We start from the raw sequence: 71,934 nt of genomic DNA on the forward strand, positions 1-71,934 counted from the left end.
GCACAGGCACCTCACTACACCACTCCACACATTGCACAGCAGTGACAGCCTGCACAGGCACCTCACTACACCCCTCCGCGCATTGCACAGCAGTGACAGCCTGCACAGGCACCTCACTACACCGCTCTGCGCATTGCACAGCAGTGACAGTCTGCACAGGCACCTCACTACACCGCTCTGCGCATTGCACAGCACTGACAGCCTGCACAGGCACCTCACTACACCACTCCGCGCATTGCACAGCAGTGACAGTCTGCACAGGCACCTCACTACACCCCTCCGCGCATTGCACAGCAGTGACAGCCTGCACAGGCACCTCACTACACCGCTCCGCGCATTGCACAGCAGTGACAGCCTGCACAGGCACCTCACTACACCGCTCCGCGCATTGCACAGCAGTGACAGCCTGCACAGGCACCTCACTACACCGCTCCGCGCATTGCACAGCAGTGACAGCCTGCACAGGCACCTCACTACACCGCTCCGCGCATTGCACAGCAGTGACAGTCTGCACAGGCACCTCACTACACCACTCCACGCATTGCACAGCAGTGACAGCCTGCACAGGCACCTCACTACACCGCTCCGCGCATTGCACAGCAGTGACAGCCTGCACAGGCACCTCACTACACCGCTCCGCGCATTGCACAGCAGTGACAGCCTGCACAGGCACCTCACTACACCGCTCCGCGCATTGCACAGCAGTGACAGCCTGCACAGGCACCTCACTACACCACTCCACACATTGCACAGCAGTGACAGCCTGCACAGGCACCTCACTATACCGCTCCGCGCATTGCACAGCAGTGACAGTCTGCACAGGCACCTCACTACACCACTCCACACATTGCACAGCAGTGACAGCCTGCACAGGCACCTCACTACACCCCTCCGCGCATTGCACAGCAGTGACAGCCTGCACAGGCTCCTCACTACACCGCTCCGCGCATTGCACAGCAGTGACAGCCTGCACAGGCACCTCACTACACCCCTCCGCGCATTGCACAGCAGTGACAGCCTGCACAGGCACCTCACTACACCACTCCACGCATTGCACAGCAGTGACAGCCTGCACAGGCACCTCACTACACCGCTCCGCGCATTGCACAGCAGTGACAGTCTGCACAGGCACCTCACTACACCGCTCCGCGCATTGCACAGCAGTGACAGCCTGCACAGGCACCTCACTACACCACTCCACGCATTGCACAGCAGTGACAGCCTGCACAGGCACCTCACTACACCGCTCCGCGCATTGCACAGCAGTGACAGCCTGCACAGGCACCTCACTACACCGCTCCGCGCATTGCACAGCAGTGACAGTCTGCACAGGCACCTCACTACACCACTCCACGCATTGCACAGCAGTGACAGCCTGCACAGGCACCTCACTACACCGCTCCGCGCATTGCACAGCAGTGACAGCCTGCACAGGCACCTCACTACACCGCTCCGCGCATTGCACAGCAGTGACAGCCTGCACAGGCACCTCACTACACCGCTCCGCGCATTGCACAGCAGTGACAGCCTGCACAGGCACCTCACTACACCACTCCACACATTGCACAGCAGTGACAGCCTGCACAGGCACCTCACTATACCGCTCCGCGCATTGCACAGCAGTGACAGTCTGCACAGGCACCTCACTACACCACTCCGCGCATTGCACAGCAGTGACAGTCTGCACAGGCACCTCACTACACCCCTCCGCGCATTGCACAGCAGTGACAGCCTGCACAGGCACCTCACTACACCACTCCACACATTGCACAGCAGTGACAGCCTGCACAGGCACCTCACTATACCGCTCCGCGCATTGCACAGCAGTGACAGCCTGCACAGGCACCTCACTACACCGCTCCGCGCATTGCACAACAGTGACAGCCTGCACAGGCACCTCACTACACCCCTCCGCGCATTGCACAGCAGTGACAGCCTGCACAGGCACCTCACTACACCACTCCACACATTGCACAGCAGTAACAGCCTGCACAGGCACCTCACTATACCGCTCCGCGCATTGCACAGCAGTGACAGCCTGCACAGGCACCTCACTACACCCCTCCGCGCATTGCACAGCAGTGACAGCCTGCACAGGCACCTCACTACACCCCTCCGCGCATTGCACAGCAGTGACAGCCTGCACAGGCACCTCACTACACCGCTCCGCGCATTGCACAGCAGTGACAGCCTGCACAGGCACCTCACTACACCACTCCACACATTGCACAGCAGTGACAGCCTGCACAGGCACCTCACTATACCGCTCCGCGCATTGCACAGCAGTGACAGCCCGCACAGGCATCTCACTACACCACTCCACACATTGCACAGCAGTGACAGCCTGCACAGGCACCTCACTATACCGCTCCGCGCATTGCACAGCAGTGACAGCCTGCACAGGCACCTCACTACACCGCTCCGCGCATTGCACAGCAGTGACAGCCTGCACAGGCACCTCACTACACCGCTCCGCGCATTGCACAGCAGTGACAGCCCGCACAGGCACCTCACTACACCGCTCCGCGCATTGCACAGCAGTGACAGCCTGCACAGGCACCTCACTACACCGCTCCGTGCATTGCACAGCAGTGACAGCCTGCACAGGCACCTCACTACACCGCTCCGCGCATTGCACAGCAGTGACAGCCCGCACAGGCACCTCACTACACCGCTCCGCGCATTGCACAGCAGTGACAGCCTGCACAGGCACCTCACTACACCGCTCCACGCATTGCACAGCAGTGACAGCCCGCACAGGCAGCTCACTACACCGCTCCGCGCATTGCACAACAGTGACAGCCTGCACAGGCACCTCACTACACCGCTCCGCGCATTGCACAGCACTGACAGCCCGCACAGGCACCTCACTACACCGCTCCGCGCATTGCACAGCAGTGACAGCCTGCACAGGCATCTCACTACACCGCTCCGCACATTGCACAGCAGTGACAGCCTGCACAGGCACCTCACTACACCGCTCCGCGCATTGCACAGCAGTGACAGCCTGCACAGGCACCTCACTACACCGCTCCGCGCATTGCACAGCAGTGACAGCATGCACAGGCACCTCACTATACCGCTCCGCGCATTGCACAGCAGTGACAGCCTGCACAGGCACCTCACTACACCGCTCCGCGCATTGCACAGCAGTGACAGCCTGCACAGGCACCTCACTATACCGCTCCGCGCATTGCACAGCAGTGACAGCCTGCACAGGCACCTCACTACACCCCTCCGCGCATTGCACAGCAGTGACAGCCTGCACAGGCACCTCACTACACCGCTCCGCGCATTGCACAGCAGTGACAGCCTGCACAGGCACCTCACTACACCACTCCACACATTGCACAGCAGTGACAGCCTGCACAGGCACCTCACTATACCGCTCCGCGCATTGCACAGCAGTGACAGCCCGCACAGGCATCTCACTACACCACTCCGCGCATTGCACAGCAGTGACAGCCTGCACAGGCACCTCACTACACCCCTCCGCGCATTGCACAGCAGTGACAGCCTGCACAGGCACCTCACTACACCCCTCCGCGCATTGCACAGCAGTGACAGCCTGCACAGGCACCTCACTACACCGCTCCGCGCATTGCACAGCAGTGACAGCCTGCACAGGCACCTCACTACACCACTCCACACATTGCACAGCAGTGACAGCCTGCACAGGCACCTCACTATACCGCTCCGCGCATTGCACAGCAGTGACAGCCCGCACAGGCATCTCACTACACCACTCCACACATTGCACAGCAGTGACAGCCTGCACAGGCACCTCACTATACCGCTCCGCGCATTGCACAGCAGTGACAGCCTGCACAGGCACCTCACTACACCGCTCCGCGCATTGCACAGCAGTGACAGCCTGCACAGGCACCTCACTACACCGCTCCGCGCATTGCACAGCAGTGACAGCCCGCACAGGCACCTCACTACACCGCTCCGCGCATTGCACAGCAGTGACAGCCTGCACAGGCACCTCACTACACCGCTCCGCGCATTGCACAGCAGTGACAGCCTGCACAGGCACCTCACTACACCGCTCCGCGCATTGCACAGCAGTGACAGCCCGCACAGGCACCTCACTACACCGCTCCGCGCATTGCACAGCAGTGACAGCCTGCACAGGCACCTCACTACACCGCTCCACGCATTGCACAGCAGTGACAGCCCGCACAGGCAGCTCACTACACCGCTCCGCGCATTGCACAACAGTGACAGCCTGCACAGGCACCTCACTACACCGCTCCGCGCATTGCACAGCACTGACAGCCCGCACAGGCACCTCACTACACCGCTCCGCGCATTGCACAGCAGTGACAGCCTGCACAGGCATCTCACTACACCGCTCCGCACATTGCACAGCAGTGACAGCCTGCACAGGCACCTCACTACACCGCTCCGCGCATTGCACAGCAGTGACAGCCTGCACAGGCACCTCACTACACCGCTCCGCGCATTGCACAGCAGTGACAGCATGCACAGGCACCTCACTATACCGCTCCGCGCATTGCACAGCAGTGACAGCCTGCACAGGCACCTCACTACACCGCTCCGCGCATTGCACAGCAGTGACAGCATGCACAGGCACCTCACTACACCGCTCCGCGCATTGCACAGCAGTGACAGCATGCACAGGCACCTCACTACACCGCTCCGCGCATTGCACAGCAGTGACAGCCTGCACAGGCACCTCACTACACCGCTCCGCGCATTGCACAGCAGAGACAGCATGCACAGGCACCTCACTACACCGCTCCACGCATTGCACAGCAGTGACAGCATGCACAGGCACCTCACTACACCGCTCCGCGCATTGCACAGCAGTGACAGCCTGCACAGGCACCTCACTACACCGCTCCGCGCATTGCACAGCAGTGACAGCCTGCACAGGCACCTCACTACACCGCTCCGCGCATTGCACAGTAGTGACAGCCTGCACAGGCACCTCACTACACCGCTCCGCGCATTGCACAGCAGTGACAGCCTGCACAGGCACCTCACTACACCGCTCCGCGCATTGCACAGCAGTGACAGCCTGCACAGGCACCTCACTACACCGCTCCGCGCATTGCACAGCTGTGACAGCCTGCACAGGCACCTCACTACACCGCTCCGCGCATTGCACAGCAGTGACAGCCTGCACAGGCACCTCACTACACCGCTCCGCGCATTGCACAGCAGTGACAGCCTGCACAGGCACCTCACTACACCGCTCCGTGCATTGCACAGCAGTGACAGCCTGCACAGGCACCTCACTACACCGCTCAGCGCATTGCACAGCAGTGACAACCTGCACAGGCACCTCACTACACCGCTCCGCGCATTGCACAGCAGTGACAGCCTGCACAGGCACCTCACTACACCGCTCCGCGCATTGCACAACAGTGACAGCCTGCACAGGCACCTCACTACACCGCTCCGCGCATTGCACAGCAGTGACAGCCTGCACAGGCACCTCACTACACCGCTCCGCGCATTGCACAGCAGTTACAGCCTGCACAGGCACCTCACTACACCGCTCCGCGCATTGCACAGCAGTGACAGCCTGCACAGGCACCTCACTACACCGCTCCGCGCATTGCACAGCAGTTACAGCCTGCACAGGCACCTCACTACACCGCTCCACGCATTGCACAACAGTGACAGCCTGCACAGGCACCTCACTACACCGCTCCGCGCATTGCACAGCAGTGACAGCCTGCACAGGCACCTCACTACACCGCTCCGCGCATTGCACAGCAGTGACAGCTTGCACAGACACCTCACTACACCGCTCCGCGCATTGCACAGCAGTGACAGCCTGCACAGGCACCTCACTACACCGCTCCGCGCATTGCACAGCAGTGACAGTCTGCACAGGCACCTCACTACACCGCTCCGCGCATTGCACAGCAGTGACAGCCTGCACATCCACCTCACTACACCGCTCCGCGCATTGCACAGCAGTGACAGCCTGCACAGGCACCTCACTACACCGCTCCGCGCATTGCACAGCAGTGACAGCCTGCACAGGCACCTCACTACACCGCTCCGCGCATTGCACAGCAGTGACAGCCTGCACAGGCACCTCACTACACCGCTCCGCGCATTGCACAGCAGTGACAGCCTGCACAGGCACCTCACTACACCGCTCCGCGCATTGCACAGCAGTGACAGCATGCACAGGCACCTCACTACACCACTCCGCGCATTGCACAGCAGTGACAGCATGCACAGGCACCTCACTACACCGCTCCGCGCATTGCACAGCAGTGACAGCCTGCACAGGCACCTCACTACACCGCTCTGCGCATTGCACAGCAGTGACAGCCTGCACAGGCACCTCACTACACCGCTCCGCGCATTGCACAGCAGTGACAGCCTGCACAGGCACCTCACTACACCGCTCCGCGCATTGCACAGCAGTGACAGCCTGCACAGGCACCTCACTACACCGCTCCGTGCATTGCACAGCAGTGACAGCCTGCACAGGCACCTCACTACACCGCTCCGCGCATTGCACAGCAGTGACAGCCTGCACAGGCACCTCACTACACCGCTCCGCGCATTGCACAGCAGTGACAGCCTGCACAGGCACCTCACTACACCGCTCCGCGCATTGCACAGCAGTGACAGCCTGCACAGGCACCTCACTACACCGCTCCGCGCATTGCACAGCTGTGACAACCTGCACAGGCACCTCACTACACCGCTCCGCGCATTGCACAGCAGTGACAGCCTGCACAGGCACCTCACTACACCGCTCCGCGCATTGCACAGCAGTGACAGCCTGCACAGGCACCTCACTACACCACTCCGCGCATTGCACAGCAGTGACAGCCTGCACAGGCACCTCACTACACCGCTCCGCGCATTGCACAGCTGTGACAACCTGCACAGGCACCTCACTACACCACTCCGCGCATTGCACAGCAGTGACAGCCTGCACAGGCACCTCACTACACCGCTCCGCGCATTGCACAGCAGTGACAGCCTGCACAGGCACCTCACTACACCACTCCGCGCATTGCACAGCAGTGACAGCCTGCACAGGCACCTCACTACACCGCTCCGTGCATTGCACAGCAGTGACAGCCTGCACAGGCACCTCACTACACCGCTCCGCGCATTGCACAGCAGTGACAACCTGCACAGGCACCTCACTACACCGCTCCGCGCATTGCACAGCAGTGACAGCCTGCACAGGCACCTCACTACACCGCTCCGCGCATTGCACAACAGTGACAGCCTGCACAGGCACCTCACTACACCGCTCCGCGCATTGCACAGCATTGACAGCCTGCACAGGCACCTCACTACACCGCTCCGCGCATTGCACAGCAGTGACAGCCTGCACAGGCACCTCACTACACCGCTCCGCGCATTGCACAGCAGTGACAGCATGCACAGGCACCTCACTACACCACTCCGCGCATTGCACAGCAGTGACAGCATGCACAGGCACCTCACTACACCGCTCCGCGCATTGCACAGCAGTGACAGCCTGCACAGGCACCTCACTACACCGCTCTGCGCATTGCACAGCAGTGACAGCCTGCACAGGCACCTCACTACACCGCTCCGCGCATTGCACAGCAGTGACAGCCTGCACAGGCACCTCACTACACCGCTCCGCGCATTGCACAGCAGTGACAGCCTGCACAGGCACCTCACTACACCGCTCCGCGCATTGCACAGCAGTGACAGCCTGCACAGGCACCTCACTACACCGCTCCGCGCATTGCACAGCAGTGACAGCCTGCACAGACACCTCACTACACCGCTCCGCGCATTGCACAGCAGTGACAGCCTGCACAGGCACCTCACTACACCGCTCCGCGCATTGCACAGCAGTGACAGCCTGCACAGGCACCTCACTACACCGCTCCGCGCATTGCACAGCTGTGACAACCTGCACAGGCACCTCACTACACCGCTCCGCGCATTGCACAGCAGTGACAGCCTGCACAGGCACCTCACTACACCGCTCCGCGCATTGCACAGCAGTGACAGCCTGCACAGGCACCTCACTACACCACTCCGCGCATTGCACAGCAGTGACAGCCTGCACAGGCACCTCACTACACCGCTCCGCGCATTGCACAGCTGTGACAACCTGCACAGGCACCTCACTACACCACTCCGCGCATTGCACAGCAGTGACAGCCTGCACAGGCACCTCACTACACCGCTCCGCGCATTGCACAGCAGTGACAGCCTGCACAGGCACCTCACTACACCACTCCGCGCATTGCACAGCAGTGACAGCCTGCACAGGCACCTCACTACACCGCTCCGTGCATTGCACAGCAGTGACAGCCTGCACAGGCACCTCACTACACCGCTCCGCGCATTGCACAGCAGTGACAACCTGCAAAGGCACCTCACTACACCGCTCCGCGCATTGCACAGCAGTGACAGCCTGCACAGGCACCTCACTACACCGCTCCGCGCATTGCACAACAGTGACAGCCTGCACAGGCACCTCACTACACCGCTCCGCGCATTGCACAGCAGTGACAGCCTGCACAGGCACCTCACTACACCGCTCCGCGCATTGCACAGCAGTGACAGCTTGCACAGGCACCTCACTACACCGCTCCGCGCATTGCACAGCAGTTACAGCCTGCACAGGCACCTCACTACACCGCTCATCGCATATTGCACAGCAGTGACAGTCTGCACAGGCACCTCACTACACCGCTCCGCGCATTGCACAGCAGTGACAGCCTGCACAGGCACCTCACTACACCGCTCCGCGCATTGCACAGCAGTGACAGCCTGCACAGGCACCTCACTACACCGCTCCGCGCATTGCACAGCAGTGACAGCCTGCACAGGCACCTCACTACACCGCTCCGCGCATTGCACAGCAGTGACAGCCTGCACAGGCACCTCACTACACAGCTCCGCGCATTGCACAGCAGTGACAGCCTGCACAGGCGCCTCACTACACCGCTCTGCGCATTGCACAGCAGTGACAGCATGCACAGGCACCTCACTACACCGCTCCGCACATTGCACAGCAGTGACAGCATGCACAGGCACCTCACTACACCGCTCCGCGCATTGCACAGCAGTGACAGCCTGCACAGGCACCTCACTACACCGCTCTGCGCATTGCACAGCAGTGACAGCCTGCACAGGCACCTCACTACACCGCTCCGCGCATTGCACAGCAGTGACAGCCTGCACAGGCACCTCACTACACCGCTCCGCGCATTGCACAGCAGTGACAGCCTGCACAGGCACCTCACTACACCGCTCCGCGCATTGCACAGCAGTGACAGCATGCACAGGCACCTCACTACACCGCTCCGCGCATTGCACAGCAGTGACAGCCTGCACAGGCACCTCACTACACCGCTCCGCGCATTGCACAGCAGTGACAGCATGCACAGGCACCTCACTACACCGCTCCGCGCATTGCACAGTAGTGACAGCCTGCACAGGCACCTCACTACACCGCTCCGCGCATTGCACAGCAGTGACAGCCTGCACAGGCACCTCACTACACCGCTCCGCGCATTGCACAGCAGTGACAGCCTGCACAGGCACCTCACTACACCGCTCCGCGCATTGCACAGCAGTGACAGCCTGCACAGGCACCTCACTACACCGCTCCGCGCATTGCACAGCAGTGACAGCCTGCACAGGCACCTCACTACACCGCTCCGCGCATTGCACAGCAGTGACAGCCTGCACAGGCACCTCACTACACCGCTCCGCGCATTGCACAGCAGTGACAGCTTGCACAGGCACCTCACTACACCGCTCCGTGCATTGCACAGCAGTGACAGCCTGCACAGGCACCTCACTACACCGCTCAGCGCATTGCACAGCAGTGACAACCTGCACAGGCACCTCACTACACCGCTCCGCGCATTGCACAGCAGTGACAGCCTGCACAGGCACCTCACTACACCGCTCCGCGCATTGCACAACAGTGACAGCCTGCACAGGCACCTCACTACACCGCTCCGCGCATTGCACAGCAGTGACAGCCTGCACAGGCACCTCACTATACCGCTCCGCGCATTGCACAGCAGTTACAGCCTGCACAGGCACCTCACTACACCGCTCCGTGCATTGCACAGCAGTGACAGCCTGCACAGGCACCTCACTACACCGCTCAGCGCATTGCACAGCAGTGACAACCTGCACAGGCACCTCACTACACCGCTCCGCGCATTGCACAGCAGTGACAGCCTGCACAGGCACCTCACTACACCGCTCCGCGCATTGCACAACAGTGACAGCCTGCACAGGCACCTCACTACACCGCTCCGCGCATTGCACAGCAGTGACAGCCTGCACAGGCACCTCACTATACCGCTCCGCGCATTGCACAGCAGTTACAGCCTGCACAGGCACCTCACTACACCGCTCCGCGCATTGCACAGCAGTGACAGCCTGCACAGGCACCTCACTACACCGCTCCGCGCATTGCACAGCAGTTACAGCCTGCACAGGCACCTCACTACACCGCTCCACGCATTGCACAACAGTGACAGCCTGCACAGGCACCTCACTACACCGCTCCGCGCATTGCACAGCAGTGACAGCCTGCACAGGCACCTCACTACACCGCTCCGCGCATTGCACAGCAGTGACAGCTTGCACAGACACCTCACTACACCGCTCTGCGCATTGCACAGCAGTGACAGCCTGCACAGGCACCTCACTACACCGCTCCGCGCATTGCACAGCAGTGACAGTCTGCACAGGCACCTCACTACACCGCTCCGCGCATTGCACAGCAGTGACAGCCTGCACATCCACCTCACTACACCGCTCCGCGCATTGCACAGCAGTGACAGCCTGCACAGGCACCTCACTACACCGCTCCGCGCATTGCACAGCAGTGACAGCCTGCACAGGCACCTCACTACACCGCTCCGCGCATTGCACAGCAGTGACAGCCTGCACAGGCACCTCACTACACCGCTCCGCGCATTGCACAGCAGTGACAGCCTGCACAGGCACCTCACTACACCGCTCCGCGCATTGCACAGCAGTGACAGCATGCACAGGCACCTCACTACACCGCTCCGCGCATTGCACAGCAGTGACAGCATGCACAGGCACCTCACTACACCGCTCCGCGCATTGCACAGCAGTGACAGCCTGCACAGGCACCTCACTACACCGCTCTGCGCATTGCACAGCAGTGACAGCCTGCACAGGCACCTCACTACACCGCTCCGCGCATTGCACAGCAGTGACAGCCTGCACAGGCACCTCACTACACCGCTCCGCGCATTGCACAGCAGTGACAGCCTGCACAGGCACCTCACTACACCGCTCCGCGCATTGCACAGCAGTGACAGCCTGCACAGGCACCTCACTACACCGCTCCGCGCATTGCACAGCTGTGACAACCTGCACAGGCACCTCACTACACCACTCCGCGCATTGCACAGCAGTGACAGCCTGCACAGGCACCTCACTACACCGCTCCGCGCATTGCACAGCAGTGACAGCCTGCACAGGCACCTCACTACACCACTCCGCGCATTGCACAGCAGTGACAGCCTGCACAGGCACCTCACTACACCGCTCCGCGCATTGCACAGCTGTGACAACCTGCACAGGCACCTCACTACACCACTCCGCGCATTGCACAGCAGTGACAGCCTGCACAGGCACCTCACTACACCGCTCCGCGCATTGCACAGCAGTGACAGCCTGCACAGGCACCTCACTACACCACTCCGCGCATTGCACAGCAGTGACAGCCTGCACAGGCACCTCACTACACCGCTCCGTGCATTGCACAGCAGTGACAGCCTGCACAGGCACCTCACTACACCGCTCCGCGCATTGCACAGCAGTGACAGCCTGCACAGGCACCTCACTACACCGCTCCGCGCATTGCACAACAGTGACAGCCTGCACAGGCACCTCACTACACCGCTCCGCGCATTGCACAGCATTGACAGCCTGCACAGGCACCTCACTACACCGCTCCGCGCATTGCACAGCAGTGACAGCCTGCACAGGCACCTCACTACACCGCTCCGCGCATTGCACAGCAGTTACAGCCTGCACAGGCACCTCACTACACCGCTCCGCGCATTGCACAACAGTGACAGCCTGCACAGGCACCTCACTACACCGCTCCGCGCATTGCACAGCAGTGACAGCCTGCACAGGCACCTCACTACACCGCTCCGCGCATTGCACAGCAGTGACAGCTTGCACAGGCACCTCACTACACCGCTCCGCGCATTGCACAGCAGTTACAGCCTGCACAGGCACCTCACTACACCGCTCCGCGCATTGCACAGCAGTGACAGTCTGCACAGGCACCTCACTACACCGCTCCGCGCATTGCACAGCAGTGACAGCCTGCACAGGCACCTCACTACACCGCTCCGCGCATTGCACAGCAGTGACAGCCTGCACAGGCACCTCACTACACCGCTCCGCGCATTGCACAGCAGTGACAGCCTGCACAGGCACCTCACTACACAGCTCCGCGCATTGCACAGCAGTGACAGCCTGCACAGGCGCCTCACTACACCGCTCCGCGCATTGCACAGCAGTGACAGCATGCACAGGCACCTCACTACACCGCTCCGCACATTGCACAGCAGTGACAGCATGCACAGGCACCTCACTACACCGCTCCGCGCATTGCACAGCAGTGACAGCCTGCACAGGCACCTCACTACACCGCTCTGCGCATTGCACAGCAGTGACAGCCTGCACAGGCACCTCACTACACCGCTCCGCGCATTGCACAGCAGTGACAGCCTGCACAGGCACCTCACTACACCGCTCCGCGCATTGCACAGCAGTGACAGCCTGCACAGGCACCTCACTATACCGCTCCGCGCATTGCACAGCTGTGACAACCTGCACAGGCACCTCACTACACCCCTCCGCGCATTGCACAGCAGTGACAGCCTGCACAGGCACCTCACTACACCGCTCCGCGCATTGCACAGCAGTGACAGCCTGCACAGGCACCTCACTACACCTCTCCGCGCATTGCACAGCAGTGACAGCCTGCACAGGCACCTCACTACACCGCTCCGTGCATTGCACAGCAGTGACAGCCTGCACAGGCACCTCACTACACCGCTCCGCGCATTGCACAGCAGTGACAACCTGCACAGGCACCTCACTACACCGCTCCGCGCATTGCACAGCAGTGACAGCCTGCACAGGCACCTCACTACACCGCTCCGCGCATTGCACAACAGTGACAGCCTGCACAGGCACCTCACTACACCGCTCCGCGCATTGCACAGCAGTGACAGCCTGCACAGGCACCAAACTACACCGCTCCGCGCATTGCACAGCAGTTACAGCCTGCACAGGCACCTCACTACACCGCTCCGCACATTGCACAGCAGTGACAGCCTGCACAGGCACCTCACTACACCGCTCCGCGCATTGCATAGCAGTGACAGCCTGCACAGGCACCTCACTACACCGCTCCGCGCATTGCACAGCAGTGACAGCCTGCACAGGCACCTCACTACACCGCTCCGCGCATTGCACAGCAGTGACAGCCTGCACAGGCACCTCACTACACCGCTCCGTGCATTGCACAGCAGTGACAGCCTGCACAGGCACCTCACTACACCGCTCCGCGCATTGCACAGCAGTGACAACCTGCACAGGCACCTCACTACACCGCTCCGCGCATTGCACAGCTGTGACAACCTGCACAGGCACCTCACTACACCGCTCCGCGCATTGCACAGCAGTGACAACCTGCACAGGCACCTCACTACACCGCTCCACGCATTGCACAGCAGTGACAACCTGCACAGGCACCTCACTACACCGCTCCGCGCATTGCACAGCAGTGACAGTCTGCACAGGCACCTCACTACACCGCTCCGCGCATTGCACAGCAGTGACAGCCTGCACAGGCACCTCACTACACCGCTCCGCGCATTGCACAACAGTGACAGCCTGCACAGGCACCTCACTACACCGCTCCGCGCATTGCACAGCAGTGACAGCCTGCACAGGCACCTCACTACACCGCTCCGCGCATTGCACAGCAGTTACAGCCTGCACAGGCACCTCACTACACCGCTCCGCGCATTGCACAGCAGTGACAGCCTGCACAGGCACCTCACTACACCGCTCCGCGCATTGCACAGCAGTGACAGCCTGCACAGGCACCTCACTACACCGCTCCGCGCATTGCACAGCTGTGACAACCTGCACAGGCACCTCACTACACCGCTCCGCGCATTGCATAGCAGTGACAGCCTGCACAGGGTTGTTCTGGCCATTTTTTTTCTGTGTTTTTGCTCTTTTCTCCTTTTTCAAAAAGCCGTAACTTTATTTTTCCTCCCATAGCACCTTTTATTTTACCATATAATTTACTGGGGGAAAAAAAAGAGAAAAAAATCCAAGTGGAATGAAGGGATGAAAAATAAAACATTTCTACATTGTTTTTTTAGGTTTTGTTTAATGGCGTTCTTTGTGCTGTGAATATGACTCAGTAATATGATTCTCCAGTTCAGATGGATCCCAAATGTATGTAATGGTTTTAAATTTTAGTGAAGAAAAAAAATTCCTAATAATAAAAAAAAAATGTTTATGTCGCCATCTTTCCAAGCTTCAAAGCTTTTAACTTTTTTATTTTTCCATTGATGGAGTTGTTAAAGGGCTCAAGCTGGCCTTTTCATTGGTACCATGATGGGTGCATACGACTTTTCAATCACATTTTATTTCATTTTTTCGAAGTAGATGCAGTGACCACCCAAAAAAAATTGCAGTTCTGGTGTTTTCCTTTTTTTCACTGTAGTAGTTTAATAGTTTTAAAGTTGTTAAATAATTTTAGAGTTTGATAAATAAGACCTTTACACACGAGGATACAACAACAACATCAAATATTTTCTTAATTTCTTTATTTTCTGATGGGAAAAAAATGGGTGATTTTAATTTTTATGTTTTTTTTAATTATTTTATAAACAAATTATATATATATATATATATATATATTTAATAGATAGATAGATAGATAATAGTTAGATGGATGATAGATAGATAATAGATAGATAAATAGATCATAGATAATGGATAGATACTGTAGATAATAGATAGATAATAGATGATAGATAGATAATGGATAGATGATAGATAGATAATAGATAGATGATAGATAATAGATAGATAGATAGATATATAATAGATAGATGATAGATAATAGATAGATAGATAATAGATATATAATAGATAGATGATAGATAGATAGATAGATAGATAGATAGATAGATAGATAGATAGATAATAGATATATAATAGATAGATGATAGATAATAGATAGATAGATAGTAGATAGATGGATAGCTAGATAATAGATAGATAGATTAATAGATAGATAGATTAATAGATAATAGATAGATAGATTAATAGATAATAGATAGATGATAGATAGATAATAGATAGATGATAGATAATAGATAGATGATAGATAGATATATAATATAGATAATAGATAGATAGATAGATAGATAGATAGATAGATAGATAGATAGATAGATAGATAGATAGATAGATAGATAGATAGATAAAGAAACAAGAACAGCACCAGCAATGTGGGTACAGAGTCTCCCAGGCATATACCAGCCCTTAATATATACAAAGAAGATGGAATCAGCACTTCTTGTTTTGTAGAAAAAATGCTATTTAACCCATTAACATCCAATGACGGATATATCCGACATTGGCCACCTCCCCACCTCCAGCGATGAGCCCACACCTTTTCCGGCACATGACAGCTGATCTGATCAGCTGTCATGTGCCCCTTCCACCCGCGCACGTTAACATGTGATATGGCGCTGTCAAACTCTGACAGCGGCATTTAACACGCACACGCAGGAAGCGCGTCACTAACGCCGTCTATCAGCGCCCGTGTCACGTGACCGAGGGTCGCTGATGGGTTGGCACGACAACCCAGGGTCTGCAGGAGACCCCTGTGGTTGTCATAGCTGGATAGCTATGAGTGGCGCTTATACCAAGTGGGCAGTTCTGCTACATAGAGCAGGGAGAATCCACACAATGTGCAGTGCATGCGCCGTGAGGATTCACAAGTCTGCAGTCACGTAAAGTGACTGCAGACTTGTACCCTAAGGTCGGATAACCCCTTTAAAAAGGGATAAAAATCACAGTGTAAACATGAAAAGCCTGCACACTAGGCCTCATTTATCAAAGCAGTCTAAACAATAATCTGTGCTTGTTGCCCATAGCAACCAATCAGAGCACAGCTTTCATTTATTAAACTGCTTTGGTAAAATGTTAGCCGCTCTGTGATTGGTTGCTATGTGAAACAAACACAGTCTGAATCACTAGGCTTTTTTAGTACCGATTCATCGCCATTTTTAATATCTCTGCTTGCTGTTCAGGAATGTAAAGTGCCGTTGTTCAGTGTCGCTGCTGTTCCCATCTCCCATAAAATGTTTCATTAGACATAACTGCAGGCCGAGTCGTAAACGTTGCCGAGGCAACAACATGCCGTCCGGCGAGTATGGCGCACTGGTCTTTTCACTGCCCCACATTGCGTTTCTCCACGCTCACTGTCAAATCAGAAGGAAGAGCACAACTGAGCGCAGGTAATTAAATGGGGGGCCGTGTAGCCCTGGACTTCATTCCCAGGCCGTGTATTGTGTCGTTATCCTAAATAAATTCCAACCCCCCAATTCAGGTACTAAGACCCCCCCACTTCCTCTCACAGATTCATGAGAAGCAGATTGCCAGAAAAGGACACCGCCAAATGGTGTCACATCCGCCATGTTGTACGCGCCATGGGGTGTGTGAGGAGGGTCCGGGACAGAGAACATGCAATAAACGCGGTGGAGAGACGGACCCGGACCCTTCAATGTGAGGGTACAGTACATATGGGAAAGCTGGGTGAGAAACAATAAGGCCACCATTACAGCTCCGAAGGGGTTGTCAGTCACCCAGCTTTTCCAGACTCCTGAATGGTGAATCTGTTTAGTTATATACAAGGGGAGATGGTGCATTACTGTAAAACGTGAAACATCCAGGAAATTACTTGTTTTTTAAATTTTATTTTGCCATTTTTATTTTTACATTTCTGCATTTTTTTTTTTCTAGACCGTAAGAGCCAATAAAATGATGACGGCGACAATGTGCCCAAGACGATGACAAATCTGCTTATACTCAGAAAATGCAGATCCGTACAATGGAACAATAGTCTTGTGATTTCCTTCCACGTGTCGCCTTGTGAATCACAGACACGTCCTGTCTGCAGACGTTCCGCCTTAAAGGGATCCTGGAGATCAAACTATAGTTAAATCATTATTTTGGGGGGGTTATATATTAAAGGAATTGTCTGGTTTAACCGTTGGAGACGTATTTCAGGATCATTTCCTTTTTTTTTTTTTTTTTAATGCAAAAATATAACCTTATTCTCACATGCGTGAAAAATCGGTCTGTATATCTGCAGCAAAATCTGACTGCTGATCTGCAGCGAAATTCATTCCTCTATATTGAAGAAGGGGGAATCTGCAATGAAAATTTGCACCATAAATGACCTTTTAGCAGGTTAGTTTCTGCACTCAAATCTCCTCCCCGTGTATGGTACTTTATCCAGCTGCGGATTTTCCGTGCGCAAATCTGCATGGAAAATCCACTGCAAAGTTACGTCATGTAGATGTCCTCTTATGGGGGGGGAAGCCTTAAAGGGGTTATCGGAGCACATTACTTAACCACAGGATAGGTCACACGCGTCCAATCACTGGGGGGCACATACTTTCGGTCATGTATTATACAAAGCTCCCAGTGGATCGGATATGGAGGAGGCATTAGATTGTCAGCTCCTCTGCCGCAGGGACCTGTACGTATGATACAGGCGGAGGACGGTAATAGTCCCCTGGATGATATAATGGGGCAGGACCAGATGTTTGCACGGATCGTCCCTCCTTCTTCCTGTAGTTGTCCCTCGTGAGGTCAACATCTGCAGATGATTAAATGCGATTGGACGAGAAGAAAAAAAAAAACAAGATAACGAGCTCAGAAAATTCCTTGTGGTTTCATTTAATTTCCAGTTTACCCTCCATGACTTGGATTGGCCGCAGGACAGAACATGAAGATTCGCGATTATTAGGAAAGTTGTCAAAAGTAAATACCCCTCCCTCCCCCCCAATATAGAATTATCCTATTCAATTAATAGGAACATCCCTTTAAGGTATCAGATGAGGATATTCCAACCCCTGCTTGCTGTCAGTAAATATAACTGATCATAGTCCTCTGGTACAGATGCAGTGCTCGTTTCAGTGTATCGGAGTATCGGTAGTCTTTGATTGTGACGGTGAATTTACAGATCGCATACGGTTTTCAATAGGAATTTACCTGTGTGGTTGGTACAGGTGGAAACGGCAAAAACAAAAAACAACGCATTGGAAAATCACAGCAAATCGCGGAAAAAATGCATGTCACCGCGGAAAAAAAGCAGAGTAGAGAAATACCCGCTATATGGTGCTGTACTGCTGGGCCTATGGGCAGGTGACCTATCGCCTTACCATACATACCAGGCGCTACTCACAGAATTAGAAAATCATCAAAAAGTGAATTTATTTCAGTTCTTAACTAATGGAAAGTGGAGTGGAAGGAAAAAGTGTGGTAGAAAAAGGTGCACAAGCAAGTCCACTGTGTTTTATCAAGACCAAAGTCAGCGCAGCCGTCAACCAGGACATTGTAGAGCACTTCATGCTTCCCTCTGCTGACAAGCTTTTAGGAGATGGAAATGTCATTCTCCAGCAGGACTTGGCCCCTGTCCACACTGCCAAAAATACCAATATCTGGTGTAAAAACAACAGTATCACTGGGCTTGATTGGCAGCAAACTCGCCTGACCTTAAAGGGACACTGTCACCTGAATTTGGAGGGAACAATCTTCAGCCATGGAGGCGGGGTTTTGGGGTTTTTGATTCACCCTTTCTTTACCCGCTGGCTGCATGCTGGCTGCAATATTGGATTGAAGTTCATTCTCTGTCCTCCATAGTACATGCCTGCGCAAGGCAAGATTGCACCGTGTGCAGGCATGTACTACGGAGGACAGAGAATGAACTTCAATCCAATATTGCAGCCAGCATGCAGCCAGCGGGTAAGGAAAGGGTGTATCAAACACCCGAAAACCCCGCCTCCATGGCTGAAGATTGTTCCCTCCAAATTCAGGTGACAGTGTCCCTTTAACCCCATAGACAATCTATGGAGGAAGATGAGACACCAGACCCAACAATGCAGACGAGCTGAAGGCTGCTATCAAAGCAACCTGGGCTTCCATAACCCCTCAGCAGCGCCACAGGCTGATCTCCTCCATGCCATAAAGTAATTGATGCAAAAGGAGCCCCGACCAAGTATTCAGTGCATTTACTGAACATACATTTCAGTAGGGAACATTTCTGACTTTAAAATAATTTTTCAACCTGGTGTTATAAAGTATTCTAATTTTCTGAGATAATGACTTTCGGGTTTTCATTGGCTGTAAGCCATAATCATCAACATTAACAGAAATAAACACGTGAAATAGATCACTCTGTGTGTAATGACTCTATAGAATATATGAGATTCACTTGTTCTATTGAAGAACTGAAATAAATTCACTTTTTGATGATCTTCTAATTTAGTGAGAAGCACTTGTATGTGTAGTCAGTCATCTGATGCCACCTAGTGGAGATCTGCGGTAATTTCCTCTTAGTGTATGGTTTGCTGCTATCACAAATCCCAAAGGTAACTCCCCGTATGCAAATAATCCTTGAGAAACAGATTAGTGCACCCAGAGATGTAAATGTCCTGGTGGGCCAGGGGGGCTCTCTAATTAGAGGCTATACCTCTATTTACATATATATGGCTAAAGCAGCAAACTGAATTTTTTCAATAGGTGATCTCCGCACAATCATCCTGCTGCACGATCCCCAGAAAGTACAAAGCTTTCTACAGTATATAAAGAGCGAGCGCAGACTGATGATTGGAGGACTGAGCTATACTTACCATCAGAGGCTTCTACTAATGTCACCAGGCCGGGGCCTACAGGCAGATACTGATCACTGGGCAGATAATACAGGATCAGTAATGTATGTGCACAGTGACTGCACCAGCAGAATAGTGAGTGCAGCTCTGGGGTATAATACAGGATGTAACTCAGGGTCAGTAATGTATGTATGTACACAGTGACTGCACCAGCAGAATAGTGAGTGCAGCTCTGGGGTATAATACAGGATGTAACTCAGGGTCAGTAATGTATGTATGTACACAGTGACTGCACCAGCAGAATAGTGAGTGCAGCTCTGGAGTATAATACAGGATGTAACTCAGTATCAGTAATGTAATGTATGTGCACAGTGACTGCACCAGCAGAATAGTGAGTGCAGCTCTGGAGTATAATACAGGATGTAACTCAGGATCAGTAATGTAATGTATGTGCACAGTGACTGCACCAGCAGAATAGTGAGTGCAGCTCTGGGATATAATACAGGATGTAACTCAGGATCAGTAATGTAATGTATGTGCACAGTGACTGCACCAGCAGAATAGTGAGTGCAGCTCTGGGGTATAATATGGGGTGTAACTCAGGATCAGTAATGTAATGTATGTACACAGTGACTGCACCAGCAGAATAGTGAGTGCAGCTCTGGGGTATAATACAGGATGTAACTCAGGATCAGTAATGTATGTACACAGTGACTGCACCAGCAGAATAGTGAGTGCAGCTCTGGGGTATAATACAGGATGTAACTCAGGATCAGTAATGTAATGTAGGTACACAGTGACTGCACCAGCAGAATAGTGAGTGCAGCTCTGGAGTATAATACAGGATGTAACTCAGGATCAGTAATGTAATGTATGTGCACAGTGACTGCATCAGCAGAATAGTGAGTGCAGCTCTGGGGTATAATACAGGATGTAACTCAGGATCAGTAATGTAATGTATGTGCACAGTGACTGCACCAGCAGAATAGTGAGTGCAGCTCTGGGGTATAATACAGGATTTAACTCAGGATCAGTAATGTAATGTATGTGCACAGTGACTGCACCAGCAGAATAGTGAGTGCAGCTCTGGGGTATAATACAGGAGGTAACTCAGGATCAGTAATGTATGTACACAGTGACTGCACCAGCAGAATAGCGAGTGCAGCTCTGGAGTATAATACAGGATGTAACTCAGGATCAGTAATGTAATATATGTACACAGTGACTGCACCAGCAGAATAGTGAGTGCAGCTCTGGAGGATAATACAGGCTGTAACTCAGGATCAGTAATGTAATGTATGTACACAGTGACTGCACCAGCAGAATAGTGAGTGCAGCTCTGGGGTATAATACAGGATGTAACTCAGGATCAGTAATGTAATGTATGTACACAGTGACTGCACCAGCAGAATAGTGAGTGCAGCTCTGGGGTATAATACAGGAGGTAACTCAGGATCAGTAATGTATGTACACAGTGACTGCACCAGCAGAATAGCGAGTGCAGCTCTGGAGTATAATACAGGATGTAACTCAGGATCAGTAATGTAATGTATGTACACAGTGACTGCACCAGCAGAATAGTGAGTGCAGCTCTGGAGGATAATACAGGCTGTAACTCAGGATCAGTAATGTAATGTATGTGCACAGTGACTGCACCAGCAGAATAGTGAGTGCAGCTCTGGGGTATAATACAGGAGGTAACTCAGGATCAGTAATGTAATGTATGTACACAGTGACTGCACCAGCAGAATAGTGAGTGCAGCTCTGGGGTATAATACAGGAGGTAACTCAGGATCAGTAATGTAATGTATGTACACAGTGACTGCACCAGCAGAATAGTGAGTGCAGCTCTGGGGTATAATACAGGAGGTAACTCAGGATCAGTAATGTAATGTATGTACACAGTGACTGCACCAGCAGAATAGTGAGTGCAGCTCTGGAGGATAATACAGGATGTAACTCAGGATCAGTAATGTAATATATGTACACAGTGACTGCACCAGCAGAATAGTGAGTGCAGCTCTGGAGGATAATACAGGCTGTAACTCAGGATCAGTAATGTAATGTATGTGCACAGTGACTGCACCAGCAGAATAGTGAGTGCAGCTCTGGGGTATAATACAGGAGGTAACTCAGGATCAGTAATGTAATGTATGTACACAGTGACTGCACCAGCAGAATAGTGAGTGCAGCCCTAGGGTATAATACAGGAGGTAACTCAGGATCAGTAATGTAATGTATGTACACAGTGACTGCACCAGCAGAATAGTGAGTGCAGCTCTGGGGTATAATACAGGATGTAACTCAGGATCAGTAATGTAATGTATGTACACAGTGACTGCACCAGCAGAATAGTGAGTGCAGCTCTGGGGTATAATACAGGAGGTAACTCAGGATCAGTAATGTATGTACACAGTGACTGCACCAGCAGAATAGCGAGTGCAGCTCTGGAGTATAATACAGGATGTAACTCAGGATCAGTAATGTAATGTATGTACACAGTGACTGCACCAGCAGAATAGTGAGTGCAGCTCTGGAGGATAATACAGGCTGTAACTCAGGATCAGTAATGTAATGTATGTGCACAGTGACTGCACCAGCAGAATAGTGAGTGCAGCTCTGGGGTATAATACAGGAGGTAACTCAGGATCAGTAATGTAATGTATGTACACAGTGACTGCACCAGCAGAATAGTGAGTGCAGCTCTGGGGTATAATACAGGAGGTAACTCAGGATCAGTAATGTATGTACACAGTGACTGCACCAGCAGAATAGTGAGTGCAGCTCTGGGGTATAATACAGGAGGTAACTCAGGATCAGTAATGTAATGTATGTACACAGTGACTGCACCAGCAGAATAGTGAGTGCAGCTCTGGGGTATAATACAGGATGTAACTCAGGATCAGTAATGTAATGTATGTACACAGTGACTGCACCAGCAGAATAGTGAGTGCAGCTCTGGGGTATAATACAGGATGTAACTCAGGATCAGTAATGTAATGTATGTACACAGTGACTGCACCAGCAGAATAGTGAGTGCAGCTCTGGAGGATAATACAGGAGGTAACTCCGGATCAATAATGTGTGTACACAGTGACTGCACCAGCAGAATAGTGAGTGCAGCTCTGTGGTATAATACAGGATGTAACTCAGGATCAGTAATGTAATGTATGTACACAGTGACTGCACCAGCAGAATAGTGAGTGCAGCTCTGGAGTATAATACAGGATGTAACTCCGGATCAGTAATGTGTGTACACAGTGACTGCACCAGCAGAATAGTGAGTGCAGCTCTGTGGTATAATACAGGATGTAACTCAGGATCAGTAATGTAATGAATGTACACAGTGACTGCACCAACAGAATAGTGAGTGCAGCTCTGGAGTATAATACAGGAGGTAACTCAGGATCAGTAATGTAATGTATGTACACAGTGACTGCACCAGCAGAATAGTGAGTGCAGCTCTGGAGTATAATATAGGACGTAACTACAAGTTATGCAGAAATTATATAAATATGTTGTGTACACCGTACTGTCCAAAAGTTTTAGGCAGGTGTGTAAAAATTGCTGCAAAGTAAGAAACTTTAAAAATTAGAGGCATAGTTTATTTTTGTCAACTAACTAAGTGCAAAGTGAATGAACAAAAGAGAAATCTAAATCCCTTCAATATTTGTTGACCACCCGTCCCCTCCATCCTCAGTATCAGGTGATCGCCCATCAACTCCTTTGTGTCACTTGTATATTATGGAGCAACTGAGCCCAGATCTCGTGTGTATGAGGCTTGTGCGGATCCTTCGGTCTCTCGATGGGATCCCAGACAGATTATGTGAGTTATTGGGGGTTATTTGAGTTCTTCAATACAAAAGTGAATCTCATTATAGAGAGTCATTACAGAGTTATCTATTTCAAGAGTTTATTTCTGTTAATGTTGATGACACGCCGCACTGATGCAGTAATTGATGCACAAGGAGCCCCGACGAAGCACTGAGTGCATTTACTGAACATACATTTCAGTAGGACAATATTTCGGATTTGAAAATCATTTTTCAAGCTGGTGTTATAAAGTATTCTAATTTACTGAGATAATGACTTCTGGGTTTTCATTGGCTGTAAGCCATAATCATCAACATTAACAGAAATAAACACTTGGAATAGATCACTCTGTGTGTAATGACTCTATAGAATATATGAGTTTCATTTTTTGTATTGAAGAACTGAAATAAATTCACTTTTTGATGATCTTCTAATTTTGTGAGATTCACCTTTATCTGTCCCGTTGTGACTCCTCAGTCCTTCTGATATTTTTCGGCACCTCGGCTCCTGTGATTTAATGTATAGCTGAGTTGTTCAGTCTTGTGAGGGGAGTTGGCCGCAAATCTCCCATGAAGACGACGTCTCTAAGCTGTTGATGAAGGTACCGTAAGCTGGTCCCACTCCTAGCTTCCAGTCCCGAGCTGATGGCACTGCTGGACATCTTCCTATTTAGGAGGGAAGTAACGTGTCATCTCCCGCACAGTTTCCTTAGGTGACCACAAAGTCTGCAGCCCTCCATATTCATTTCTTGGCGCTTCTTCTAAACAGCCCATCTTCATACCCAGCTTGCCTCTGAAATCTTTGCCCGACTGACAGCTGGCTGATGCGGTATAATTACCTAGTGATTTGTCATGGTCTACAACCTGTGACATGAACCATTCATCGTCCTCACCTATGTAGGAAGGTGGTTGCTCCTCACATAGTTTTAAGCCTCCTGCAAAGCCGTCTCTGTTTTAGTTACTGTTCCAAACTACATATGAGGATGATTATCACCTGTCTGGCAGAACCGGTCACTCATGCACCAGAATATAATCCTACATTCTCCCATGTACAAGTGACTTAGAGGAATTGATCCTTGTTTCCGCAGATCGTGGCCTGATCCCCTGCAGAGAACAGATTATCCGCAGCGGCCACCAAACATAGCCCTGAACCCAGCGACTGAGCCGGCAGAAGACTAAAAATACACCCGCCACGTGGAAAAGGTCAATGTGAGGAGCGGTAGGGTTACTGCAGAGGAGGCAATGGGGTGTACACTGTAACATCATCCGGGGAGTAGGCAGGCGGCAGAGCGACTGGGGGTGACAGCAGCGCAGAGTATGTCAGGAGGCTTCAGCATTACCAAAACCATTACAGTCACCAAGTCTCCAACCCCAATCAGCTCTGCAGGAAGTCTCGTGGCTGCGAGCAGAGCATTTATGGCAAAAACAAGACCCAGACTGGCACCGCAATAGCAAGAAATAGCATGGTGGTGCCACAAGAGCCAACCTTCATTATATTCCCACCCCACGAACCAAAAGTATAAATCCAAACATGGCAACAACGGCTGAATGCAAATATCCAGGGAGAAGCCAAAATACCAGAAGGAAGGTTAGATCCTGCATCTGTTACCCACATCTAGCCAAAAAGTGGTATAGCGTAGCTACATATGGGGGCACAAACATGGCGGACCACAGGAGAGATCATGGGGCTGTGTACCAGTTGTGTCCAGCTGCACCCTCCATCCTCTGCACCAAGTAAGAAGAGGATACCGGCGGGAAGGGTACCCCCCGACTGAATGACGTGCACTGTACTGGTAACCCCCTCCTGGCGACCGGCTGGGGTCTGAGTCACAACTGCCACCGGAATACCCCGATAAAAGGGGATTATTTCTGCACTTGTGGTAAAGAGCAGCAACAACCCCCTGCCCCCATCAGATATATATATATATATTTTTTTTTTTTTTTAAGCACAGAGCCCCCCCCTTAACGTTCACATGAAGGTCCCGGCGCTTGGATAAACAGGATTGGTGAAGATTTCAGCAAAACAGAATTTAATTGGATAATTTACAGAGACCTGGAGGTGTACAGAATAAAAAGAAATCTGCTCATATACTTTATTATTAGTGAGTATACTAGAAATAAAAACTTCTGGATTCCTTGGAACTTATTATTAAATCATCTGAAAAGGCATCAAGGACCATTCTAACAATTTTTTTTTTCTTCTTACAATAAGAGGGGAGAAAAGAGTGCGTGAGGGGGGTGGGGGACACAGCGGCTTCCGCTGCCGCCGCCGAGGATGGTGCGCGCACCGGAGAGTGCTTCATCCTGATCTCGATGGATCCTTCTGAACTCAGGGACAGAAAAATAAAAAAATTCAAGTGAAGAAAAAAAAACAAAACCCCTGTGTTCAATGGAAAAAAAAAACAAAAAACCACACACCAGAACAGCCCTCCTGTGAGCCTTGGGTTTACAGTCTCCCGACAGTGAGCACCGGCCGCAACACCGGCGCTGATGAAGACCCAGGGACATACTCATGGGAAGCGCTGCCCACCCAAATAAAGGGGTTAAAAAAAAGAAAAATAAGAATAAAGTGAGATTGGATCCAGAACATGGTGCATACATTTATAGAAGACAGGACTGGGCTTTCCAATGCAGTCGGAGGAGGAAAATCCTATATTTATATAGATCCACCAGAATCCACCGAGCGGGGGCAGGGTCCGGGCGCAGCGCTCTCAATGGCGCCTCATTTTTACTTTGCGGGCAGGGCTGTCCTCGTCCTCTCCCGTGTCTGTATAGCTGTCCACATAATCGTAAGGCCTCCGCCAATAGTTCTCAGAGCTGAAGTTGCTTCGTCTCCTCGGTTTTGGTAAAAGCACGGATCTTCTGTTCTCCTCTTTATCCATTTCCAGAACCCGAGGTCTGTGGGGGAAGGCAGGGGTTAGGACAAAACCCAATTCTGTTCTCTCACCCCCTTCCCCCCATATCAATCCTGTCCAGACATACCACGTACTACAGATTCTGTAGGTGGTCCGCATTCTCACATTTATAGTAACTGTCAATCCCCCCCACCATTTTTAAAAGATCTCTACTTGAATTCAACTTTACATCAAGAGACCCCCAAAATAACAACACTCATTGAGGTGCCCCACCGGATGAATAGGACATGCACACGCCCTGGTGCGCCCCTTGTAGACGCGACAGTCAGCACCTTTCAATTTGGGAGTGAGGACAGGAGCAGCCCTTTAAAAAGGAGGCTGTGTCTATTGTAAGTGAAGATCAAGGAGGTCACCCCTGCAGCCCTATACACAAAGGCTTGTGAGGAGCCCCCCAAAAACACAAACCCCATTAAGAGGAATTTTTCTGGATACTATAATTATGACCCCTCCTTAAGGGTTTTCCAGAACAGAAGCACCTGTCTGAAGCCAGTAGTGTCCATCCAGCCCTATAGGCGCCACACTGCACCCGCTGTATGACGGAGCCACGTACGAGACCCCCGCTGCTCAGTGATGGAGACGGACACTTACCGGTGAGCGGCGTCGGGATCGGCTTTGCGGTGGGACCGCTTTGGTTTCAGGATGTGTTGTCTGTTACTGCCAGATAACCTCTCGGGGTGAGAGCTGCTGCCCAGGGACTTGGTCTCCAGCCGCGGAGCTTCTGTTCTTGTTCTGTAATATATAGGAAAACCCAATATTAAAAACTCATCTATAAATTTAATTCTGCACAGATTCTGCAAAAAAAAAAAAAAATATATTATATATATATATATATATATATATATATATATATATATATATATATATATATATATATATATATACATACATACATATATACATACATATATATACATACACACACACACTATGCCTCCGAAATAGAAAAAAGTTAAGGTCCAAACATTTGACGGTCACTATTTTAGCCATCATGTCTATGGTGAATATTTCCCTCCATTCATCTATACACATGACGTTATTTGCCCTCAGATCAGGCCAAGTCTAGACCGGGGGATGGCAGGGGGTCTGGGTACTGGAGACTCGCATCACTGAGGCTATGGCCACGCTAGCAGTAATGTGGAGGAGCCTTATAAGCCGGTCTGCGAGCTACAAGCCCCGAACAGCTTCACATCATAAAAAACCCGCGCCAACTAGGAGCACCGGTGGCACCCGTCATCCTGGCACTGCCCTCACCCTCCTCGGCACAGGGTCATTTCCACTATGCGGTTGCCAGTCTCCTGCATGTGACCCCGTTTGCCCATCTGGTGACATGAGGTCAGCGCCAGGTACCAATGATGGCCCCAGCGAGACTCGGCCAAATGCTTAAGCACAAGACTTACTTCCTAAGTATGACGACGGCGCGCCGCTCCTTGATGTCCTGGGGTCGGATGCAGTGTGTGATGTCGTCGGCGGCATATCCACTGCAAGAGAAAGAAGACACGGTGAGTCGGGGATACAGCGTCACATGACGAGGCAGGAATATCAGGGGGCGGGCAGGCCTCATAGCAGAGAACAATAGCGGATGTCATCGGTCTCATCACATGGCTTCCCTACACCACTGCTGCCGGAGGCCCATTTCTTTGTGGAGGAAACACTATAGCCGTGGCTAGCATGCAGGTTTCCGTCACACAGGCAGGGGGCAGCGCACATCCGGGTACTGCTCCTTACAGATCCCATTACACACCCACAACGTTCCTATTAGGGGCCCCGAAGAGGAGGTGGCGGAGTGTTACCCAAATAGGAAACCACCACAACATGGGGAGGGCAGAGTCATCATAGGGATGAAAGAGAGGAGTAGTCAGCAGGCAAGGGTTCATATAAAAGTACAACGACCCCCCAAAAACAGGAGATGACCCATACAAATAGTGTAATCGCAGGACCACCACTACCGGCATCACAGCTGCCATGACACCCAGAGGGCATGGGCTACAGCCTTCCATTATTTAACTCAGGAACCAGGGGGCTCAGTCTGAACAACGTCATAGAGGGCATCTGACCAATGTATGGGGGCACATGGCTGCTTCACCGTATCTTACTCATGACTAAATTATGGGACGAGAAGGAAGACGTAGACCCGGGAGCGCCAGGGAGAAGAGGAGCAGATGAGGGAACAGGATAAAGCGGCCTGAGCAGGAAGTGGCGGAGCATAATCCAGATCAGAGTGGATTACATGACGGACCCTCCGGCCAGGACATGGTGCCCACCCCGGCCCTGGAGCCCCGCACACACCTGGCTTCTCTATAGGGAAGCACGAGCTCTGAAGATGAAAATAATCTCTTGGCATCGGCGGCCCCTGCACCTGGAGCCCACGTGACGCGCGTCCCCTCCCCCACACACCGGGGTACAGCTCCAAGTCACCGACACTTGGCTGCCCTGCGACCACCGGAGACGTCGAGGAGTCACATGGACAGTGATCGAGGAGGTGATCGGCCCAGCGGGATCTGCTATACTATGTAATGATGTCAGGACATGCTGGGAGTTGTTGTTCCCCACACTACAGACACATGATCTGTGTCTACAGCTGCATCCCAGGGGTCGGAGGAAATGAGGAGCAGTCATGGTAGAAGTCTTATACCCCCCGATGTAGGACCCGTGGGGCAGAGCCCATGTGCACAGTACTAGAGATGGCGGCTACTGCCGTCTATGGCCGGTCCCAGACCCCGGAGGAGGTGACGGCCATGTGTCCTAGTATGAGGACAGAGCAGATTAATGCAAACCACTACAAGTCAGGGGGCAGCAGAGTGCGGGATCAGGGGGCCGCTGCACTAACTGCAAGCAATCATGTGCTCCGGTACATCCGGCCCACATGTGACACTGGGGCAAACTAACGAGTGCGGAAGGGAGAGGGGGGGGGGGGTCATAGGACGCCGCAGAGCAGTGTGACGTAGGCAACATGGAAGGGGGGATATGGAGGGGAACCACAAGTCCCAGAGAGCAGGGGAGGGGCACAAGAAGGAGAGACATGGAGGGGGAAGGACCACTAGTCCCAGGTACTTAAGTGGGTGTGGAGGGGGCTACAAGTACCAAACAGTAAAGAGAGACATTTAGGTGGTGGGAAACACTACAAGTCCCAGCCAGTAAAGTGAGAGATGAAGGATGGAAGAACCTCAGGAGGGAGAGAATAGCGGCAGGATAAGAGACACTACAAGTCCCAGCCAGTACAGTAGGGCAGGCAGAATGGGGGGGGGGGGGGGGGGGGGGGGAGTGTCAAGACATTTACAGGAGGGAGGCAGCTAACAGCTAGTAAGGAGGGAGACACTACAAGTCTCAGCCAGTAAGGAGTCAGATATTGGGGAAGGGAGGAAGAGACATGAAGGGGACCACAAGTCCCAGCCACCTGAACAGGGGGACATGGAGGCAGGCTATGGAGGGAGCACAAGTCCAAGCAATCTGAAGGCAGGCTATGGAGGGAGCACAAGTCCAAGCAATCTGAAGGCAGGCTATGGAGGGAGCACAAGTCCAAGCAATCTGAAGGCAGGCTATGGAGAGGACCACAAGTCCCAGCAATCTGAAGGCAGGCTATGGAGGGAGCACAGGTCCCAGCAATCTGAAGGCAGGCTATGGAGGGGAGCACAAGTCCCAGCAATCTGAGGAGGGGGCTATGGAGGGAGCACAAGTCCCAGCAATCTGAGGAGGGGGCCATGGAGGCAGGCTATGGAGGGAGCACAAGTCCCAGCAATCTGAGGAGGGGGCTATGGAGGGAGCACAAGTCCCAGCAATCTGAAGGCAGGCTATGGAGGGAGCACAAGTCCCAGCAATCTGAGGAGGGGGCTATGGAGGGAGCACAAGTCCCAGCAATCTGAGGAGGGGGCTATGGAGGGAGCACAAGTCCCAGCAATCTGAGGAGGGGGCCATGGAGGCAGGCTATGGAGGGAGCACAAGTCCCAGCAATCTGAGGAGGGGGCTATGGAGGGAGCACAAGTCCCAGCAATCTGAAGGCAGGCTATGGAGGGAGCACAAGTCCCAGCAATCTGAGGAGGGGGCTATGGGGGGGAGCACAAGTCCCAGCAATCTGAAGAGGGGGCTATGGAGGGAGCACAAGTCCCAGCAATCTGAAGGCAGGCTATGGAGGGAGCACAAGTCCCAGCAGTCTGAGGAGGAGGCTATGGAGGGAGCACAAGTCCCAGCAATCTGAAGGCAGGCTATGGGGGGAGCACAAGTCCCAGCAGTCTGAGGAGGAGGCTATGGGGGGAGCACAAGTCCCAGCAATCTGAGGAGGGGGCTATGGAGGGAGCACAAGTCCCAGCAATCTGAGGAGGGGGCTATGGAGGGAGCACAAGTCCCAGCAGTCTGAGGAGGGGGCTATGGGGGGAGCACAGGCCGCAGACAGGCCGCAGACAGGCCGCAGGCGCCGGTACCTGAGCACGGTGACGCTGCCCCGGCGGACCGGCAGGAAGAGCACGGGCTCGGACACCCGGATCGGCTTGAACTGGAACTTGCAGCCGAAGCAGAGCGCGGAGTCGCTGAAGAAGGACACGGAGACGATCGGCCGCTCGAAGATGTGGATGGGGTCCACGTGGGAGACGATGCAGCCGCCGGGCTGGTAGTCGTTGATGACGGCGCTGTTGACGAAGCCCTCGGGGATGACGCGCTTCTCCACCAGGCGCCGGATCACCAGCTCGTGCACCCACTCCGGGATCTCGTCCACCTCGCCCTTCGGGTAGAGGCGCTCCTGGCCCGGCCCGCGCTTCTGCAGCTGCGCCCCGTACGTGTAGCCTTCCCCGAAGAAGTACTTGTTGCGCAGCGGCGCGCGGTCCACCGTGTGCTCCCGGTACAGCCCCTTCTCGGCGCGGGACACCACCTCGTCTATCTTGGCCTCGATCCGGGAGCATTCCTCCGGGGAGAAGAGCCGCACCTGCCGGATCCCGGAGCGCACCTTCCGGGCTTCCTCCTCCTCCCCCTCCGCGTCTGACGCCGCGCCTTCCTCCTCTTCCTCGGTGTCCGAGGCCGGCTGCTTTCGCTTCTTCATCGCGGCAGGCGGCGGGGGCTCCCGGGACAGAGACTGCAGCTTCTCCCGCAGGTCGCTGTAACCGCTGGAGGACATGGCTCACCCGGGGCTGGAGACGGGCATGGCCGAGGATTCAGTCAGTCAGGCGGCCGCTTCCATTCACCACAACCGGAGAGCGGCTCTCGCTGCGCAAGCGGCCGCCGCTGTGACAGGGCCGCTGTGAAGAGATCCTTAGTAGGATTGGTCAGATAACCTGCCAATCACTCTGGGAGGCGGGGCAACCGTGTGACGCAGCAATCCTCATGAAGCCCCAGTAAAGTGGGGCTGTCCATGTACCGCCTGCCCATTTTTTCGACATTTCACCTTTCTTGTACTCAAGTACAAACAATCTCAGCCTGTAGAATAAGGCGTATAATAAGTGTAAATAATTTCCTGTGCTATTCCTTTGTCGACATAACATTAATACATGTTTATTTAGGATCAGGCGCCTCGGGCACCTTTTGTTTTGGTGCTGCACTATAGTGTCGACGTGACTGGAGTAACGTTTTCCAGGGCGTGGAGTACAAATATGGCTGCTGGTGAGCTGCTTTCTGGTGTACCAAGATGGCTACTGATTGGCAAGCCGGCTTTAGGCTCCTAGCATTGGTTAACCGCCCAATCAATCACAATAATGGGCGTGGTGATATACCGGTTAGGCCACCTTTAGAAGGACCCAGAGGTCTGCGGCTGTCTACCTATGTGCCTGTCCTGATAGTGTAGTCCACTCTGTTACATATGCAAACCGGATACAATGTTCGGTGCTCGGTCAGAAACACTAACACGTGATTGTTTTCATTATGTCTATGACACCAGTAGAATTAGGAAATGTTACTTTGGTATCTGGCGCCCAGGACAGCTTTTATTTTGATACCACGTTGATGTAAGAAGGCTCATGTATTGCAGGACGTGGAGTACCAAGATGGCTGCCGTATGATTTTTGGTGTACCAAGATGGCTGCGGCTTAGTTGTATAACTTTGTGATTACCGCATTGTGAGATTACGTAGAATTAAACTGACATTTTATTCACTAAATATGGTTTTCTCTTCAAAAGAGGCTTAAGGCGTAGCTATGCCCCCCAAATAGTTTGGGCTGAACTACAGTGACCATTGTCATTGATTTACTGATCCAGTCACGAAAGAGAAAACGGAGAGATCTGATCCTCCAACACTGAGCGTCTCATGATTTGTGTTGAGTCTATGAAACAAAATGATGTGTTCTGACCCATGAATCCTTCCAACGTTTGTGGTATCTGGCCTGACAGCCAGAAAGAAAGAAAGAGAGTGCGCCCAGTGTCTAGAGAGTTCTCACATAACCTGTGCCAGAAAGAGAGCGCTACTATAAACTGTCAGAAAGAGAGCGCCGCTATAACCTGTGCCAGAAAGAGAGCGCCGCTATAACCTGTGCCAGAAAGAGAGCGCTGCTACAACCTGCCAGAAAGAGAGCGCTGCTGTAAACTGCCAGAAAGAGAGCGCTGCTACAACCTGCCAGAAAGAGAGCGCTGCTGTAAACTGCCAGAAAGAGAGCGCTGCTATAACCTGTGCCAGAAAGAGAGCGCTGCTATAACCTGTGCCAGAAAGAGAGCGCTGCTATAACCTGTGCCAGAAAGAGAGCGCTGCTGTAAACTGCCAGAAAGAGAGTGCTGCTATAACCTGTGCCAGAAAGAGAGCGCTGCTATAACCTGTGCCAGAAAGAGAGCGCTGCTATAACCTGTGCCAGAAAGAGAGCGCTGCTATAACCTGTGCCAGAAAGAGAGCACTGCTATAACCTGTGCCAGAAAGAGAGCGCTGCTATAACCTGTGCCAGAAAGAGAGCGCTGCTGTAAACTGCCAGAAAGAGAGCGCTGCTATAACCTGTCAGAAAGAGAGCACTGCTATAACCTTTGCCAGAAAGAGAGCGCTGCTATAACCTGTGCCAGAAAGAGAGCGCTGCTATAACCTGTATCAGAAAGAGTGCATCTATAACCTGTGCCAGAAAGAGAGCGCTGCTATAACCTGTGCCAGAAAGAGAGCGCTGCTATAAACTGTCAGAAAGAGAGCGCTGCTATAACCTTTGCCAGAAAGAGAGCGCTGCTATAACCTGTGCCAGAAAGAGAGCGCTGCTGTAACCTGCCAGAAAGAGAGCGCTGCTGTAACCTGTGCCAGAAAGAGAGCGCTGCTATAAACTGTACCAGAGAGTGCTGCTATAACCTTTGCCAGAAAGAGAGTGCTGCTATAACCTGTGCCAGAAAGAGAGTGCTGCTATAAACTGTGCCAGAAAGAGAGTGCTGCTATAAACTGTCAGGAAGAGAGCGCTGCTATAACCTGTGCCAGAGAGTGCTGCTATAACCTTTGCCAGAGAGTGCTGCTATAACCTTTGCCAGAAAGAGAGTGCTGCTATAACCTGTGCCAGAAAGAGAGTGCTGCTATAAACTGTGCCAGAAAGAGAGTGCTGCTATAAACTGTCAGGAAGAGAGTGCTGCTATAACCTGTGCCAGAGAGTGCTGCTATAACCTTTGCCAGAAAGAGAGCGCTGCTATAAACTGTCAGAAAGAGGGCGCCGCTATAACCTGTGCCAGAAAGAGAGTGCTGCTATAAACTGTCAGGAAGAGAACGCTGCTATAACCTGTGCCAGAGAGTGCTGCTATAACCTGTGCCAGAAAGAGAGCGCTGCTATAACCTGTATCAGAAAGAGTGCATCTATAACCTGTGCCAGAAAGAGAGTGCTGCTATAACCTGTGCCAGAAAGGGAGCTCTGTTATAACCTGTGCCAGAGCGCTGCTATAACCTGTGCCAGAGAGTGCTGCTATAACCTGTGCCAGAAAGAGAGCTCTGTTATAACCTGTGCCAGAGCGCTGCTATAACCTGTGCCAGAAAGAGAGCGCTGCTATAACCTGTGCCAGAGTGCTGCTATAACCTGTGCCAGAAAGAGAGCTCTGTTATAACCTGTGCCAGAGTGCTGCTATAACCTGTGCCAGAAAGAGAGCGCTGCTATAACCTGTGCCAGAAAGAGAGCTCTGTTATAACCTGTGCCAGAGCGCTGCTATAACCTGTGCCAGAGAGTGCTGCTATAACCTGTGCCAGAAAGAGAGTGCTACTATAAACTGTCAGGAAGAGAACTCTGTTATAACCTGTGCCAGAAAGAGAGCGCTGCTATAAACTGTCAGGAAGAGAGCGTTGTTTAAACTGCTAGAAAGAGAGCGCTGCTATAAACTGCCAGAAAGAGAGCGCTACTGTAAACTGTCAGAAAGAGAGCGCTACTATAAACTGCCAGAAAGAGAGTACTGCTATAAACTGCCAGAAAGAGAGCGCTACTGTAAACTGTCAGAATGAGAGCACTGCTATAAACTGTCAGAAAGAGAGCGCTGCTATAACCTGTGCCAGAAAGAGAGCGCTGCTATAACCTGTGCCAGAAAGAGAGTGCTGCTATAAACTGTCAGGAAGAGAACGCTGCTATAACCTGTGCCAGAGAGTGCTGCTATAACCTGTGCCAGAAAGAGAGCGCTGCTATAACCTGTATCAGAAAGAGTGCATCTATAACCTGTGCCAGAAAGAGAGCGCTGCTATAACCTGTGCCAGAAAGAGAGCTCTGTTATAACCTGTGCCAGAAAGAGAGTGCTGCTATAAACTGTCAGGAAGAGAACGCTGCTATAACCTGTGCCAGAGAGTGCTGCTATAACCTGTGCCAGAAAGAGAGCGCTGCTATAACCTGTGCCAGAGAGTGCTGCTATAACCTGTGCCAGAAAGAGAGCTCTGTTATAACCTGTGCCAGAGTGCTGCTATAACCTGTGCCAGAAAGGGAGCTCTGTTATAACCTGTGCCAGAAAGAGAGCTCTGTTATAACCTGTGCCAGAGTGCTGCTATAACCTGTGCCAGAAAGAGAGCGCTGCTATAACCTGTGCCAGAAAGAGAGCTCTGTTATAACCTGTGCCAGAGCGCTGCTATAACCTGTGCCAGAAAGAGAGTGCTACTATAAACTGTCAGGAAGAGAACTCTGTTATAACCTGTGCCAGAAAGAGAGCGCTGCTATAAACTGTCAGGAAGAGAGCGTTGTTTAAACTGCTAGAAAGAGAGCGCTACTATAAACTGCCAGAAAGAGAGTACTGCTATAAACTGCCAGAAAGAGAGCGCTACTGTAAACTGTCAGAATGAGAACGCTGCTATAAACTGCCAGAAAGAGAGTACTGCTATAAACTGCCAGAAAGAGAGCGCTACTGTAAACTGTCAGAAAGAGAGCGCTGCTATAACCTGTGCCAGAAAGAGAGCGCTGCTATAACCTGTGCCAGAAAGAGAGTGCTGCTATAAACTGTCAGGAAGAGAACGCTGCTATAACCTGTGCCAGAGAGTGCTGCTATAACCTGTGCCAGAAAGAGAGCGCTGCTATAACCTGTATCAGAAAGAGTGCATCTATAACCTGTGCCAGAAAGAGAGCTCTGTTATAACCTGTGCCAGAAAGAGAGCTCTGTTATAACCTGTGCCAGAAAGAGAGTGCTGCTATAAACTGTCAGGAAGAGAACGCTGCTATAACCTGTGCCAGAAAGAGAGTGCTGCTATAAACTGTCAGGAAGAGAACGCTGCTATAACCTGTGCCAGAGAGTGCTGCTATAACCTGTGCCAGAAAGAGAGCTCTGTTATAACCTGTGCCAGAGCGCTGCTATAACCTGTGCCAGAAAGAGAGTGCTGCTATAACCTGTGCCAGAAAGAGAGCTCTGTTATAACCTGTGCCAGAAAGAGAGCTCTGTTATAACCTGTGCCAGAGTGCTGCTATAACCTGTGCCAGAAAGAGAGCGCTGCTATAACCTGTGCCAGAAAGAGAGCTCTGTTATAACCTGTGCCAGAGTGCTGCTATAACCTGTGCCAGAAAGAGAGCGCTGCTATAACCTTTGCCAGAAAGAGAGCTCTGTTATAACCTGTGCCAGAGTGCTGCTATAACCTGTGCCAGAAAGAGAGCGCTGCTATAACCTGTGCCAGAAAGAGAGCTCTGTTATAACCTGTGCCAGAGTGCTGCTATAACCTGTGCCAGAAAGAGAGCGCTGCTATAACCTGTGCCAGAAAGAGAGCTCTGTTATAACCTGTGCCAGAGTGCTGCTATAACCTGTGCCAGAAAGAGAGCGCTGCTATAACCTGTGCCAGAAAGAGAGCTCTGTTATAACCTGTGCCAGAGCGCTGCTATAACCTGTGCCAGAAAGAGAGTGCTACTATAAACTGTCAGGAAGAGAACTCTGTTATAACCTGTGCCAGAAAGAGAGCGCTGCTATAAACTGTCAGGAAGAGAGCGTTGTTTAAACTGCTAGAAAGAGAGCGCTACTATAAACTGCCAGAAAGAGAGTACTGCTATAAACTGCCAGAAAGAGAGCGCTACTGTAAACTGTCAGAATGAGAACGCTGCTATAAACTGCCAGAAAGAGAGTACTGCTATAAACTGCCAGAAAGAGAGCGCTACTGTAAACTGTCAGAAAGAGAGCGCTGCTATAACCTGTGCCAGAAAGAGAGCGCTGCTATAACCTGTGCCAGAAAGAGAGTGCTGCTATAAACTGTCAGGAAGAGAACGCTGCTATAACCTGTGCCAGAGAGTGCTGCTATAACCTGTGCCAGAAAGAGAGCGCTGCTATAACCTGTATCAGAAAGAGAGCGCTGCTATAACCTGTGCCAGAAAGAGAGCGCTGCTATAACCTGTGCCAGAAAGAGAGCTCTGTTATAACCTGTGCCAGAAAGAGAGTGCTGCTATAAACTGTCAGGAAGAGAACGCTGCTATAACCTGTGCCAGAAAGAGAGTGCTGCTATAAACTGTCAGGAAGAGAACGCTGCTATAACCTGTGCCAGAAAGAGAGCTCTGTTATAACCTGTGCCAGAGCGCTGCTATAACCTGTGCCAGAAAGAGAGTGCTGCTATAACCTGTGCCAGAAAGAGAGCTCTGTTATAACCTGTGCCAGAAAGAGAGCTCTGTTATAACCTGTGCCAGAGTGCTGCTATAACCTGTGCCAGAAAGAGAGCGCTGCTATAACCTGTGCCAGAAAGAGAGCTCTGTTATAACCTGTGCCAGAGTGCTGCTATAACCTGTGCCAGAAAGAGAGCGCTGCTATAACCTGTGCCAGAAAGAGAGCTCTGTTATAACCTGTGCCAGAGTGCTGCTATAACCTGTGCCAGAAAGAGAGCGCTGCTATAACCTTTGCCAGAAAGAGAGCTCTGTTATAACCTGTGCCAGAGTGCTGCTATAACCTGTGCCAGAAAGAGAGCGCTGCTATAACCTGTGCCAGAAAGAGAGCTCTGTTATAACCTGTGCCAGAGTGCTGCTATAACCTGTGCCAGAAAGAGAGCGCTGCTATAACCTGTGCCAGAAAGAGAGCTCTGTTATAACCTGTGCCAGAGTGCTGCTATAACCTGTGCCAGAAAGAGAGCGCTGCTATAACCTGTGCCAGAAAGAGAGCTCTGTTATAACCTGTGCCAGAGTGCTGCTATAACCTGTGCCAGAAAGAGAGTGCTACTATAAACTGTCAGGAAGAGAACGCTGCTATAACCTGTGCCAGAAAGAGAGCGCTGCTATAAACTGTCAGGAAGAGAGCGTTGTTTAAACTGCTAGAAAGAGAGCGCTACTATAAACTGCCAGAAAGAGAGTACTGCTATAAACTACCAGAAAGAGAGCGCTACTGTAAACTGTCAGTATGAGAGCGCTGCTATAAACTGCCAGAAAGAGAGTACTGCTATAAACTGCCAGAAAGAGAGCGCTACTATAACCTGTGCCAGAAAGAGAGCGCTGCTATAACCTGTGACAGAAAGAGAGCGCTGCTAGAAAAAGTCAGTGAGTTCACCGCAGATCATTCTCGCGGTGATGAGGTCACCACAATTCAGCCCAGCTGGGCCCGGAGCCTCAGTGACCCACGGTAACTCCCGGGTCACACATTCACCAGCGGTTCTCAGCCTGGACGGTCGAATCTTGGCACCGACCAGGTTGAAAACTATTTACCCCCAGACATGGATTATGATGTGGGACAGAACGACAGAAAGGTGAGGGGTATTGTTGTGTTTTATTTTTGTTTTATTACAGGAGATGAAGTGGAATTAGGCATTTGGTGAGTAACTGTGTTTGTTACTTTTTAGACTGGGGGGACAATATCTATTGCCTCTTACCAGCCTGAGAATACCAGCCTCCAGCTGTCTGCTTTAATTTGGCTGGTTGTCAAAAATGAGGCGGACCCCACGCTGTTTTTTTTAAAAATTATTTACATAATGAAAAAACAGCCTAGGGACTCCTCTATTCTTGATAACCAGCCTTGCTGAAGCTGAGGGTTGCAGCCCACAGCTATCAGTTTTGCCTGGCTGGTTATAAAAAGTACAGGGGAATCCCACCTTATTTTTTTTTTTTAAATAATTATTTATTTACAGCGCAGGTGGCGGCTGATGAATACTTCTATCAGCCGCCACCTGCTTTTACTGTTATCAGTTGAATACAACTCTCAACATTCTCCCCTGCTAGCGCTGATCGTTGGGAGAACAGTGGAGAATGATGAGAGCTGTCTTTAGCACCAGGCGTCGGGGAACAGCGCTTACTGTACCGCTGATTTCCTGGCGCCGGTATGTGTCACACTCATGACACACATGTCAACGGTGTGCACATGTGCGGTATTTTTTGAGGACCGTGTTTCTGTTAAAAAACGGACATGTCAGTTTTGCACACGGACAGACAGTTCATGGAAACACACTCACATGCCGTAAAAAGACTCCTCCTGTAAACAGTGTCTGCAAGAGTGCCCCACATATAGGGTCATCAAGAGAAGGCCCCCACAACCAGTGCCAGAAAGACAGCATCCCCATAACCAGTGCCAGAGTGGGTGCCCCCATAAATAAGCGCCAGAAAGAGAGTACACCTATAAACAGTGCCATACAGTGCTGTCATAAATCGTGTCCCCATAAGTAGCGACAGTCATATCAATTTTTGTTTGACCCCTTTTCCATACCTGTAGGGGGGAAATGGTTGTGACGGGTTTTAGTTCTGCCCAATTATCTCAGGTGATGGCATCCAACGCAGCTAATTCTCCCCCCTCGTTGGCGCCGCTGGCATCGTAGTGCGTCCTCCTGTCCTGCTTTGAACCTCGCAGTTTTTCTCCTCGCTGATCTGCCAGTTTGATTAAGCCGACAGGACCTGCTCCCCGATCCACTGTGACAGGTTCACTGTTCACACAAAATCTCGCCTTTGTTGCTACGCAGAACGCCCCGGGCAACACAGGGTTAAACCAGCATGAACGTGCATGTGTCATTACCGCTGCATGGATGATCCCGACCCTCGTTTCCTGACTCCTACGCGCCAGATTACTTGCCAACATCATATATACAATGCCTTAAAAAAAGTATTCATACCCCGTGAACTTTTCCACGTTCTGTTATGTTTCATCCGCGAACTTAAATGTATTTTATTGGTTGGTATTTAACGTGTTACCGACACTAATTAACAAGTATTTGTGACAAGGAAATGGTACATGGTTAATATTTAACTAAAGATTGTGAGGTGCATTTGTTTTCAGCCCCTTGTAGTCTGATACTCCTAAATAAAATCCTGAGTGACTAATCCGCCTGCCGAAGTCGCACAATTAGTACATTGCATCCACCTGGGTATAATGTCTTCTCAGTATAACTACAGCTGCTCTGTGAAGGCCTCGGAGGTTTGTGTGAGAACATTAGGGATCAAATAGTATCACGAAAACCAAGGAGCTCACCAGACAGGTCAGGGATAAAGTAGTGGAGAAAAGCAAAGCAGGGTTAGGTTATAAAAAAAAATAGCCCAAGCTCTGAACATCTCACGAACCACTGATCAATCCATCATCCAGAAATGGAAGGAGTATGGCACAACTGTAACCCTAACAAGACATGTCCATCCACCTAAGCTGACATAACGAAGCACAGAGAGGACTAAATTAGAGAAGCAAGCATGAGGCCTAAGGTCACTCTGGAGGAGCTGCAGAGATCCACAGCTCGTGTGGGAGAATCTGTCCACAGGTCAACTATTATGTGTATACTCCACAATCATGGCCTTTAAGGAAGAGAGGCAAGAAGAAAGTCATTTTTGAAAGTCATAGGAAATCTCGCTTGACGTTTGCAAAAAGCCATGTAGAGGACACATCGAGCATGTGGAAGAAGGGGCTCTGGTCAAATGAGACAAATGAGGATTTATTGGGCTAAATGCATGTGTGGTGTAAAAGTAACAGAACACATCACCCTGAAAAAAAAAAACATCCCCACCATCACACATGGTGGCAGCATCATGCTGTGGGGAGGCTTTTCTTCAGCAGGGGCAGGGAAGCTCTTCAGAGTTGATGGGAAGGTCGATCGCACTAACTAGAGGGCAATCCTGGAGGAAAACCTGTTAAAGGCTGCAAAAGACTTGAGACTGGGGGCGTAGGTTCACCTTCCTGCAGGACACTGACCCTAAAAGCAATCAATTGGAGAGCTGGAGTGAAATGCGTTGTGCTTCATCCAGGCCTGCAAGTGTTGGCCAATGGGTGCACAGTTTTCCAGGCAATACCTCCCTTTACTTTCAGAATTGTGTGGCCATTGGCTACCTAATAAGACAGCATGAACAATTAAGGGTGCACACAATGTGTGTCCAATTATAAACTGAGTGGCCATTGGCCGGCGCAGGTTGGCGACATTTTGGCCACGCAATGTCGTTATCTCCTGCTGTATCCAGTGTCAAATAATGGGGATAGTACCTTCTATAAATTCAGTACTTGCTCTAAATTATTACCTTATAGTTTGGGTAAAACATTTATTCAACAGTTAATAGAAGACAAAAAAAAAATATTTTATTACAACAGAGTGAAAAAAAAACAACTATTACAAAATTGAATCTCAGTTACACAAAAATACACAAGTTATAAAACCAACAAAAATGACTAAAAAAAATAAGACACAAGTGGAAAAAGAGCATTCATTTATAGGAACAGTCCAAAAACAGAACATTTGGTTATGTCAATCAAACCCCTGTGACCCTGAGACTCCCCTCTAATGCAACAGTTTCTGTACAAGAAAAAGTTGTGTGTTCTGAAAAAAAACTAAAATTTGTAATACAAAAATAATATAATGGGACATAATTTCAGTGCAAATGATTCCTGGGCAAGATTCGTAAGTCCTGCAAATCCCAACCTATGATTTTCATGCAGTGCGGACACAGGAGAAGAAAGCCGAGGTCACATCTGTAAGTATGATGGGTGTAATTCCTAAAAATTAATAGATGGCTGTAGTTACCACTAGTTCAGTGCATACAATCTTATTATTAAGTTCAATGCATAAACTGTATGCAATGAGCTCCCCCTAGTGGTGGCTGCAGACAGGATCTTATCATGTACCTCTGTATACAGGGAGCTTCCCCTAGTGGTGGCTGCAGACACGATCTTATTTTTTCTGTATACAGGGAGCTCCCCCTAGTGGTGGCTGCAGACAGGATCTTATCATGTACCTCTGTATACAGGGAGCTCCTCCTAGTGGTGGCTGCAGACAGGATCTTATCATGTACCTCTGTATACAGGGAGCTCCTCCTAGTGGTGGCTGCAGACACGATCTTATTTTTTCTGTATACAGGGAGCTCCCCCTAGTGGTGGCTGCAGACAGGATCTTATCATGTACCTCTGTATACAGGGAGCTCCTCCTAGTGGTGGCTGCATACAGGATCTTATCATGTATCTCTGTATACAGGGAGCCCCCCTAGTGGTGGCTGCAGACAGGATCTTATCATGTATCTCTGTATACAGGGAGCTCCCCCTAGTGGTGACTGCAGACAGGATCTTATCATGTATCTCTGTATACAGGGAGCTCCCCCTAGTGGTGGCTGCAGACAGAATCTTATCATGTATCTCTGTATACAGGGAGCTCCCCCCAGTGGTGGCTGCAGACAGGATCTTATCATGTATCTCTGTATACAGGGAGCTCCCCCTAGTGGTGGCTGCAGACATGATCTTATCATGTATCTCTGTATACAGGGAGCTCCCCCTAGTGGTGACTGCAGACAGGATCTTATCATGTATCTCTGTATACAGGGAGCTCCCCCTAGTGGTGGCTGCAGACAGGATCTTATCATGTATCTCTGTATACAGGGAGCTCCCCCTAGTGGTGGCTGCAGACAGAATCCTAGGGGATTTTGTGCTCTGTATCAGACAAATAGTGATCTGGCCGCCATAAATATATATTAGAGAATTAGGCACCAAATATTGGACCTAATAAAAAATAGTGAGAAAAAAATCATATTCACTGACTGAAAATAAAAAACACCTAGGGGGACCTGTGACAGTGATAAAAGCCAAATAGATTGTAATCATAAAATGATGTGTTGATTACAAGATGGCATCCCAAATTTGCTAACATGCTCCTGTGAGGGGGAACCCTGCAAAGGTGCACGTCATCTATTGGGGGGGGGGGGGGGGGGGGGCATCCATCCTGAATCGGGGGTCCTTCTATCCATAGGCCCCATAGCAGATGCTATGGTAAGTTTGCCCTTGCCTACCTCTAGTATCATGCACACATTTGGGGCACGAGTGGGGGTACGTTAATGTGTACGAGTCATCCAGTGCCAAAATCTAAAGTGCAGAGTGTCACCGTCTAGTCCTGGCCATTCCGGTGGCATTCAGAGAAGCGTGATCTCACTGGGTGGCAGCGTGAGCCGCTTATCACGACTTAGGAGAAGGTTTTCCATGTGGACTGCGACCACCCGGCATAACTCCAAGCCCTGTAGGAAAACGAGATGAAGTTGTTAGAAGAGGCACTGAAATAATGCGCCCCCTACAGGTGGGAATAATGCGCCCCCTACAGGTGGGAATAATGCGCCCCCTACAGGTGGGAATAATGCGCCCCCTACAGGTGGAAATAATGCGCCCCCTACAGATGGGAATAATGCGCCCCCTACAGGTGGGAATAATGCGCCCCCTACAGGTGGAAATAATGCGCCCCCTACAGGTGGGAATAATGCGCCCCCTACAGGTGGGAATAATGCGCCCCCTACAGGTGGAAATAATGCGCCCCCTACAGGTGGGAATAATGCGCCCCCTACAGGTGGAAATAATGCGCCCCCTACAGATGGGAATAATGCGCCCCCTACAGGTGGGAATGGAGATGATGACCTCAGATGTCAATGATATATGATTATTAGGGTGCAATAATAATGATATTCAGTCGGAGACATGATATAATGCTTCACCACATTACCAGGGTCCTAAACTTTCGTGAAATGTTATTGTGAGGACACGGTGTGGCTTTCTACAGTATGACATGTCTCATTTGTGCTTTATTTCAAGGCAGGTGCCTTTCTGCAGCCCTATCTAAGGCCTCCTTCACACGTCCTGAAGATTTTGGTACTTGAAAAATGAGGTGAGAGCTGTGGTCCGTGTCCGTGTGCTGTCCTTGTCCGTGTGCTGTCCGTGCCCGTGTGCGGTCAATGTCCGTGTGTGGTCAATGTCCGTGTGCTGTCAATGTCCGTGTGCTGTCAATGTCCGTGTGCTGTCAATGTCCGTGTGCTGTCAATGTCTGTGTGCTGTCAATGTCCGTGTGCTGTCAATGTCCGTGTCCGTGTGCTGTCCGTGTCCGTGTGCTGTCCGTGTCCGTGTGCTGTCCGTGTCCGTGTGCTGTCCTTGTCCGTGTGCTGTCCTTGTCCGTGTGCGGTCATTGTCCGTGTGCGGTCATTGTCCGTGTGCTGTCCATGTCCGTGTGCTGTCCATGTCCGTGTGCTGTCCATGTCCGTGTGCTGTCCTTGTCCGTGTGCTGTCCTTGTCCGTGTGCTGTCCTTGTCCGTGTGCTGTCCTTGTCCGTGTGCTGTCAATGTCCGTGTGCTGTCCTTGTCCGTGTGCTGTCCTTGTCCGTGTGCTGTCCTTGTCCGTGTGCTGTCAATGTCCGTGTGCTGTCAATGTCCGTGTGCTGTCAATGTCCGTGTGCTGTCCTTGTCCGTGTGCTGTCCTTGTCCGTGTGCTGTCCTTGTCCGTGTGCTGTCCGTGCCCGTGTGCGGTCAATGTCCGTGTGTGGTCAATGTCCGTGTGCTGTCCGTGTCCGTGTGCTGTCCGTGTCCGTGTGCTGTCAATGTCCGTGTGCTGTCATTGTCCATGTGCTGTCAATGTCCGTGTGCTGTCAATGTCCGTGTGCTGTCAATGTCCGTGTGCTGTCCATGTCCGTGTGCGGTCCTTGTCCGTGTGCTGTCCTTGTCCGTGTGCGGTCATTGTCCATGTGCTGTCCATGTCCGTGTGCTGTCCATGTCCGTGTGCTGTCCATGTCCGTGTGCTGTCCTTGTCCGTGTGCTGTCCTTGTCCGTGTGCTGTCCTTTTCTGTGTGCGGTCCTTGTCCGTGTGCTGTCAATGTCCGTGTGCTGTCAATGTCCGTGTGCTGTCCATGTCCGTGTGCTGTCCATGTCCATGTCCGTGTGCTGTCCATGTCCGTGTGTTGTCCATGTCCGTGTGCTTTCCATGTCCGTGTGCTGTCCGTGTCCTGTCCATGTCCGTGTGCTGTCAATGTCCATGTGCTGTCCTTGTCCGTGTGCTGTCCTTGTCCGTGTGCTGTCCATGTCCGTGTGCTGTCCATGTCCGTGTGCTGTCCGTGTGCTGTCCATGTCTGTGTGCTGTCCGTGTGCTGTCCGTGTGCTGTCCGTGTCCGTGTGCTGTCCTTGTCCGTGTGCTGTCCATGTCCGTGTGCTGTCCATATCCGTGTGCTGTCCATGTCCGTGTGCTGTCCATGTCCGTGTGCTGTCCGTGTGCTGTCCATGTCCGTGTGCTGTCCTTGTCCGTGTGCTGTCCGTGTGCTGTCCATGTCCGTGTGCTGTCCTTGTCCGTGTGCTGTCCTTGTCCGTGTGCTGTCCTTGTCCGTGCTGTCCATGTCCGTGTGCTGTCCTTGTCCGTGTGCTGTCCTTGTCCGTGTGCTGTCAATGTCCGTGTGCTGTCCTTGTCCGTGTGCTGTCAATGTCCGTGTGCTGTCAATGTCCGTGTGCTGTCCATGTCCGTGTGCTGTCCATGTCCGTGTGTTGTCCATGTCCGTGTGCTGTCCATGTCCGTGTGTTGTCCATGTCCGTGTGCTTTCCATGTCCGTGTGCTGTCCGTGTCCTGTCCATGTCCGTGTGCTGTCAATGTCCATGTGCTGTCCTTGTCCGTGTGCTGTCCTTGTCCGTGTGCTGTCCATGTCCGTGTGCTGTCCATGTCCGTGTGCTGTCCGTGTGCTGTCCGTGTGCTGTCCGTGTCCGTGTGCTGTCCTTGTCCGTGTGCTGTCCATGTCCGTGTGCTGTCCATATCCGTGTGCTGTCCATGTCCATGTGCTGTCCATGTCCGTGTGCTGTCCGTGTGCTGTCCATGTCCGTGTGCTGTCCATGTCCGGGTGCTGTCCGTGTGCTGTCCATGTCCGTGTGCTGTCCATGTCCGTGTGCTGTCCATGTCCGTGTGCTGTCCTTGTCCGTGTGCTATCCGTGTCCGTGTGCTGTCCGTGTCCGTGTGCTGTCTGTGTCCTGTCCATGTGCTGTCCGTGTGCTGTCCATGTCCGTGTGCTGTCCGTGTCCTGTCCATGTCCGTGTGCTGTCCGTGTGCTGTCCATGTCCGTGTGCTGTCCGTGTGCTGTCCATGTCCGTGTGCTGTCCGTGTGCTGTCCATATCCGTGTGCTGTCCGTGTGACATGCATGGAATGAAATGCAGCATAAAAATTAAAGCGTGTTTTGTATTAAAGATAATCAAGGATGGAGATAGATAACGAAAAGGAACATGATAGATAGATTGATCAATATATAGATGTCAGTGTGCTATACAATAAATGCTTTGTGTTTTTTAATTTGTTTTTTTATTAAAACAAAAATTAATTAATTTTAAAAAAAATGACGCAGGTTCCCACGTAATTTTCTTAACTAACAAAGGGAAAGCCGAAGGCTGGGGGCAGATATTAATAATCTGGGAAAGGGGCCATTAGCCCTGATTGTCCCCAGGCTATTAATAATAACTCACAGCTGTTTGCTTAGCCTTTACTGGTTAGTCTATGGGGCACACCAGAAAAAAAAATTACATAGGATCTTACTATGCAAATTGTCTCTTCCGAGAGGAAGAGAACTAGAACTCTAGTGCCACCTATTGGAAGTAGCAATCCTAACAGTCAATGTCGACCTTTTAACGAACCTTGACAAGGCTCGTTAAAGGGTCAACATTGACTGTTAGGATTGCTACTTCCAATAAGTGACACTAGAGTTCTAGTCCTCTTCCTCTCGGAAGAGACAATTTGCAAATTTCCCAGAGGAGCATTGCGGCTTTAAGTCTCCTCACCTCGACATGTCACTCTGCGCAAGGAGAAACGATACTTCTTGGATGTAGGATCCTACTATAAATTCTAACCAGCAAAGGCTAAACAGACAGCTGTGGGCTGATATTAATAGCCAGGGAAGGGGCTATGGATATTGGCTCCCTCCCAGGCTACCAACATCAGCACTCAGCTGCCCCAGAAATGGCGCATCTATAAGGCACTTATCCTCGCTCTTGCCACTTGCCCTGGGGCGGTGGCAAGGGGGTAATAGGGTTGGGGTTGATGTCTGCTTTTTTATTGCCTCTGACATCAAGCACAGGGGTTACTAATGGGGAGGCGTCTATTAGACCCTTATTACTAACCCCATAATCAAAAAGGATTTTATTCAGGCTGTGTTTTCTTTTCAATTTTTTCAATGGGGTTAGTATCGGTGGCATCTTATAGACTCCTCAACATTACTAACCCCTGGGCTTGATGTCACCTGACATACAACCCCAACCCTATTACCCCCTTGCCACCACAGAAGGTGGGAAGAGCGAGGCTAAGCACCAGATTTGGCACAGCTTATGGATGCTTCATTTCTGGGGTGGCTGAGGGCTCATGTTATTAGCTTGGGAGGGGAGCCAATATCCCTGGCTATTAATATCAGCCCTCAGCTGTATGTTTAGCCTTTGCTGGTGTGAATTTATAGGGGGAACCTATATCATTTTTTTCTAGGGTAACCGTAAACTAACCAGTAAAGGGTAAGCAAATAGCTGTGAGTTGTTATTAATAGCCTGGGAACTTTTTGGGATATTGTCCCCTTTCCATGCTAAATCACATCAGCCCTCAGCCATAGACTTTACCTCTGATGGTTATCAAAATAACATGGGAGCCCATACCAATTTTTTTTATTCTTAATTTTGCACACGATGTACACAGCGGGTGCTGAATACAACTCCCATCTTTGTCGCCTGGTCGCACTGAGCTCAGGGAGACCAGGCGAGACTGAACAGAGCTGTCTTTGGCACGCGATAACTAGGAACAGCGCTAACTGTACGGCTTTTTCCAAGGCGCCGGTACATGTCATGCTGATGACACACGGATGTGTGGGGAGTTTTTCTGCCCGTGCTGCTGATAAAAAACAGACGTCAGCTTGTTTTTCACATGGACATGGTAAATTTGAAAAACATGACATGTGCGCCCCATCATTGACTACATTGGGTGTACATGTGTCCCTAATTGCAGTCCTTAAAAAACGGACTATGTACGGACATGAAAAACGGTGAAGTGGGCCTAATGTGTGTGGTGGTGTCATTACCCTTATAGCAGAAGTTAGAAGAAATATAGGGTATGTTGAATTTTAACATGCCCAATCCTTTATTTTAATGGGAGATAAGCAGCTGCCATAGGCATACTGTGTTTCTGCACACAGAAGACATGCGAGCAGAGCATTTATGTATTTGGGGGAGAGGTCAGGGTTGATGGTGACAATTATTGCATGTGTATAGACGCCTTTACTGTATATGTGCCACCATTACTCCAAATTTACAATTCTGCTAACGACCCTAAATGATGAGATGGGTTTAATGACTATTATTGGTGAATGATAAGTGGAAACTAGTAACGTACCCACCGCTACCGGCTCTGACTCGGGGTCCACAGGCAAAGTAGAAGACAAGAAGTGACATGAGAGCTCCCACAGACAGAAGAGACAAGTTATAAAGATGGAAGCAGGAGAAAACTTTATATCGAAGCAAAATATTTATTATTAATTTCATCACGGAAAACAATGAGCCGACCCCTTGTATGAGGATTAAATAAACGTTTTCCAGATTTCTAAGATACTTTGCGTTTTCAATCCTCACTACTTTGAGGATCTCTGTTTACAGTCAGATAAGGGCTTTCTAGTTTACATTTTCAGTTCCGTTCACTGACAGCAAGCAAAGATCCTGATAATGGTGAGGAACTGACCCGCAAGATGTGCAGAACATCCTTATGCACTGACTGATGGCTCTGATAGCTACTTTTATACTACGAGGATGGGAAAAGGGTAACTAAGTGCTATTTCGGCAATGGTTCGATTGCATGGGTGCTAGATGACGCAGCGTATGACAGGCAGCCGCTGCTTTACCTGCTCCAGCTGCAGCTGCGTTACCCGCTGTGACATCATATCTCCCAGCATGATGTCAACGTAAGGGTAGCTGAGCCCCGGGGCGGGACGCTGCGTCCTAGTGCTCTGGATATCCTTCAGAGGGAACGTCACCATCAGCTCCTGGAAAACAGCAATAAACGTGACCGGATACAATCCCTGCGTATTGTTCTTTGTGAATTGGGAAGGTTCCATTGTTCGGACAGTGGTCATACAAATACATTATTAGGGCGACCCCTTTAGGTTTTATCTTTTTGGGGAAAAAAAAAACAATACAGTTCTGAGTGCAGATGTTGCTTTATGGAAGCACCATATGGCGGCACTTAGAGTGCATATGGAATATGGACTGGTAGGGCCTGTGTGTACCGCCATACGGGCTCTGGGTGTGGCTTTACTGTGCGCACGGACCCCCAGGGTCAGTCATCGCCCCAGATACATACGTGCGTTTCTTTGTTGAGGAAGTTCAGGCCGTTCTGATTGATGGCCAGGATGCACGGAGAGATGACCATGTTGTTACTGCAACTTTGGATGTAGAAGAAAGAGGAGCCGGACATGGGGAAGGCACTGACCAGACCTGCGGGAAGAAGCCGGCAATGTATGAGCTCAGCCCTGACAGTCGGGCAATGGCTTATGTAACAATTTCCGCAAGGGAAAGTTCACTTGCAAAATCTGGAAGAGAATAGACACTCCGCGGATATACACTGTTTTATGGCAGGATCCTGGCACAGTCCTGCCGGGCAATAGGGGCAGTCGCCGCCGCCGCCGCCATGGAGAATTATCTGCGCTCCATTGCTCATAACTGGAGCAATTCTGCCGTAAGAAGCAAATCTAGGAATTGCCAGTTAAGCGATATAAGTGTTAGTCATTAATTACCTAAGAACTGAGCCCGTCCCTGGTGCGGACTGAGAGGCTGGATCTGCTGCATATGATGCATCACCATGTTCAGCCAGGACTGAGGCTTCACCACCTTGTAGTACTGGCTGGGGATGTAGTCCTGCACCTCCCGCCTGCAGAAGAAGGGACACAGGGACTTATTCAAGACACTGTGTGGAGGCTGTGCTGTATGTGGAGGCTGTGCTGTATGTGGAGGCTGTGCTGTATGTGGAGGCTGTGCTACATGTGGAGGCTGTGCTACATGTGGAGGCTGTGCTACATGTGGAGGCTGTGCTGTATGTGGAGGCTGTGCTGTATGTGGAGGCTGTGCTGTATGTGGAGGCTGTGCTATATGTGGAGGCTGTGCTACATGTGGAGGCTGTGCTACATGTGGAGGCTGTGCTACATGTGGAGGCTGTGCTGTATGTGGAGGCTGTACTGTATGCGGAGGCTGTGCTACATGTGGAGGCTGTGCTGTATGCGGAGGCTGTGTTACATGCGGAGGCTGTGCTACATGTGGAGGCTGTGCTGTATGTGGAGGCTGTGCTGTATGCGGAGGCTGTGCTGTATGTGGAGGCTCTGTTACATGCGGAGGCTGTGCTACATGTGGAGGCTGTGCTACATGTGGAGGCTGTGCTGCATGTGGAGGCTGTGTTGCATGTGGAGGCTGTGCTATATGTGGAGGCTGTTACATGCGGAGGCTGTGCTATAAGTGGAGGCTGTGCTACATGTGGAGGCTGTGCTGTATGCGGAGGCTGTGCTACATGTGGAAGCTGTGCTACATGTGGAGGCTGTGCTACATGTGGAGGCTGAGCTGCATGTGGAGGCTGTGCTGTATGCGGAGGCTGTGCTGCATGTGGAGGCTGTGCTGTATGTGGAGGCTGTGCTGTATGTGGAGGCTGTGCTATATGTGGAGGCTGTGCTACATGTGGAGGCTGTGCTGTATGCGGAGGCTGTGCTACATGTGGAAGCTGTGCTACATGTGGAGGCTGTGCTACATGTGGAGGCTGAGCTGCATGTGGAGGCTGTGCTGCATGTGGAGGCTGTGCTGCATGTGGACGCTGTGCTGCATGTGGACGCTGTGCTGTATGTGGAGGCTGTGCTGTATGTGGAGGCTGTGCTATATGTGGAGGCTGTTACATGCGGAGGCTGTGCTACATGTGGAGGCTGTGCTGTATGCGGAGGCTGTGCTACATGTGGAGGCTGTGCTGTATGTGGAGGCTGTGCTACATGTGAAGGCTGTGCTACATGTGGAGGCTGTGCTGTATGTGGAGGCTGTGCTGTATGTGGAGGCTGTGCTGTATGCAGAGGCTGTGCTGTATGCGGAGGCTGTGCTGTATGTGGAGGCTCTGTTACATGCAGAGGCTGTGCTACATGTGGAGGCTCTGTTACATGTGGAGGCTGTGCTGTATGTGGAGGCTGTGCTGTATGTGGAGGCTGTGCTGTATGTGGAGGCTGTGCTATATGTGGAGGCTGTTACATGCGGAGGCTGTGCTACATGTGGAGGCTGTGCTACATGTGGAGGCTGTGCTATATGTGGAGGCTGTTACATGCGGAGGCTGTGCTACATGTGGAGGCTGTGCTACATGTGGAGGCTGTGCTATATGTGGAGGCTGTTACATGCGGAGGCTGTGCTACATGTGGAGGCTGTGCTACATGTGGAGGCTGTGCTACATGTGGAGGCTGTGCTGCATGTGGAGGCTCTGTTACATGCGGAGGCTGTGCTACATGTGGAGGCTGTGCTACATGTGGAGGCTGTGCTGTATGTGGAGGCTGTGCTGTATGTGGAGGCTGTGCTATATGTGGAGGCTGTTACATGCGGAGGCTGTGCTATATGTGGAGGCTGTGCTACATGTGGAGGCTGTGCTGTATGCGGAGGCTGTGCTATATGTGGAGGCTGTGCAATATGTAGAGGCTGTGCAATATGTGGAGGCTGTGCTATATGTGGAGGCTGTGCTACATGCGGAGGCTGTGCTACATGTGGAGGCTGTGCTACATGTGGAGGCTGTGCTGTATGTGGAGGCTGTGCTGTATGCGGAGGCTGTGCTGTATGTGGAGGCTCTGTTACATGCGGAGGCTGTGCTACATGTGGAGGCTGTGCTACATGTGGAGGCTGTGCTGCATGTGGAGGCTGTGCTGCATGTGGAGGCTGTGCTTTATGTGGAGGCTGTGCTGTATGTGGAGGCTGTGCTATATGTGGAGGCTGTTACATGCGGAGGCTGTGCTACATGCGGAGGCTGTGTTGTATGTGGAGGCTGTGCTATATGTGGAGGCTGTGTTACATGCGGAGGCTGTGCTATATGTGGAGGCTGTGCTACATGTGGAGGCTGTGCTGTATGTGGAGGCAGTGCTGTATGTGGAGGCTGTGCTACATGTGGAGGCTGTGCTGTATGTGGAGGCTGTGCTATATATGGAGGCTGTGCTACATGTGGAGACTGTGCTGTATGTGGAGGCTGTGCTGTATGTGGAAGCTGTGCTGTATGTGGAGGCTGTGCTACATGTGGAGGCTGTGCTGTATGTGGAGGCTGTGCTATAAATGTAGGCTTTGCTATATATGGAGGCTGTGCTGTATGTGGAGGCTGTGCTACATGTGGAGGCTGTGCTACATGTGGAGGCTGTGCAACATGTGGAGGCTGTGCTGTATGTGGACACTGCTGTATGTGGAGGCTGTGCTACATGTGGAGGCTGTGCTGTATTTGGAGGCTGTGCTATATGTGGAGGCTGTGCTACATGTGGAGGCTGTGCTATGTATGGAGGCTTTGCAACATGTGGAGGCTGTGCTGTATGTGGAGGCTTTGCACGTGGAGGCTGTGCTACATGTGGAGGCTGTGCTACATGTGGAGGCTGTGCTGTATGTGGAGGCTTTTCAATAATTGGAGGCTGTACTATATTTGCTATATCAAGCAGGATGAATAGAATATACAGGGAACCAGGTGAATAAGATAGTGAGGAGGAGGATACGCACGCAGTCGGCAGGTACACGCTGTCCTTGGCACGATGCTGCAAAGCTGCCAGTCTCGATATCTGCTGAAACTGCGGCTCGGTGGGTTTAGCATGAGAAAAAACATTGAAAAGTCCTTTCAAGTAATCCGGTAACACCTGAGGAGCAAGAACACCCCAACATGAAGATGAAGACCACCAACTGTCAGTGTCATTATCCTGTACCCCGAGTGTCACCGTCATTATCCTGCACCCCGAGTGTCAGTGTCATTATCCTGTACCCCGAGTGTCAGCGTCATTATCCTGTACCCCGAGTGTCAGTGTCTTTATCCTGTACCCCGAGTGTCAGTGTTATTATCCTGTACCCCGAGTGTCAGGGTCATTATCCTGTACCCCGAGTGTCAGCGTCATTATCCTGTACCCCGAGTGTCAGCGTCATTATCCTGTACCCCGAGTGTCAGTGTCTTTATCCTGTACCCCGAGTGTCAGTGTTATTATCCTGTACCCCGAGTGTCAGGGTCATTATCCTGTACCCCGAGTGTCAGCGTCATTATCCTGTACCCCGAGTGTCACCGTCATTATCCTGCACCCCGAGTGTCAGTGTCATTATCCTGTACCCCGAGTGTCAGCGTCATTATCCTGTACCCCGAGTGTCAGTGTCTTTATCCTGTACCCCGAGTGTCAGTGTTATTATCCTGTACCCCGAGTGTCAGGGTCATTATCCTGTACCCCGAGTGTCAGCGTCATTATCCTGTACCCCGAGTGTCAGCGTCATTATCCTGTACCCCGAGTGTCAGTGTCTTTATCCTGTACCCCGAGTGTCAGTGTTATTATCCTGTACCCCGAGTGTCAGCGTCATTATCCTGTACCCCGAGTGTCAGCGTCATTATCCTGTACCCTGAGTGTCAGCGTCATTATCCTGTACCCCGAGTGTCAGCGTCATTATCCTGTACCCCGAGTGTCAGTGTCATTATCCTGTACCCCGAGTGTCAGTGTCATCATCATGTACCCCAAGTGTCAGTGTCATTATCCTGTACCCCGAGTGTCAGTGTCATTATCCTGTACCCCGAGTGTCAGTGTCATCATCATGTACCCCAAGTGTCAGTGTCATTATCCTGTACCCCGAGTGTCAGTGCCATTATCCTGTAACCCAAATGTCAGTGTCATTATCCTGTACCCCGAGTGTCAGTGTCATTATCCTGTACCCCAAGTGTCAGTGTCATTATCCTGTACCCCAAGTGTCAGTGTCATTATCCTGTACCCCAAATGTCACCGTCATTATCCTGTACCCCGAGTGTCAGTGTCATTATCCTGTACCCCGAGTGTCAGTGTCATTATCCTGTACCCCCAGTGTCAGTGTCATTATACTGTACTCCAAGTGTCAGTGTCATTATCCTGTACCCCAAATTTCACCATCATTACCCTGTACCCCGAGTGTCAGTGTCACTATCCTGTACCCCAAGTGTCAGTGTCATTATCCTTTACCCCGAGTGTCAGTGTCATTATCCTGTACCCCGAGTGTCATTATCCTGTACCCCGAGTGTCAGTGTCATTATCCTGCACCCCAAGTGTCAGTGTTATTATCCTGTACCCCGAGTGTCAGTGCCATTATCCTGTACCCCGAGTGTCAGTGTCATTATCCTGTACCCCAAATTTCACCATCATTATCCTGTACCCCGAGTGTCAGTGTCACTATCCTGTACCCCAAGTGTCAGTGTCATTATCCTGTACCCCAAGTGTCAGTGTCATTATCCTGTACCCCAAGTGTCAGTGTCATTATCCTGTACCCCAAGTGTCAGTGTTATTATCCTGTACCCCGAGTGTCAGTGCCATTATCCTGTACCCCGAGTGTCAGTGTCATTATCCTGTACCCCAAATTTCACCATCATTATCCTGTACCCCGAGTGTCAGTGTCATTATCCTGTACCCCAAGTGTCAGTGTCATTATCCTGTACCCCAAGTGTCAGTGTCATTATCCTGTACCCCAAATGTCACCGTCATTATCCTTTACCCCGAGTGTCAGTGTCATTATCCTGTACCCCGAGTGTCAGTGTCATTATCCTGTACCCCGAGTGTCAGTGCCATTATCCTGTACCCCGAGTGTCAGTGTCATTATCCTGTACCCCAAATTTCACCATCATTATCCTGTACCCCGAGTGTCAGTGTCACTATCCTGTACCCCAAGTGTCAGTGTCATTATCCTGTACCCCGAGTGTCAGTGTCATTATCCTGCACCCCAAGTGTCAGTGTCATTATCCTGTACCCCGAGTGTCAGTGCCATTATCCTGTACCCCGAGTGTCAGTGTCATTATCCTGTACCCCAAATTTCACCATCATTATCCTGTACCCCGAGTGTCAGTGTCATTATCCTGTACCCCAAGTGTCAGTGTCATTATCCTGTACCCCAAGTGTCAGTGTCATTATCCTGTACCCCAAATGTCACCGTCATTATCCTTTACCCCGAGTGTCAGTGTCATTATCCTTTACCCCGAGTGTCAGTGTCATTATCCTGTACCCCGAGTGTCAGTGCCATTATCCTGTACCCCGAGTGTCAGTGTCATTATCCTGTACCCCAAATTTCACCATCATTATCCTGTACCCCGAGTGTCAGTGTCACTATCCTGTACCCCAAGTGTCAGTGTCATTATCCTGTACCCCAAGTGTCAGTGTCATTATCCTGTACCCCGAGTGTCAGTGTCATTATCCTGCACCCCAAGTGTCAGTGTCATTATCCTGTACCCCGAGTGTCAGTGCCATTATCCTGTACCCCGAGTGTCAGTGTCATTATCCTGTACCCCAAATTTCACCATCATTATCCTGTACCCCGAGTGTCAGTGTCATTATCCTGTACCCCAAGTGTCAGTGTCATTATCCTGTACCCCAAGTGTCAGTGTCATTATCCTGTACCCCAAATGTCACCGTCATTATCCTTTACCCCGAGTGTCAGTGTCATTATCCTGTACCCCGAGTGTCAGTGCCATTATCCTGTACCCCGAGTGTCAGTGTCATTATCCTGTACCCCGAGTGTCAGTGTCATTATCCTGTACCCCAAGTGTCAGTGTCATTATCCTGTACCCCGAGTGTCAGTGTCATTATCCTGTACCCCAAGTGTCAGTGTCATTATCCTGTACCCCAAGTGTCAGTGTCATTATCCTGTACCCCAAATGTCACCGTCATTATCCTGTACCCCGAGTGTCAGTGTCATTATCCTGTACCCCGAGTGTCAGTGTCATTATCCTGTACCCCGAGTGACACAGTAATTGTTATGAGGAGACATTACGATGCCCCCCATATACACATCCCTCTCGATGTAGATGAGGGACTTTCGGTGCCCCCCATATACACATCCCTCTTGATGTAGATGTAGGACGTTCGGTGCACCCCCATATACACATCCCTCTCGATGCAGATGAGGGACGTTCGGTGCCCCCCATATACACATCCCTCTCGATGTAGATGTAGGACGTTCGGTGCCCTCCATATACACATCCCTCTTGATGTAGATGTAGGACATTCGGTGCCCCCCATATACACATCCCTCTCGATGCAGATGAGGGACGTTCGGTGCCCCCATATACACATCCCTCTCGATGTAGATGTAGGACGTTCGGTGCCCCCCATATACACATCCCTCTCGATGCAGATGTAGGACATTCGGTGCCCCCCATATACACATCCCTCTCGATGCAGATGAGGGACGTTCGGTGCCCCCCATATACACATCCCTCTCGATGCAGATGTAGGACGTTCGGTGCCCCCATATACACATCCCTCTCGATGTAGATGTAGGACGTTCGGTGCCCCCCATATACACATCCCTCTCGATGCAGATGTAGGACATTCGGTGCCCCCCATATACACATCCCTCTCGATGTAGATGAGGGACGTTCGGTGCCCCCCATATACACAGCCCTCTCGATGTAGATGTAGGACATTCGGTGCCCCCCATATACACATCCCTCTCGATGTAGATGAGGGACGTTCGGTGCCCCCCATATACACAGCCCTCTTGATGTAGATGTAGGACGTTCGGTGCCCCCCATATACACATCCCTCTCGATGTAGATGAGGGATGTTCGGTGCCCCCCATATACACATCCCTCTCTATGTAGATGAGGGACGTTCGGTGCCCCCCATATACACATCCGTCTCGATGTAGATGAGGGACGTTCGGTGCCCCCCATATACACATCCCTCTCTATGTAGATGAGGGATGTTCGGTGACCCCCATATACACATCCCTCTCTATGTAGATGAGGAACGTTCGGTGCCCCCCATATACACATCCCTCTCGATGTAGATGAGGGACGTTCAGTGCCCCCCATATACACATCCCTCTCGATGTAGATGTAGGACGTTCGGTGCCCCCCATATACACAGCCCTCTCGATGTTGATGAGGGACGTTCGGTGCCCCCCTTACCTACCTGGTTATAGTGCATGGTCACATATAGCTCGTTTTCAAACTTGAGTGGCTGCGCCCAGATGACGCGTCTGAACCAGAACATGTAGTTACTGTCGATCTGCTCCATCTCCGCGGACACGTCCAGGATGTACTCCTTCCTGTTGATGGGTCTGACATTCTGACCTGCACACAACAACAATAAAGAAGACATCTCCTGTTGCAGCCTTACATACGTTGTCGGATCTCCAGTGAGTAGGACTACACTAGGGCCCAGCAGAGACCACAGTGTTCACCACTTACCCCTATTAGTCACAGCGAAAATGGCGTATTCATTGTACGCCTCGTCCCTGTGAACCCCCATCTCCGTGCAGATCTCCTCGATGACATCAAAGGCCACCTGCAGATAATACCCATAAGAGAGACAGTCGTCCATACACAGGATCCATGTAACGTCCACATGGTTCCAATAAACCGGCACTTAAAGGGATTGTGCAGTGAGAAAAAGTTATCATACCTATCCACAGGATTGGTGATAGCATGTTGATCGGTGGGGGTCCGACCACTGGGACCTGCGCCGATCAGCAGAACGGGGAACTTTTATCTTAGATTAGAGCCACAGTGCATGTGCTCGACTGCGGCTCCATTTATTCTCTAGGGGGTCGCTTGGCTTTTCCTGGCAGTCCCATAGAGAATAAATAGAGTGCTGTTGGGTATCCCACCTGTAATGTCATTTTTCAATGGGGATAAAAGTTCACCATTATGCTAATCGCTGCGGGTGGTCCCAGCGGTCAGACCCCCACCAGTCTGTAAGTTATCACCTAACTTGCTCTAACCGGACAACACCTTTTAATTCTTTTCCAGAATTTCACCTACCGAACAAGTCTTTATCTTGAGATGTCGCTCAATTCCTCCGGGCAGTAGGAACAGCTGCCTCTTGGAGCTTCTTCCGGCCTGCGGGTAAATATAGATTGTCGGTAAAATGATAAAAATTATTAAAACATTGAATATTTAAGTATTTATGAGGTTGGCAAAATGGTAAAACATAAGTACTGTGGGATTAGGAGTCACATTTTACTGGTTTTCTGCCGGTAAAGTAGCTACTTACCACCATGGCCTTTAGCTCCATTGCACTGGGGTGCTCAGATCGCCCTCCGTACTGCAGGGTCTTACGCAGATTCTGCTCGCAGGCTTTCGCAATCCCTGATTAAGGTGAATATTAGGAAATAAATAATTTCAAATATATAAAATGACTTTCAGGGTGATATATATATATATATATAATGAGGAGGGCGTCATTTAAAGTGTTTTTTTTTTTTCTAGCTTTATTGATGGCTATTATCAGATAGATCTTGTAAAAAAAAGCACTTTTGCAATTTACCGCGTGTTCAAATTTGCAGCCGTTCTCGAAATATTAACACTTTTCTTTTGTTTGCAGCTCGTTGCCTAGGAGACCGACCACTGTGACCGTCTAACTTGTAATCACTGCGCTGAAGCCAGCCAGTATTAGGAGTTAACAGCGGGATTAGGAGGTAACAGGGCCAATTTGGTTTCTATTGAGCTTGTAAGCGTTGTTTTCAAGCTGGAGCGCTTTAAAACAACGCTTACAAGCTCAATAGAAACCAAACTGTGTGCACGGCGCATGTTTTGTTGTCAAGTAGCAGTGGCGGGTTTCCAAGGCAACGAGCTGTACACAAAAGAAAAAAAAGTGTTGATATCTCAAGAACGGATGAAAATTTTAAGAAGGGCTAAATTACAAAAGTGCTTGTATTAACGAGCTCTATCCGACAATGGTCATTTGTGAAAATGGCGAATGACCCTTTAAATCAGACAACTGCCTGGCGGACAGTACTTATACCCGGGTGCTATAGAGAAGTGTGGGCTCGTATGTTCTAGTTACCTTGGAAGTGCAGTCCGGGACTTCGGCACGTGTCCTGAAGAAATTTAAATAGGTATGGCTTGAGGACTTCGGAGCATCGGTGATATGCGGTGAGGATGTACAGGAGCCGCCATCCTCGCTGACAACTGTCCCTGCAATTCAGACATATCTTACAGGTCAGTAGTGGGGCTGATGTAGAGATATCAGCAAGCAACAGGGAGGGCAGTCGCCAAAATTTTGCTGTTATTCTTGTATTGACCAAACAGAGAAAATGGAAGTCTGGGGCATGAGAGTACGGCAGACAACTTACGTCTTGGTGCTGGAGTTGTCAGTAATCTGCTTGATGATTTGACAGTAGCCTTCATCCTTCAGGACCTCGTGGTCCCCGCACAGCTGCAATGACAAGGAGCGAACAGTCCCCAAAAAATAGACTTTTACTAGCGCACAATAGGCAAAAAAGCCGCCGTCCTCCCTTACCTTCAGGACTGCGCACACCACATCCAGCTCGGACTGACCCTTCATCGGTGCGTCCCCCATAAACCTCATCACAGCTGCAGCAGAGACAATGGGAGGTGTTAGCATATTGGAGGGGAAACATATATGGATCCACGCGATGCAGCTAGTATATACCCGTATATACGCCATACTTACCTAGGAACAGGTCGGAGGCGATTCTGTTCATGCTGCTGTCGCTGAACTCGATCAGTGACTCTTGTATGGAATTCTAGACGAACGCAGAGAGCATCGTTAGTACAAAAATCATGGAAGACCGGGGGTCTACACCCTTAATAATAACCCCCGGACCTCCGGAGGCTGTCAGGCTATGCTGGGAGTTGTAGATTTGCAACAACCACTGAAAAATATCCATGTCGTAAGTAATCGTGAACTCGCCTTGGTAAACTTCATCATATCCGCCGGGTCTTTGAACTCTCGACTTTTCTTTGATCCTTGTTTAGAAGATTCTCTGAAATAAAAAGCAAAAAAAAAAATTAAATATATACATATAGGTTAAAATTGGATGATGTGGATACAGGGATGAACGCAGAGGACGGGGGCGTCCCGAGCATGGGCAGTGTATAGGTCCCACGCACTCCTATGGATATGTATAGGGCACCTTCACCCGTCTATAGGTCTCTCTGCAGTAATTAGCCAAGGGTTGGGTAACAATAGAAAAAAAACAGGCAAAAATGGGGACTGGGTGCTGACGTATGAAGGAGCTGCCTTCTATTGCGTAGAAATGGAGTAAAATATTGCGCGGTGCCATTTTTTGGGCACATGGACCATGAGTCTGGGTGGAAAAACGCCACATTTCTCACTATAAGTCCAGGTGCCGTCTGTGATCTGTCGCACCAAAATAACGAATATGTCCGCCGCTGTACCGGCCACATCCAATCTCATGCATGCTACAAACGCTGGCGTTACCCAGACGTCTTCGTCGCCTCCTCTTGCGCCAACATCCTCTGCCCATCTCGGAAATACTTTTTGGCAAAGTCCAGCATGTTATACGAGCTCCCCTGCAGTACGATCTCCGACGTGTCCACCCCTGTGTATTCATCCAGGCTCTCGGCATATTCACTAGGCGTGGGCGACCCCTGCAAGATCCCCACGTTATATTGGCTCCACTATTTTTTTTAAGAAACGTAAAAAAAAAAAAAGTTTTACCAACTTACATCCATTTTCTTATCAAATTCATGAGCCACGGCCGAGGAGGCCACGGCGACAGCCACTGCCGCAGACGCCGCCGCTCGACTCTGCCGATTTCTCGGCTCTTCTTTACGATCGGCGGGTAGGTTCACAAAATCCGGAGCCGCCACCGGCTGCACACACTCAGCTGGGAAGAGTCCTGCCCGGCCGTGAAGGGCCCCAAATTTCCAGCCTGGAAGAGGACAGATTGCGTTCACGTTCATTGATTGATTGGGTTTTTACATGGCAGACTTTGATGTAGCAGAGCTGAATATGTTGCATATTAAAAAGAAGACATATCTACATAGGGATAATTCATGCACATGGGGATCATTCTCCGCACAGATCACAGCAATGGAGCAGAACATGCTACGTAAACCCACCGAAATCCTGAGTGCCGCGCCTCAGCTCCTCCAAATACATCACCTTCTTCCGCACCACACAGCCATAGCTTTGGCCTGTGCAAGGATCCATGACGGCAGCATTGAAAATTCACAGACGATGTTAGAAAGATGCAACAGCTTAAACAAGTGACCTTAAAATACATTTTTTTTTTACTTAAATGTGCGTATTTCAGGATAAAAATAATTTTTGCAATTCGATTTCATACAATATGTGGCTTCTAAAAGCTCATTGTTTCATTGCACTTCGATGATTGTAAAATGAGTGAACTGAGAATACATCAGTGAGCTCTTTCCAACTGGGAGTTTGTAACTCTCTAACCTGTCTTTTACTGAGCTTTATGGCCACATCAAGATTCAGCACAACTTTGATGTGGTCTGCAGTTATATAACATCACACAGGAAGTCAGAAAAAGTCAGCTGAAAGAATTACAAACTCCACCTTCAGAATGAGCTCACTGTTGGAATCTCAGTTAACTCATTCTTTAGTAGGGGGGGGGGGAAATAAATAAATAGCCAAAGAGAGTGATTTATTTTTTTTTTTGTGAAATTCAATTATAAAAGTGATTTTTAGCCCCAAATACAGAACAATAATAAACTTTTATATCCCTGCCATATAATTAATTTCTATAAATTGGGGAACACATGCGTGCCCACAGCTCACCTTTCTGCAGTCCTTCCAGAGCCTGTAATCGAATGATGTCTCCTTTATGGAAGCTCAGCAAACTTTTGTCTTCTGTGACATTATTTTGCACAGCGACCACATAGTTAGAGTCCTGAGAAGCCAGAAAAAAAAATAGAAAGGCTTGTGTTTATTTGTAAAAAAAAAAATAAAAATTTAGCAGAAATTTTGAAAATTTAGCAATTTTCAAACTTTTAGCTTTTATGCCCGTAAATCAGAGTGTCATATCGCACAAAATAGTTCATAAATAACATTTCCCACATCTCTACTTTACATGAGCACAACTTTTAAAACATATTTTTTTTGTTATGACGTTATAATGATAAAAGTTGACCAGCGATTTCTCATTTAAAAAAAAAAAAATTACAAAACTATTACGGTACTTGTAGGGACCACATCACATTTGAAGTGACTTTGAGGGGCCTATATGAGAAAAAATATCCCAAAGTGACACCATTTTTAAAACTGCACCCCTCATGGTACTCAAAACCACATTCAAGAACTTTGTTAACCCTTCAGGTGCTTCACAGGTATTAAAAAATTAACATTTAACTTTTTTTTTTCCACAAAAATTTTACTGCACACCGATATCTCATATGTGGGGGTAAACCACTGTTTGGGTGCACGGCAGGGCTCAGACGGGAAAGAGCGCCATTTGACTTTTTGAATGTGAAATTTGCTGAAATAATTAGCGGATGTCATGTCGCATTTGTAGAGCCCCTGATGTGTCTAAATAGTATAAACCGTCCACAAATGATACCAATTTAGAAACTAGACCCCTCAAGGAACTTATCTAGATGTGTGGTGAGCACCTTGAAGCCCCAGGTGCTTCACATAAGTTTATAACATTGAGCTGTGACAATAAAAAAAAAATATCACATCTTTCCCACGAAAATGTTTTTTAGCCCCAAATTTTGCATTTTCCCAAGGGTAACAGGAGAATGTGTACCATACAATTTGTTGTGCAATTTATCCTGAGTATACTGATACTCAATATGTGGGGGAAAACTACTGTTTGGGCGCACAGCAGGGCAGGAGCGCCATCTGAGTTATTAAATGCAAAATTTGCTGGAATAATTAGCAGACACCATATCGCGTTTGGAGAGCCCCTGATGTGCCTAAATAGTAGAAACACCCCTCAAGTGACACTATTTTTTAAACTAGACCCCTCAAGGAACTTATCCAGATATGTGGTGAGCATCTTGAACCACCAGGTGCTTTAGAGAAGTTTATAACGCTGAGCTTTAAAAATAAACAAATCACATTTTTCCCACAATAATGTTCTTTTAGCAACAAATTTTGCATTTTCACAAGGGTAACAGGAGAAAATGCACTCCAAAATTTGTTGTGCAATTTATCCTGAATATGCTGATACCTCATATGTGGGATAAAACTACATTTAAGGTACAGTGCAAAGGTCAGAAGGGAAGATGCGCCATATTGGAGTTCACATTTTTCTGGACTGGATTGAGGGTGCCATGTCATATTGGCAGAGCCCCTGAGGTGCCAAAACAGCAGAACCCCCCATAAGTGACCCCATTTTACAAACTACACTTCTCAATGAATTCATCTAGTGGTGCAGGGATCATATTGACACCACAGGTGTAACGATTTTGACTCCATGGGCGTTTTCCAAAAACAAGCAGCAGTGGATGTAGCTGAGTGAAAATTGCAAACTGACGTTGTAGTGACCAGTGCATTGTAGTGACCAGTACATGGTGCCCAGTTTCTGGAGACATGCACCCATAAATTAGGTGGCCTCCCATTGCTACAGAAATGCCAAACATGTGGATGATAAATATGGTTTAGGCACACTGTGTGGCTCAGAAGGGAGTGGGGCGTTTGGATTTGGGAGTGCAGAATTCACTGGATTTCTTTTGAGGGGTGAGGAACCATTTTGCTTTTTCAGAGCCTTTAAACTACCAGTAACATGGAAGCCCCCCATATTTCCATTGACAGACCCGAGTGGGGACTTGTTTTTTTTGTAAATTGATTTGAAGCTTTTGTTAGGAAGATTTTGCATAACATTTGGGATCTACGCTGAGCACTTAGATCGGGGTTTCTCTATGAATCTCCAAGTGATGTGATACATATATGCTAGCCACCTTAGGGAGAGACCCAAGTTGGGCTAAATGTATGTGATTCAGATGAAACCCCAGAGGGATCCATTCACTATAATGAGGCAGCAGAGTTACTCTGGACTCCGCTTCGCTTCTGTTCAGCAGTGTCCTTCTTTTCAGAAGTGCACAAAACTCTGGCCGACAGCACTTTTATGCATGCCTAAGGCTGGGTTCCCATTGCGTTATGGGACCGCGTTAAACGGACAGCGTTGCACGGCGAAATTAACGCCGTGCAACGCGTCCGTTAACGCGCCCATTCACGCTAATGGAAACGCACTACACTAGCGCGTGTCATGTTTGGCACGCGCTAGCGACGCGCCGGAGATTCCTGGCGCGCCGCGGACGCTGCTTGCAGCGTCCGAGGCGCGCCCGCGGTCTGTTCCCCGCTCTCGCAGATCGGGGATCTGCGAGAGCGGGGACGTTACCGCGACCCCGAACGCGGCCCCATAAGAAACATTGCGTTAGCGCAATCCGCTAGCGCTAGCGCTAAACGGATTGCACTAACGCAATGTGACCCTAGCCTTACAAGACGGACATCACTGTGTGTATTATCCCTGTACTGTGATATCACTGTGTGCATTATCCCTGTACTGTGACACCACTGTGTGTATTATCTCTGTACTGTGACATCACTGTGTGTATTATCCCTGTACTGTGATATCACTGTGTGCATTATCCCTGCACTGTGACATCACTGTGTGTATTATCCCTGTATTGTGACATCACTGTGTGTATTATCCCTCTACTTTGACATCACTGTGTGTATTACTGTGACATCACTGTGTGTATTATCTCTGTACTGTGACACCACTGTGTGTATTATCTCTGTACTGTGACATCACTGTGTGTGTGTTATCCCTGTACTGTGACATCTCTGTGTGTATTATCCCTCTACTGTGACATCACTGTGTGTAATAATCCCTCTACTGTGACATCACTGTGTGTATTATCCCTGCACTGTGTCATCACTGTGTGTATTATCCCTCTACTGTGACATCCCTGTGTGTATTATCCCTGTACTGTGACATCACTGTGTGTATTATCCCTGCACTGTGTCATCACTGTGTGTATTATCCCTGTACTGTGTCATCACTGTGTGTATTATCCCTCTACTGTGACATCACTGTGTGTATTATCCCTCTACTGTGACATCACTGTGTGTATTATCTCTGTACTGTGACATCACTGTGTGTATTATCCCTGCACTGTGTCATCACTGTGTGTATTATCCCTCTACTGTGACATCACTGTGTATTATCCCTGTACTGTGACATCACTGTGTGTATTATCCCTGTACTGTGACATCACTGTGTGTATTATCCCTCTACTGTGACATCACTGTGTGTATTATCTCTGTACTGTGACATCACTGTGTGTATTATCTCTGTACTGTGACATCTCTGTGTGTTTTATCCCTCTACTGTGACATCACTGTGTGCATTATCCCTGTACTTAGTTAAGTAAAAAGGGCAGCACACTGCAGCGCCAAAACATGCAAACTAGAAAACACGAAATTTGAACTGCATCACTGCACTAGAAATATGAAAAATGAGAGCTTTTAGCGCATAAAAATGGCCATATTTATGTGTACCTCGTAGCCACTTTACGGCATCTCTCTTATACGAGGTCCTACGCTTGACCTACCTCGCTGAGAATAAACGTCTCTATCTGAATGGGTACATGTGAAACCTCTTCTTGGACTCAAATTCTCTCTTTCTGTGGAGGGGTATTGGACCTACTATAATTAAAACACCTGTGGCTAGGAGGCGGACGGATGTGCAGGTCAGGTTTTTGAAATGTATTCTTTAGCCTTCTGATCGTGCACTCCCCGCCTCCTAGCCACAGGTGTTTTAATTATAGTAGGTCCAATACCCCTCCACAGAAAGAGAGAATTTGAGTCCAAGAAGAGGTTTCACATGTACCCATTCAGATGGAGACGTTTATTCTCGGTGAGGTAGGTCAAGCGTAGGACCTCGTATAAGAGAGATGCCGTAAAGTGGCTACGAGGTACACATAAAATTGGCCATTTTTATGCGCTAAAAGCTCTCATTTTTCATATTTCTAGTGCAGTGATGCAGTTCAAATTTCGTGTTTTCTAGTTTGCATGTTTTGGCGCTGCAGTGTGCTGCCCTTTTTACTTAACTATATACGAGTTGGCGACTCTGGGTTCAGCACCTGTTCACACTGAGTCTATGTTTGGATGTGCAGGTCAGGTTTTTGAAACATTATCCCTGTACTGTGACATCACTGTGTGTATTATCCCTGTACTGTGACATCACTGTGTGTATTATCCCTGTACTGTGACATCACTGTGTGTATTATCCCTGTACTGTGACATCACTGTGTGTATTATCCTTGTACTGTGACATCACTGTGTGTATTATCTCTGTACTGTGACATCACTGTGTGTATTATCCCTGTACTGTGACATCACTGTGTGTATTATCCCTGTACTGTGACATCACTGTGTGTATTATCCCTGTACTGTGACATCACTGTGTGTATTATCTCTGTACTGTGACATCACTGTGTGTATTATCCCTGTACTGTGACATCACTGTGTGTATTATCCCTCTACTGTGACATCACTGTGTGTACTATCCCTCTACTGTGACATCACTGTGTGCACGATTTCGAAACCCTAATCTTGCATACCAATCATACCCTCGTTAGCCAAGACAATAGTCTCTAATTGTGGAAAAATAACATTTTATTCCCAGCCTTGACATCAGCAAATAACCTCAGACTAGTTTGGCAGGTGTCACATCTCCCACAATAGTCCGGCCACAGACTTTCATCATGTTCCCCTTGGGGTGACTGACATCCTCCTTATTGACAAGTAATTTCCGCAGCCTTGATATGTGACGCATGCGCCAGACTGCCTTCCTCTTTGAGCCTCGTCGGCACATGGCTTTATACACGCATGCTCTGCTATATTCACTATGGACGGTTAATATTCGCCGCGCTATGGACTCTCACCTTCTTCAGCTCCATTAAGAAGCAATCTACCAAACTCTTCACCTGGCTGGACCTCGACGAGAAAAGGATAAGTTTCTCATTGGTCAGGTTAAACTCCAGCATGTTCTTGGAGAGTACGGTGACGAACATGATATCCGTGTAACTGTATGGAGAGAAGAAGGAAGAACATTTTTTTGAGAATGGACTAATGGTCCGATTCGTCATTGGTGCGTTTTTTTTTTTTAAATCCCTTTTCGGGCTCCAATTCATTAAGGAGCTTTCGCCAGAATTCTCTTGTAAAACTTTCTGCAATATTGTAAAATTTTTGTCCGACTTGAAATTGTGCAAAAAACTGTCTTGACTTTTGGAGGAACTGGCGCCAAATTCTTCAAGATGGTGAATTTTGTGCAAAATGAAAAAAAAAAATCTAACTTTATTTTTTTTTTTGTCTTTAATGAAAAGAAGAATAAGGCGCAAATGAAAAACAGAAAAAAAAAATGGTGCAAATTACAGTAATGAATTACGCCCAAAGTCTTACATTTCTGATAAAGTGATTATAGTCTTTGGCCGACAACCTCGGCTCCTGTCTTGTACTGCCCCCTAGTGGAGATGACGCTCAGCACCCACGTACCTGTAGCTCCTGAGGACTCTCAGCTGTTCCGGGCTGTTGCCTCCACTTTTCAGCATCTTCAGGAGCTTTATTCCAGTATGAGAAACCCCAAGAATCTGTACCCCGGTGCCAACGCTGCCCTATACAAGAAAACGGAGCTGCCACTTAAACTCTTAATAGTCGCCAGTGAAAACTCCCTACATTCTGGTGGTGGTGGTGGAGCAACTTACCGCAGCTGGGAAAAGCCTTGAGAAATACACCTCCCACTCCTCCCGAGCGGCACTCACAACCTTTTTCTTCACCATGTCATCTGCGATGGCGCTGAGAGAGTCCACCCTGTACTCCGCTGGCAGGACCAAACAAAAACCAGTAAGAAAAATGCATTTTCATCATTACTACTTCACTCTCGTGACAATGTGTCAGCAAATTTTCATGGATGTCATGTTCAGAGCAGCTCTCGGGGCTCTAAGGGTATGTGCACACATTGCGGATTTTGCTGCGGATCCGCAGCAGTTTCCCACGAGTTTACAGTACAATGTAAACCTATGGGAAACGAAATCCGCAGTGCACATGCTACGGAAAAAAAAAACGCGCGGAAACGCAGCGTTTTATTTTCCGCAGCATGTCAATTCTTTGTGCGGAATCCGCAGCGTTTTTACACCTGCCCCAATAGAAAACTGCAGATGTAAAACCGCAGTGGAATCCGCAATAGAAAACGCGATAAATCCACAGGAAAAACTGCAGCGGTTATGCACTGCGGATTTATCAAAATCCGCAGAGGAGCTTTCTACGTGTGCACATACCCTGAGGATATTCTGTGCTGAAAACTCGAGCAAATGAAAAGTCTCATCCACACGTCTGCACAGAAATTGATCTGCGGGGCGGAATTTAAAATCCAATTTTTTGTACTAAAAGTGAAATTTCTCCCGTGCACGTAACAAATTCATGCTGCAGGAAAATCTCCGTATGAACAGGCCGAGTGATTTTTGTCCGCCATGGTGTGAATTGATTCTCAGGCCCCTGTCCATTGGTAACGCCAGTTTACTGGAGCCATGGACCCTACCTGACGGCATCAGCGACTCTTCTTTTTGTAAGCCAGCGGTGCGATGTGATGTCGCATCAGGCCAGCTAACAAAAATAAAAGAGCCGCAGACCCATACTGCAGACGCAGGTAAGTGGCGGTTCTCGGGGCTCCCGTCCACACTGATGTGCCCCATGGCCCGGGTCCTGAGAATCAATTTGCACCATCTGTGCGCACCAGGGTGCTTATTGGGATGAGCAAGTCTATTCGCACTGCCCTGGTCTGGCATCCGGCACGGTCCTCAGCAGCTGGCGGTCTATGCCCGGCCCCGTATCATGGCCACATCTGCCGCTGTCATGATGCCTTTGTTCATTGTAAGCCAAGAGGTGCTGAGGATGCCTAGCCGAGAAATGCTGGGTGCAGAAATGCAGACTGAGGACGATGGATCGGTCAGTCCTGGCCATAAAATGGTCTCACCTAGCAGAGATCTCATCTTCTGCCTCTCCTCCTGGTTGATCCTGATGCAGCTCTCGGACATGGTGTCATTGATGATCTGGGAGAGCAAAGGGGATAATGCAAATGTGGAAATGCTACGCCGGCGATTAGCAACCTGTGGTGTATTTGGATGTTGTGGAACTATAACTTCCAGCAAGTACTGTGAAAAAAAAAAGTTATCACCTATCCACAGACAATTTGTCAGATCCGTGGGGGTCCCAGCTATGGACAGGTGATATCTTTTAATTATCCCCGTGTGGATAGGTGATCTACCTACTTTTCGCTAAACAACCCCTTTAATTAGCAGATTGTGCAAATCGCGTTTCCATATCAGCTTTTGGGCAGATGGTTAGTCTCACCTGCTTGAAGATGAGGTCCAGGATGAGAGGGTTGTTGATGCTGTCCCTGGGGTAAAAAACCTGGAGAAAAAAAACAAAACGCAGGGAAAATCTTATTTCCAAAATTTGTACCAATTTACATTTTAAATTAATTTTTTTTTTAAAGATGGCTGCCAATAGAAGGCTCGCCACTTTACATCCCGCCAGTCTGCAAAAAGCTGCAGAACGGCAATGGCGGCCATATTGGTTTACACCCATTTTTCGTAAGTGGCGGGTATCGCACCTCTTTCCTGATGTGGATCCTCCATGACACGTTGCTGTAGGTGTAAAACTCCTCGCTATATTGCCGATGCAACTGCGTCTGGATGTTCTCCTGCTCCTCTGACAGCTCCCGTGAGACGGATACTGAGAGGCAGAAAAAAAAAAAGATTACAAGAACTCATACCTGCTCTGTCAGGGGGGTATGAAAGTTATCGGGGTCTTCCCTTCCTGTTTTGTGTGACATTCTGTTACATTGGCATGCCCAATATATAGGCATTACCTGCGGGAGCTGTGGTGGGCCTCACAGCACTGATCGGTGGTGGGCTGGCGGACTTCTTCTGCTTAATGCTTGGGACGGGTTTTACCAACGCGATGGTGTCTCTGGAAGCCTAAATTATAAGTAAAGATCAAAAATGGTGGATATAATCACTACAGAGACTTTTTAAAGTGCGCCTCCATATTTTAATTTTCAGGACCAAAATGTTCTGCATATTAAATCCACTGCATGATAAATGTATAGATACCTGCAGCCGCCACTAGAGGGAGCTTGAAGGTTGCTTCCTATGCAATTCAGTATGCAGTAAGCTCCTGAGCTCCCCCTAGTGGCGACTGCGGGCAGACAGGATTTTAGTATGACTGTACTTGCAGCTTTTTCATAGAGCATCTATTGTACCTTAGGAACATAAGACATATTGGAGACAGGCGAAGGTCCCGCAAGTGGTCGATTAGACATTTGCCCCTTGAGTATCTTCAAAGCTTCTTCATGTGGGTCCAATTTCCTTCCAAAAATTTTAGGTGGCTCCTTCCTATAAAGATGACACCTATTAAAATGCCATTTATTGGACCGGTTTGCAATGCGCAGCCATTCTGGGAGTTGTAGTTTCATCACTAGTTGAACATGGTTGACTCACCTTACCGGAGCGGGGGCCGGTCTGGTCCCACCTGGCTGCTTGTACTGGTTTATGATATCTTTAATGTTGTGCGATGGTTCGGAAAAATGTTCTGAATTTAGGGTGCTGTGATGGATGAGATCCTCGGGACGCAGCTGACTGGAGGGGCCTGCAATGGCAACGTTATTTATAGGATTGGCAGACAAGGCAATGGCTGCCGAGGACCCCCTCACCCCTCACTATGATGTCCATATAAAAAGGAAACGGGCGTCCTCACCAGGCGTGTGATGGAAGGAGCTCTCCCGGGTTGGGGATCTTCGGGTCCGGTAGGGAGATTCATTTTCGACGTTCCTCTGGGTTGCAAATGAAAAAGTAGAATAAAAAGGGTTTTCCAGAACTTTGATATTGTTGGTATATAGTTAGGCTAGGTCATCAGTGTCAGATCGACGGGGGTCCTACACCCGGTAACCCCACTAATCAGCCATTTGCAGCGCCAGTGTACAAAGCTGTGATGCCACAGCTCCATACACCATGTAGTGGCCATTCTTAGGTACTGCAGCTCGGCTCCTATTGAATTAAATGGGTGCTGAGCTGCAGTACCCTAGATCGGCCACTAAACTATCAGCGCTGCACAGCCAGCCACCATAGGAGGTGCAAACAGCACCCCCACCAATTAGACATTGATGACCCATCTTATTAATAGATTATCTATGTATCAATGCTTGCCACTTACCTGGCTCGGTGCCCCAGTCCTCGGCATCGGAGCTACGGTAGGAGTCACCCTGTAAGAACTGGCTCTGCTGGACGGAGTCTTCATGCCTTGTTTCGGACTACTAGATACAGAGGAATTGCTGACCATTTGCTGCTGCAGAGCCATCGCCTGCATGGTCATCTGCTGGGCCTGGAGATTAGGAGATAGAAAAAAATAATAATTTACCTTTAGTCACTCGGTCACTTACCCTTTAGTCACTCGGTCACTTACCTACATACAAGTACACGCGGACCCTGCTCTGCTTTCCTGTATACAGGGCTGCTGCAATAATTAAACCCAACTCTCCAGAAGTTAAAGTGTTAGTCTTCCTTTTTACAAATGGATATTATCAGATAGTCCACGTAAAAACAATCACTTTTGCAATTTACTGCTTATTAAAATTTGCAGCCGTTTTGGAGATATTAACAATTTTCTTTTGTTTACAGCTCGTTGCCTAGGAGACCGACCACTGCTGGTTTCTAGCTTGTAAGCACTGAGCGGGATTAAGAGGCAACAGCGTGCTCTGGCGACTCTGACTGGCTTCAAAACAGTGCTCACGAGT

At 49.9% G+C, this 71,934-nt stretch overlaps 2 protein-coding genes and 1 long non-coding RNA gene across 3 annotated transcripts in view; 1 reads left to right on the top strand and 2 right to left on the bottom strand.

The window, feature by feature from the left end:
- The first annotated feature begins 16,442 nt into the window (after positions 1-16,442).
- LOC138646039 (uncharacterized) lies at positions 16,443-17,321 on the top strand. Its single transcript, XR_011314821.1, has 3 exons — positions 16,443-16,577; positions 16,700-16,845; positions 17,083-17,321. It is a non-coding gene; the product is annotated as an uncharacterized lncRNA (long non-coding RNA).
- An 8,462-nt stretch (positions 17,322-25,783) lies between these two features.
- Positions 25,784-31,917, bottom strand: ALKBH5 (alkB homolog 5, RNA demethylase). The gene is made up of 4 exons (XM_069734677.1): positions 31,101-31,917; positions 28,083-28,163; positions 27,274-27,414; positions 25,784-26,668 (listed from the first exon to the last, which is right to left on the bottom strand). The coding sequence occupies exons 1-4, from the start codon at positions 31,784-31,786 to the stop codon at positions 26,482-26,484; spliced, it is 1,095 nt and encodes a 364-aa protein (XP_069590778.1). The 5' UTR covers positions 31,787-31,917; the 3' UTR covers positions 25,784-26,481.
- An 11,196-nt stretch (positions 31,918-43,113) lies between these two features.
- MYO15A (myosin XVA) overlaps positions 43,114-71,934 on the bottom strand; it is an 86,400-nt gene continuing 57,579 nt past the window's right edge. The window contains exons 36-64 of the mRNA XM_069735648.1: positions 71,355-71,522; positions 70,899-70,974; positions 70,643-70,790; positions 70,405-70,537; positions 70,012-70,120; positions 69,754-69,875; positions 69,492-69,551; positions 69,115-69,190; positions 67,847-67,962; positions 67,638-67,756; positions 67,028-67,169; positions 61,911-62,022; positions 61,229-61,303; positions 60,833-61,038; positions 60,585-60,754; positions 60,054-60,126; positions 59,814-59,886; positions 59,640-59,713; positions 59,473-59,555; positions 59,184-59,314; positions 58,392-58,486; positions 58,160-58,237; positions 57,587-57,683; positions 57,309-57,469; positions 52,909-53,042; positions 49,944-50,077; positions 49,511-49,644; positions 49,053-49,193; positions 43,114-43,418 (exon numbers count right to left, since the gene is read on the bottom strand). Coding sequence (XP_069591749.1) covers positions 43,317-43,418; positions 49,053-49,193; positions 49,511-49,644; positions 49,944-50,077; positions 52,909-53,042; positions 57,309-57,469; positions 57,587-57,683; positions 58,160-58,237; positions 58,392-58,486; positions 59,184-59,314; positions 59,473-59,555; positions 59,640-59,713; positions 59,814-59,886; positions 60,054-60,126; positions 60,585-60,754; positions 60,833-61,038; positions 61,229-61,303; positions 61,911-62,022; positions 67,028-67,169; positions 67,638-67,756; positions 67,847-67,962; positions 69,115-69,190; positions 69,492-69,551; positions 69,754-69,875; positions 70,012-70,120; positions 70,405-70,537; positions 70,643-70,790; positions 70,899-70,974; positions 71,355-71,522 — 3,342 coding nt within the window. The 3' untranslated portion in view covers positions 43,114-43,316. The remainder of the gene's footprint in view (positions 43,419-49,052; positions 49,194-49,510; positions 49,645-49,943; positions 50,078-52,908; positions 53,043-57,308; positions 57,470-57,586; positions 57,684-58,159; positions 58,238-58,391; positions 58,487-59,183; positions 59,315-59,472; positions 59,556-59,639; positions 59,714-59,813; positions 59,887-60,053; positions 60,127-60,584; positions 60,755-60,832; positions 61,039-61,228; positions 61,304-61,910; positions 62,023-67,027; positions 67,170-67,637; positions 67,757-67,846; positions 67,963-69,114; positions 69,191-69,491; positions 69,552-69,753; positions 69,876-70,011; positions 70,121-70,404; positions 70,538-70,642; positions 70,791-70,898; positions 70,975-71,354; positions 71,523-71,934) is intronic.

Source organism: Ranitomeya imitator, chromosome 7 (genome assembly GCF_032444005.1).
Source record: "Ranitomeya imitator isolate aRanImi1 chromosome 7, aRanImi1.pri, whole genome shotgun sequence".
Classification (NCBI taxonomy): Eukaryota; Metazoa; Chordata; class Amphibia; order Anura; family Dendrobatidae; genus Ranitomeya; species Ranitomeya imitator.

Excerpts from the sequence above, each read along its gene's own strand:
- ALKBH5 (XM_069734677.1), bottom strand. The coding sequence starts at position 31,786 with ATGTCCTCCAGCGGTTACAGCGACCTGCGGGAGAAGCTGCAGTCTCTG. Across the intron at positions 28,164-31,100 it reads GGCAGCGTCACCGTGCTCAG|TGGATATGCCGCCGACGACA; the intron begins GTACCGGCGCCT and ends TTTCTCTTGCAG. Across the intron at positions 26,669-27,273 it reads GATCCCGACGCCGCTCACCG|ACCTCGGGTTCTGGAAATGG; the intron begins GTAAGTGTCCGT and ends CTTCCCCCACAG.